Raw genomic sequence first — 72,089 nt, forward strand, 5'->3', positions numbered from 1 at the left:
CACGACAGAGGACAAGATTGTTGGATGGTATAATCAACTCAACATGAGTTTGAGGTGTGCTGTGGTCCATGGGGTTGCAAAGAGTCAGACACAATGCAGCAACTGAACAACAACAATTATCTCCTGACTAGGTGGTGAAATGAGTAAACGTCAAAGATTGCAGAACATTTCAAAAAAGATTTTAAAATGTTTAGTTCTATGTAAGTGAGCAAGTTTTTGGTTTTGGACATTTGTTATTGCTTCCTAAAGTTAAGAAGTTTTTAATGAAACTACTAAATGATTTCTTGAAATGGTATGTTTCTGCTGTTGTAAACAAGAGAGATGATTAATTTCTTCTTAAATCTCTTTATGTGTTTCATGCTTGTCTTCAGTTAGTACACACATGCAGAGGGACACAAAATTCAGGCAGGACTGTAGGGAAATAAGGATTTTAAAATGAGATTGTTAAAGAAAAAGAAACGTCACTTAAAGAATTTGTTTTAGTACTATTTTTTTTGTTGTTGTTAAGGAAAAAAGATTAAAAAAAGTTTACTACAGTTCTAAAATGTAGTGTTTCCTATTTAAAATATTATTAATTGTTGTCACGCTTAATGAATATTAAAATTTTATATAAGTGACTTTTGGGCTTCACTTGTGGCTTAGTGGTAAAGAATCCACCTGACAATGCAGGAGACATATGAGACATGTGTTTGATCCCTGGGGTCAGGAAGAATCCCTGAAGAGGGCAATGGCAAACACACTCCAGTAATGTTGCCTGGGAAATTTCATGAACAGAGGAGCCTGGTCTGCTACAGTTCATGGGGTCACAAAAAGGTCAGACACAACTTAGCAGTTAAACATCAACCACATAGGTGATTTTAACATAATCTGGGGGCATAATTAAATGTATGTACATACGGGCTAAGTCACTTCAGTCATGTCTGACTCTTTGTGACCCTCTGGACCATAGCCCGCCAATCTCCTCTATCAGATTCTCCAGGCAAGAGTATTGGAGTGGGTTGCCATGCCCTCAAGAGGGATCTTCCCAACCCAGGGATTGAACCCGTGTCTCTTATGTCTCCTGCATTGGCAGGTGGTTTCTTCACTACCACTGCTACCTGTCTTTTAATTATTGTTATTAAAAGTTTCCTTATTTTAAAAAGACACTCTAAAATAGTAACGGAATTCTTTGCAAAATATTATCCCCCATGTCACCAGCTAGGAAAAAATTCTGCCTCATAACATCCAATGATTTTCCACAATATAATATGCTTTACATATCTATGCATGCATGTTCAGTCCCTCAGTCCTGTCCCACTCTGTGCGACCCCATGGACTATAGCCTAATAGGTCCTCTGTCCACGGAATTTTCCAGGCAAGAATACTGGAATGGGTGGCCATTATCTGCTCCATAGTTACATAGCTATATAGGGCCTTAGAAGGAGAACATGCCACAAATCCTGTTTTGTGACATTTCAAAATCTACACACCTCTGAAACTAGCTTTGAAACATGGGAAAAAAAGATTTTGTTGCATGTTCATGAGCTTGGCAAGCTACAGTCCATGGGGTGGAAACGAGTTGGACATGACTGAATGACAGCACACATACTCACATACACTCCTTTTAGGGGAGGCCCTGTAGAGCTATGTAAGGCACATTATGTTGTGAAAAATCATTGGATGCTATCATGAAGAATTTTTTTTCTAGCTGGTGATATGAGGGATAAGATTTTTCAAAGAATTCTTTGACTATTTTAGAGTGTCTTTTTAAAATAAGGGAACTTTTAATAACAATAATTAAGAGATACATGTAATATAAAAATTAGCATCCAAAACCTTTCAAGAATATACCAAGTAATAGAAAAATAGTTTGTGAAACCTGATGTATAATGTATTGCCTAAATTTGTTCCTATTAAGTTATAGCTGCTTCTAAGACATCATGAAACATATGAATGACTTCATTCCAAGTGAAAAATCACTCATAGTCAAACTATAATGCTTTCCAAAGGAATTCTCTTTTAATAGCTTGCAGATGTTGTGTTCAGTGCCAGTGAAAAAATGAATTCAGTTTTGAGATATAAAATTTTATAGGAAATTAATCCCCTGAGTGGATTAAGTGTTTCAACTGTCATGGAGGAAAAAAAAATTATGAAAAGAGTAAAGACAGATTTTAAAAAAAAATTATTACTAAAAATGTTTACTACATATTTTATTAATATTCTTAAAGCAATCTCTTTAAAGCAATCTAAAACAATCTCTTAAATTTTAAAGGAAAGAATATTTATTTTTTAGAAATCATAATTGTTTTTTCCAATAGCCTATTTGAAAATTTTAAATGCTGATGAAAAAAAGCAAATACAGGATTTTGAAATTTTATTTCTCTATTCAAAAAACATTTTTTTCTCCAAAAGAAAGTGACTTGGGGGGCCTTTCAACTTAAGGGACTCCCTATGTTTGCCTTAATTATTTTTCCATCAGCATTTAAAATTTTCAAATAGGCTATATAGAAAAAACAATTCAGTCAGTTCAGTCACTCAGTCGTGTCCAACTCTTTGCGACCCTGCAGTACGCCAGGCCTCCCTGTCCATCACTAACTCCCGGAGTTTACCCAAACTCATGTCCATTGAGTTGGTGATGCCATCCAACAATCTCATCCTCTGTCATCCCCTTCTTCTCCTACCCTCAATCTTTCTCAGCATCAGGGACTTTTCAAATGAGTGAGCTCTTCACATCAGGTGGCCAAAGTATTGGAGTTTCAGCTTCAACAACAGTCCTTCCAATGAATACCCAAGACTGATCTCCTTTAGGATGGACTGGTTGGATCTCTTTGCAGTCCAAGGGACTCTCAAGAGTCTTCTCCAACATCACAGTTCAAAAGCATCAATTTTTCGATGCTCAGCCTTCTTCACAGTCCAACTCTCACATCCATACATGACCACAGGAAAAACCATACCCTTTACTAGATAGACCTTTGTTGACAAAGTAATGTCTCTGCTTTTTAATATGCTATCTAGGTTGGTCATAACTTTCTTTCCAAGGAATAAGCATCTTTTAATTTCATGGCTGCAGTCACCATCTGCAGTGATTTTGGAGCCCCCAAAAATAAAATCTGCCACTGTTTCCACTGTTTCCCCATTTATTTCCCATGAAGTGATGGGACCAGATGCCATGATCTTCGTTTTCTGAATGTTGAGCTTTAAGCCAACTTTTTCACTCTCCTCTTTCACTTTCATCAAGAGGCTTTTTAGTTCCTCTTCACGTTCTGCCATAAGGGTGGTGTCATCTGCATATTTGAGGTTATTGATATTTCTCCCTGCAATCTTGATTCCAGCTTGTGCTTCATCCAGCCCAGCGTTTCTCATGATGTACTCTGCATATAAGTTAAATAAGCAGGGTGACAATATACAGCCTTGACGTACTCCTTTTCCTATTTGGAACCAGTTTGTTGGTCCATGTCCAGTTCTAACTGTTGTTTCCTGACCTGCATATAGGTTTCTCAAGAGGCAGGTCAGGTGGTCTGTATTCCCATTTCTTGAAGAATTTTCCACAATTTGTTGTGATCCACACAGTCAAAGGCTTTGGCATAGTCAAAAAAGCAGAAATAGATGTTTTTTGGAACTCTCTTGCTTTTTTGATGATCCAACGGATGTTGGCAATTTAATCTCTGGTTCCTCTGCCTTTTCTAAAACCAGCTCCAACATCTTTACTAACGTGTGATATGAGTGCAATTGTGCAGTAGTTTGAGCATTCTTTGGCATTGCCTTTCTTTGGGATTGGAATGAAAACTGACTTTTTCCAGTCCTGTGGCCACTGCTGAGTTTTCCAAATATGCTGACATATTGAGTGCAACACTTTCACAGCATCATCTTTCAGGATTTGAAATAGCTCGACTGGAATTCCGTCACCTCCTCTAGCTTTGTTCATAGAGATGCTTCCTAAGGCCCACTTGACTTCACATTCCAGGATGTCTGGCTCTAGGTAAGTGATCACATCATTGTGCTTATCTGGGTCATGAAGATCTTTTCTGTACCGATCTTCTGTGTATTCTTGCCATCTCTTAATATCTTCTGCTTCTGTTAGATCCATACCATTTCTGTCCTTTATCAAGCCCATCTTTGCATGAAATGTTCCCTTGGTATCTCTAATTTTCTTGAAGACATCTCTAGTCTTTCCCATTCTATTGTTTTCCTCTGTGTCTTTGCACTGATCCCTGAGGAAGGCTTTCTTATCTCTCCTTGCTATTCTTTGGAACTCTGCATTCAAATGGGTATATCTTTCCTTTTCTCCTTTGCTTTTCACTTCTCTTATGGAAAAAACAATTGAGATTTTAAAAAATAAACGTGCTTTAAAAGGCATAAATATCACTAACCTATTTCAAATGTGAGTCAGTGCTTCACACCTTGGTCCTCTAGTAACAGAATCACAATGGACTGGGGATGCTTGTTAAATAAGGTAGGTGGAACCTGGTGATTTATGATCCAAAGTGTCTTGTCATAAGAACTTTAGGGACCACAGTGATTGAAATACCACCCAGAATATCATTCCCACCAGCTCATTGAGTCTGCTCATGAAGACCAGGAGAGCTGTGTATAGACAGTGAAAGGCAGCCAACTGTAAAATGTCAGTGAGTAATAGGTTTAAACCTTTATTTTATTTTTTTTATTTTATTATTTTTTTATTTTTCTTTTCTTTTATATATATATATTTTTAAATTTTATTTTATTTTTAAACTTTACATAATTGTATTAGTTTTGCCAAATATCAAAATGAATCCGCCACAGGTATACATGTGTTCCCCATCCTGAACCCTCCTCCAGGGACTTTTGAAAGGTTGTTGTTGAATCACATGAAGACACGGGATTCTTGGCCCCAGGAGGAGAAGAATTCAATCCGGGGCCAGAGACGAGGCTTGATCGCTCAGAGCTTATGTGTAATAAAGTTTTATTAAAGTATAAAGGAGATAGAGAAAGCTTCTGACATAGGCATCAGAAGGGGGCAGAAACAGTACCCTCTTGCTGGTGTTAGCGATGAAGTTATATACTCTGCAATGAATCCAAAGAATGTCTGAAGGTTGTAAAGACCTCACCAGACCTACTCCCATAATTTACAATTTAGGATAACAATTAGCCAGAAGTTTTAATCCAGAGACTGTCCTTAATCCAGAGACTGTCCTCAGGCAGGATGCATTATTGTTATATAATCCTAAGGAAAGTAGAGAAGGAAAAAAAGTTTGTCCTTTCTTCCTCCTTGAGAATTCCAGACCCCTCTCTCCTTGGGGACCCCTAGACTCCTTATCAACCTGCCTAGGAAATGACTCTCTCACTTCCTTGGCAGTCCAGTGGATAAGACTCTGCACTTCCAAAGTACAGAGTACAGGTTCCATCCCTGGTTGGGGAACTAAGATCTCACATGCAGCATAGCCAAAGATAAACAAATGTGTGTGTGTGTGTGTGTGTGTGTTTTAAGGAATTTTTTGTTATGAAAGGAGTTTGTTAAGAACAGACTCTCAATTCCTTAAAATGTTAGAATAGACTTTAGAGAATGCAGATATCTAGACCCCATCACAGATTCTAAAGCAGAATCTGACTTGGTCCCACCTGATCCTGGAGCCTTTCCTGCAATATTCTCCCAACCTGTTTGGTGCTCCGAGTTTTAGGAAGGCTGAGTTTTCAGTTCTTCCAGGGTACCATTCACTCTCTTGGTTATAGAGCTCCACATAAAATGTCTTTTCTGCCTGAAATGCTCTTCGCTGCCTCTTTTCCCACACTGGTGCCTCCTTCACCCCCTTGGCTTTTTCTGCAGACAAAGTGCCTAGCTGTGTGCGCCTGCAGAACTGTGTCTTTACCATACCCAAATGGTTGAAACCACCTCTTTATTTGTTTACCTTCCCTGCTGGAAGGTCAGGAAGCTTGACTCTAGTCCACTGCTCTTTCCATGTCCAGAACAATGTGACAGCCTCAAGAAATATTTACTGAATGGAAGGTCCATTGTTTCCTTTTATTTCCTAAGGGTACTAGAACTCTGGTAAATCACTCAGAAGTAATAGCATCCCAATATTAGCATTTCTTTAGTCACCTGTCAAGTCTTCCACCCTCCACTAAAATTAGGCAGTGTGGAAGAATTTTTTTTTTCCTTTTATTTATTTATTTGTTTTTTTAATTTTATTTTATTTTTAAATTTTACATAATTGTATTATGTTTTGCCAAATATCAAAATGAATCCACCACAGGTATACATGTGTTCCCCATCCTGAACCCTCCTCCCTCCTCCCTCCCCATTCCATCCCTCTGGGTTGTCCCAGTGCACCAGCCCCAAGCATCCAGTATCGTGCATCGAACCTGGACTGGCAACTCGTTTCATACATGATATTTTACATGTTTCAATGCCATTCTCCCAAATCTTCCCACCCTCTCCCTCTCTCACAGAGTCCATAAGACTGTTCTATACATCAGTGTCTCTTTTGCTGTCTCGTACACAGGGTTATTGTTACCATCTTTCTAAATTCCATATATATGCGTTAGTATACTGTATTGGTGTTTTTCTTTCTGGCTTACTTCACTCTGTATAATAGGCTCCAGTTTCATCCACCTCATTAGAACTGATTCAGATGTATTCTTTTTAATGGCTGAGTAATACTCATCAAAGGAAACTATTAGCAAGGTGAAAAGACAGCCTTCAGAATGGGAGAAGATAATAGCAAATGAAGCAACTGACAAACAACTAATCTCGAGAATATACAAGCAACTCCTACAGCTCAACTCCAGAAAAATAAATGACCCAGTCAAAAAATGGGCCAAAGAACTAAATAGACATTTCTCCAAAGAAGACATACAGATGGCTAACAAACACATGAAAAGATGCTCAACATCACTCATTATCAGAGAAATGCAAATCAAAACCACTATGAGGTACCATTTCACACCAGTCAGAATGGCTGCGATCCAAAAGTCTACAAGTAATAAATGCTGGAGAGGGTGTGGAGAAAAGGGAACCCTCTTCCACTGTTGGTGGGAATGCAAACTAGTACAGCCACTATGGAGAACAGTGTGGAGATTCCTTAAAAAACTGGAAATAGACCTGCCTTATGATCCAGCAATCCCACTGCTGGGCATACACACTGAGGAAACCAGAAGGGAAAGAGACACGTGTACCCCAATGTTCATCGCAGCACTGTTTATAATAGCCAGGACATGAATGTTGAATTTTAAGCCTGCTTTTTCACTCTCCTCTTTCACTTTCATCAAGAGGTTCTTTAGTTCTTCCCTTTCTGCCATAAGTGTGGTGTCATCTGCATATCTGAGGTTATTTATATTTCTCCCGGCAATCTTGATTCCAGCTTGTGCTTCATCCAGCCTGGCATTTTGCATGATGTACTCTGCAGATAAATTAAATAAACAGGGTGACAATATACAGCCTTGACATACTCCTTTCCCGATTTGGAACCAGCTTGTTGTTCCATGTTCAGTTCTAACTGTTGCTTTTTGACCTGCATAGATTTCTCAGGAGGTAGATCAGGTGGTCTGGTATTCCCATCTCTTGAAGAATTTTCCACAATTTGTTGTGATACCCACAGTCAAAGGCTTTGGCATAGTCAATAAAGCAGAAGATGTTTTTCTAGAACAGCGGATGTTGGTAATTTGATCAATGGTTCTCTGCCTTTTCTAAATTCAGCTTAAACATCTGGAAGTTCATGGTTCATATACTGTTGAAGCCTGGGTTGAAGAAACTGCTAGAAACTGGACCAGAAATCAAAGAAGAAGGAAATAAAGGAGTTGAGGGTGAAGATAACAGTAGTTTTTTGCCCTGAACTCCCCTTTCTGTCTCAGGTACCCTTCTCCTCATTCCCACGCTTACTATGCGATGAGTTCTCTCTAGAATATGAGACTAAAATTCTAATTCTCATGTAAGGGGGTTTAAACCCTTGTGTGACTGAGTTATCAGGGAAGCTCATCATTTTCCTCTGATTTCCTTCTTAATTTTGGTTTAATTTTTAGAAAATTCAGTGCCTTCCTTATTATGAGATCAGTCCTGTACTTACACTGCACTTGTAGAAACTGGGTGCAGGGTGGCATCTCTATAGTTCCTCCCTACCCAACTGGGACACTCTGGTCTGAATGCTAACTGGCCATTCCTATTCATGTTCAAACAAGCACAAAGATACCCAGCTCTTGAGAAATGTGAGGACATGTTTCTCAAAACGCTGAAAATAAACATATTCCATAGCTCTTTCTCCCTTGTCACTTTCTCCAGATGCCAATTGTGGAATACCTCAATTCTTTTATTATTAACAGCAATTCCAGATGACTCATTACCCTTTATCCAGAACAAAGTACTCTCATCCATCCTGCTTATAACTCATGCTTCATTTGCACGTGGTCCAAGATGAAAGCTAGAAGCAGTAGGATCATACATATTGGCATTTCAATCATAGGACTCCTATTTTTCCCTCTGAAGTTTGTAATTGATTCAATTTACAATGATTGCTGCATATGTAATTATTTTTATGTAATACAATATTTTAAGAGTACATTGATCGCTGAGGAAGGCTTTCTTATCTCTTCTTGCTAGTCTTTGTAACTCTCATTCAGATGCTTATATCTTTCCTTTGCTCCTTTGCTTTTTGCTTTTCTTCTTTTCACAGCTATTTGTAAGGCCTCCTCAGACAGCCATTTTGCTTTTTTGCATTTCTCTTCCATGGGGATGGTCTTGATCCCTGTCTCCTGTACAATGTCACGAACCTCCGTCCATAGTTCATCAGGCACTCTATCTATCAGATCTAGTCCCTTAAATCTATTTCTCACTTCCATTGTATAATCATAAGGGATTTGATTTAGGTCATACTTGAATGGTCTAGTGGTTTTCCCTACTTTCTTCAATTTCAGTCTGAATTTGGCAATAAGGAGTTCATGATCTGAGCCACAGTCAGCTCCAGGTCTTGTTTTTGCTGACTGTATAGAGCTTCTCCATCTTTGGCTGCAAAGAATATAATCAATCTGATTTCGGTGTTAACCATCTCATGATGTTCATGTGTAAAGTCTTCTCTTGTGTTGTTGGAAGAGGGTGTTTGCTATGAGTGATGCTGAAACTCCAATAACTTGGCCACCTCATGCGAAGAGTTGACTCATTGGAAAAGATCCTGGTACTAGGAGGGATTGGGGGCAGGAGGAGGAGGGGACGACAGAGGATGGGATGGCTGGATGGGATCACCGACTTGATGCAGATGAGTTTGGGTAAACTCCAGGAGTTGGTGATGGACAGGGAGGCCTGGTGTGCTGCAATTCATGGGATTGCAAAGAGTCAGACATGGCTGAGTGACTGCACTGAACTGAACTGAGCTGAACTGAAGAGTACATTAATTAGTGCTTTATGAGATATGATATGTCATAGCTATACAAATATTAGCATCTTGAATGTTCAAGAGTTTGAAAAGAATGGTATTATCTTTCCATTATGACTGTGAGATCCATGTTCCAAGTATTGTCAGGCTCCTGCCAGTAGCTGTCTATATTTCATGTCACATTCACTCTTTGTAGACAAGCTAATGAAAAAGATAAAACATATGTTAACTTTGGAGTTCAGATTCCTTTCAGACACAAAATGTAATGTTGTAAAGTGTATAGTAAAATTGTTTATGGTAATAGAAAGATCATACTAGTCTATAAGAAAGCAATTCTTTAAATAGTTCATAAACAAGTCTTTTTTAAAAATCCACAAGGGCCTTTGTGACCTTCATAAATTACCTTTGTTGATCAAATCAGAAATAAATCAGATGTAGGAACCAACTTTTCTCTTACAAAAACAAAACAAAAACTCATCACTGGTGAGACCATACTAAAATAAATTCAATAGGTTATATGAGTAAAGATACTTCTGGGCCAGTAGTTTTCATCTCTGATCACCTTGCTAAAGCTGAGTTTTGTTGGCAGTAGCTTTCTTCCTCAACATGATACATATTTCACTTTTAATTTTGCAAATGTGTATTGATTGGCTACTATTCCCTTGGCATTGCACTAAACAATCAGAGGTTGATCCTGGCTGTGAAGGAGTCACAGGTGTTTTATATGCAGCCAATTGATGCTCTCCTTTAACTCTGATCCCTGTCTGAAAAATCTGGGTTAGAAGCAGTAGAAAAGAAAAAAAAAAGTGAGAAACAGATTTTTCATGAAGAACCATTCTGCGAATAAAGCCTTATTGTCTCCTATTCTCTTTTTCTCCTAAATCTTTCTCTAAATCTGATTTATCTGAAGTTGGCATTTATTCTTTGCCAAATGTTTATTTTTTGCCATTGGCTTATTCTTTATTAGGGCTTACCTCGTGGCTCAGATGGTAAAGAATCTGCCTACAATGTAAGAGACTCAGGTTAGATCCGTAAGTAGGGAAGATCCCCTGGAAAAGGGAATGGCTATCCACTCCAGTATTCTTGCCTAGAGAATTCTATGGACAAAGGATCCTGGGGGCTGCAGTCCCTGGGGTTGCAAAGAGTAGGACAGGACTGAGTGACTGATGTTAGTTTTTAAAATTTTTTTTTATACAAGTATTACTATTTTGTTGACATTTCCTATCATTTGTTTACCCAATATATTATTTTAACCTGTGTACACACTGCAGCAAGATGGATTTGAGGTTGAGTCTCTCAGGACATGGCTCCTAAGAAAAATTTCCTTCATTTCTGTCCTCTGATTACTACACTTAGGATTGATCAGTATCTTGAAGGAGAAACCAATCTCTGCAGCCCTGTTATATTTTTAGGGTTGATACCTATAACTTTTTATTGATATATTTTATTGAAATAATGTTGTTTTATAATGTTTTAATTTCTGCTGTACAGCAAAGATATATATATACATATATAAATATCTCTGAATCACACACACACATATATGTAGATGTACATTCCTTTATTCTTTTCTGTTATGGTTTAATATAGGATATTGAATATAGTTCTGTATGCTATATAGTCAGAACTTGCTCTTTGTTCATTCTATATATAATAGTTGACATCTGCTAACCCCAACCTCCCCCTCCATTCTTGGCAAACACAAGTCTGGTACATATAACAGTTTATACATAAGATGTAGCTAATATCTTACAAATTTTTCATAATCTCAATATACTAATAGTGATTTTCGTAGTTGATGGAAGGAACTAGAAGGTCAAGGTCTTGAGACAAACATTTATCACTTTATAGCCAGATTAGAAAAAATATTTTCTTATAAAAGGTTATAATGGATTTCTTTTTTTATGTCTATTACCAATACAAATATTTTATATTTGAAAATAAATTTGTTATTTTAACATTTTAATTATGAAAACAACTTTTTTCACTTCATGTAGAGAATTCATGCTCCTCTCTATAGATGTTTTGTAAGATTATTTTCTTTAAAAATAAATATATATGCTTAAACAGAAGAATAGCTTTGTAAATAGAAATATGCAAGGTTAATTAATGAATCTATTAATTTCTTAATTGTTATTTCCTCCTATGGACTTTGGGCAATGATTTTTTATTTTAGGTAACAGTTAATTCAGTTAAACGAATTGGCTATTTTCAGCCAGTAGATCTTTCTTGGTCTCCCACTGTGTCTGAGGCACTGAGTGAGGGGCTGGGATTAATCACCTGGTCATGTAAAACTCCAAACAATCTTTAGTGTTTGGAATCACAGGAAACATGATAGTATAAGATTGAGAGGGAAGAATTGCCTTGGTGAATTATAAACTGCAGAAATGGGAAAATAACATTGATTACAAAAATTTATCCATTTAGTGAAAGTGAAGTTGCTCAGTCGTGTCCGACTCTTTGTGACCCCCATGGACTGTAGCCTACCAGGCTCCTCCCTCCATGGGATAACCTAAAATATTTCATAGAGAATCAGCACATACTATTATTCTATATGCCATTTATACAGCTCTTTTTTGAAACAGGAAGATTTATTGATGGAATGTTAAACTTCTGCTTTTAGAAATTATCTGAATTGTGTTGTGGACACATTTCTATTTGACTATAAAGCCATCATTACCAATAAATCATTGATTGGAGTAAAGATTTCAACCATCAACTTTCTCCCTGATGATTTTACATTTTTCATTATGCTTTGAGATTATGTTGTACCCTAGGCCAGAAACCTATTGCTGTAAGTTAGAAAGATGAGAATTTAATGAGGTATAAAACATACACAAATTGCAGCGTCAATGATGATGTCTTAATAGCTGAAGAGGTCTGCATAACTGTATTATAAACTGGAACATAAAAAGATATAGCATATAGACATCAAGATTGTAAGTCAGCAACCCAAGGGCCTAAGAGCTTCACAACCTGAGAGAGAAAGTGGAAGTCGCTCAGTTGTGTCAGACTTTTTGTGACCTCATGGACTATACAATCTATAGAATTCTCCAGGCCAGAATACTAGATTTCCCTCCTCCAGGGGATATTTCCAACCCAGGGATCAAACCCAGATCTTCCACATTGCAGGTAGATTCTTTACCATCTGAGCCACAAGGGAAGCCCTGAGCAGAATTTGTTTCAATTTTCTTAAAAAACAAATTCAGGATGTACAACATTTATTAAGAAGTTTTTTTTTTTCCCCCTAAAAGTATATCTTCTTCTAAAAGTCAGGCTGAGCTTACTTCTTTGTTGAAATAGAACAACATTGGTATAACGATGTTGTTAGTTTGTAAAATAATTGTTCTCTTTAAAAGATAGATGACATGTATACCTGTGGTGGATTCATTTTGATATTTGGCAAAACTAATGCACTTATGTAGAGTTTAAAAATAAAATAAAATTAAAAAAAAAAAAAGATAGATGACAGAACAAGAATGCACTTCTTTGATTAGAAGCTGAAGCAAAGGGATGGGGAGAGGAAGTGGGTGTGGCATGGGAAGCTGATCCTGTTCAGGTATGGAGGTGACCATCAATCTAGTGCCTGCTTCCTTGATTTACTTACAAGATCTCTGAAACATAATCCAACCAAATCCATTTATTTCACAACATGAAGACTTTCTGAGAATATCTTTTAAACCTCCTTCTGAAAGTCAGTTCTATTTATTGCCTTACCATTCTTTCTTTACCTTCCTAGGTTTAAATCCAGCAGCTATAGCAGCAGCAGCCTGCTGAGTATCCTAGACAATTTCTGACGCATGAGGGCTCCACAGTCTGTCGAACTGAAAGCTGTCAGGTTTTTTTTTTTTTTTTTTAGATTTTTATCTTGAAATTGGGGGGAGAAAGATCTATTGGATTTCAAGGATACTAATTTAATAATGACTGCATTTTATTAACATATATAGGAGAAATATAAAAAATGAAGTAGCAGTGTATTATAGAGATACAAGATTTTGGGTGGGCTTTTTTTTTTTAAAGCCATACTTCATTGGTTCAATTCTCAGATCTGCTAGTTAATAACTTGATAAATGTGTAATCTTGGATAAATTATTTTCATTATATTTCCATCTCTTTGTATGTAAAAGGGGAATTATAATAATGTAATAGTAATATCTACCTCAAGGTTTCTTTCCACTTAGCATAAAACCTGGTGCACAAATGTTGGACAGTTCACCTCTTTCCTTAAAAAGTTTCCCTGATTAATTGGGGGCACCTGTGTACTTTGGTTGCTGTGTATTTCACATGGATTCAAATCACATTTGCAATTATTTTTGAAGCTTGACACTTTCATACAGATTAAGGAAAATCTAGAGAAGAACTTGCTTTGAAGACAAAATGTTAATATCTAAGTTAATAGCATTCCTCTTAGAATGTGTTTTCTGTTGAAAATGTCTCTCTGTTAAAAGGAAACCACATTCACATTCTAGGGAGTTCCAGATAAGTTAATAATTGAAAAATATTTGATTGTTGAAAGTTTTACCACATGTCAAAACTAGAAAGTTTATAATAATTTGATGGGAAAATTTTCCAGTTTATTTTTTATCATCAAAACTTATAGTTAGAAATTTTGTATTTTAATTAATTTCAGGAATTATTTTTATCTCTTATAGAAAAGATAGAAAAGACAGACTAAATTTGGGGAAAAAACAGATCTTTTCTATATGTGCAAATAGAACTAAATAAAGTTTGAAAATCCAGATATGCATTCCAATATTTCCAAACTCATCTGATTTTAAGCATCAGCCAGAGTTATTTTTGATAATTCAGTTTCCTAGGGTTCATTCCAGGGCTATGAAATTAGAAGCTTTAAGACAGTTTATAATAACAGTCTAGGTGATCCTTATGATCAGATAAGTATGTAATAAACTTAAGTATGTAATAAACTAACTTAAGTGTTTCTCTGAATTAAACATGTCTTTTGAGACATTTAATCAGTTAAAGACAACATGGGCTTTCTAAGAGAGACGCTTGTGTTAAGAAGAATGTACCAGTTTGAACAGTAATAAAATTTTCATTTTATAAACAAAACTAAGTTAATTATCTTAATTTCATTTAATCACCACACACTATTCAAATTAGTTATATTTAAATTTGTAATTTCCTCAGATTTATAAATGTTTTAACTCTAACAGTCATATATAAGAAGTCCAGACCATAGCTAAGATTTTTAAGTAAAAACCAACTGTTGCTGGTTTAATTTGTGAAAGGATTTTAAATATTGATTTCTTTCTTTAACAAATAATTTAAACTATCTGCACATTGCTGCCTGCCAAGCTATTGTGTGAATTTTTACCAGCTGGGAATTATCCTCTCATTCTCTGGTGTGATTAACACTTCCAGCTGTAGAATAATTAAAACGTCAATCAGTTCTGAAACAGAGTACAACAGTTTCCCATTTGCTCATCAGTTAGAAGGCTAACTGAGGTGTCTAGCTCTCATCACAACGACATGAACTCACATCCTGTCCCTCTTTTCTCCCACCTCCCACTCTTTTTCCATCACACATGCACACACACACACACTACACCACACCACACCACACCTCACTATGAAGGTTGAATTTGGGTTCTACTCTAATTTGATTCGGAGAAGGCAATGGCACCCCACTCCAGTACTCTTGCTTGGAAAATCCCATGGACAGAGGAGCCTGGTAGGCTGCAGTCCATGGGGTCGCTAAGAGTCGGACATGACTGAACAACTTCGCTTTCACCTTTCACTTTCATGCATTGGAGAAGGAAATGGCAACCCACTCCAGTGTTCTTGCCTGGAGAATCCCAGGGACAGGGGAGCCTGGCAAGCTGCCGTCTATGGGGTCGCACAGAGTTGGACATGACTGAAGCAACTTGGCAGCAGCAGCAGCAAATTTGATTCTTTTCTATGCCATCAATTTTTCAAAATGTGTTCTGCTCATTATCTTTAAGGAAAGCTGGGGGAAAATGAGATCAGAAAGTTAAGGAATTGTTGATGATAAGTGTTTCCTGAATAGTACATATTTTTTTGGACCATGATAACATACATTTAATTAATTTTCCCTCTTTTATGGAGATATAATTGGCACATAATATTGTGTGTACAATGTCATGATTTGATACACTCATATATTGCAAAATGATTACCACTATGGTGTAAGCTAACACTTCCATCACTTCACAGTTATCATTTCTGTGTGTGTGGTGAGAACATTTAAGATCTACTCTTAACAACTTTCAAGTACATAATACAGTATTCATAACGATAACTACCATGCTGTATGCCAGATCTCAGAACTTTTTCATTTTATAACTGGAAGTTTATTAAGTTTTAGAACTTCTTCCTTCCTGACCTGTTGGCACTAACCTAAAATACCTCCTCCCATATGAAACCTCCCATCAGCACATTCTATGATGATTAAGCTTCTGGGCCAAGAAGAAAAAAATGATGGGAAATAAAATCCACAGAGATTGTTGAAGGATTAATACTTCAGGATGTTATAGAGTCTTCAGTCTTGTACCAACATAATGACTAAAAATGCAATGTGGAAGCAGAAAATTAAATTCATATATCCCTGAAAGTTCCAGCCTCACCTCTGCTTCTTAAATGTTTTTTATAAGTCTAAATCATATCCCTTACAGTTATACAGTGAAAGTGACAAATAGATTCAAGGGATTAGATCTGATAGACAGAATGCCTGAAGAATTATGGATGGAAGTTCCTGACATTGTACAGGAGGCAGTGATCAAGACCATCCCCAAGAAAAAGAAATGCAAAAAAGGCAAAATGGTCATCTGAGGAAAGCTTGCAGATAGCTGAGGAAAAAAGAGAAGTGAAAGGGAAAGGAGAAAAGGAATGATATTCCCATTTGAATGCAGAGTTCCACAGAATAGCAAAAAGAGATAAGAAAGCCTTCCTCAATGATCAATGCAAAGATATAGAAGAAAACAATAGAATGGGGAATACTAGAGGTCTCTTCAAGAAAATTAGAGATGCTAAGGGAACATTTCATGCAAAGATGGGCACAATAAAGGACATAAATGAAATGGACCTAACAGAAGCAGAAGATATTAAGAAGAGGTGGCAAGAATACACAGAAGAACTATGCAAAAAAGATCTTCATTACCCAGATAACCATGATGGTGTGATCACTCATCTAGAGCCAGATATCCTGGAATGCGAAGTCAAGTGAGCCTGAGGAAACATCACTACAAACAAAGCCAGTAGAGGTGATGGAATTCCAGTTGAGCTATTTCAAATCCTAAAAGATGATGCTATGAAAATGCTGCACTCAATATGTCAGCAAATATGGAAAACTCAGCCGTGGCCACAGGACTGGAAAAGGTCCTGTTTTCATTCCAATCCCAAAGAAAGGCAATGCCAAAGAATGCTCAAACTACTGCACAATTGCACTCATCTCATACGCTAGTAATGTTCAAAATTCTCCAAGCCAGACTTCAACAGTACATGAACTGTGAACTTTCAGATGTTCAAACTGGATTTAGAAAAAGCAGAGGAACCAGTGATCAAATTGCCAGAATCTGTAAAAGCAAGAGAGTTCAAGAAAAACATCTACTTCTGCTTTATTGACTATACCAAAGCCTTTGACTGTGTGGATCACAACAAATTATGGAAAATTCTTAAAGAGATGGGAAAACCAGACTACCTGACCTGCCTCCTGAGAAATCTGTATGCAGGTCAAGAAGCAACAGTTAGACCTGGATATGGAACAGCAGACTTGTCAAGGCTGTATATTGTCATCCTGTTTATTTAACTTATATGTAGAGTACATCATGCAAAATGCTGGGCTGGATGAAGCACAAGCTGGAATCAAGATTGCCGGGAGAAATATCAATAACCTCAGATACACAGATGACACCACCCTTATGGCAGAAAGCAAAGAAGAACTAAAGAGCCTTTTGATGAAAGTGAAAGAGGTGAGTGAAAAAGTTGGCTTAAAACTCAACATTCAAAAAATTAAGATCATGGCATCTGGTCCTATCACTTCATGCAAATAGTTGGGGAAACAATGGAAACGGTGGCAGACTTTATTTTCTTGCACTCCAAAATCACTGCAGATGGTGATTGCAGCCATGAAATTAAAAAACGCTTGCTCTTTGGAAGAAAAGCTATGACCAAGCTAGACAGCATGTTCAAAAGCAGAGACATTACTTTGCCAACAAAGGTCCGTCTAGTCAAGGCTATAGTTTTTCCTGTGGTCATGTATGGATGTGAGAGTTGGACTGTGAAGAAGGCTGAGCACCGAAGAATTGATGCTTTTGAACTGTAGTGTTGGAGAAGACTCTTGTGAGTCCCTTGGACTGCAGGGAGATCCAGCCAGTCAATCCTAAAGGAAATCAATCCTGATATTCATTGAAGGACTGATACTGAAGCTGAAACTCCAATACTTTGGCCACCTGATGTGAAGAACTGACTCATTTGAAAAGACCCTGATGCTGGGAAAGATTGAAGGTAGGAGGAGAAGGGGGCAACAGAGACTGAGAAGGTTGGATGGCATCACTGAGTCAATGGACATGAATTTGAGCAAGCTCTGGGAGTTGGTGATGGACAGGGAAGCCTGGTGTGCTGCAGTCTGTGGGGTCATAAAGAGTCAGACATGACCGAGCGACTGAACTGAACTGAACTGATAGGTCTCAGTGCCTGGAGTCAGCAGCCACTGTGTGGTTTTTATGTTTTCCTGTTAGAGTTCTTTTTAACTTAATTAAGCCTTTAATAGGAGTTTTATTTCCCTCAGAGGGTGATTGTGAAGTTTAAAGTGGCCTTCAACGTAAGTATCCAAAGTACCTATTCCATCAAACATCTTTTTGAACTTATTTTACTCAGAGGAACATTGCTAATCAGATATATAAACTCTTTGGGATGAATGTGATATTCACTCTAGGTAACAATTTCTAAGACTTAGGTGGTGGTAATTTAAGTAATTTCTTTTAAGACTTTTAGGAAGAGGTGGTAGCAAAATGTTAGTGAAAGCAGGGTTGACTTGCTGGAAGCTGAAAACATTGAGTTTCCAAGAAAGGTCCTCTCATTTTGAATCAGTCTGGGATTTCTTTGGAAGGAATGATGTTAAAGCTGAAACTCCAGTACTTTGTCCACCTCATGCGAAGAGCTGACTCACTGGAAAAGACTCTGATGCTGGGAGGGATTGGAGGCAGGAGGAGAAGGGGATGACAGAGGATGAAATGGCTGGATGGCATCAATGACTCGATGGACATGAGTCTGAGTGAACTCCGGGGGTTGGTGATGGACAGGGAGGCCTGGCGTGCTGCGATTCATGTGGTCGCGAAGAGTCGGACATGACCGAGCGACTGAACTGAACTGAACGTCTCTCTAGCTACTGTCTGTTTTACTGACAGGCTGAGCCCATGTGACATGGTGATGTCCCTGTAATTCATAAATTCTGGCTCATACCACCCAAGAGTACATTTATAGACTGAACTCTTCAGGGTCCTTTTCTCATTATTTTCCTCCTTTTAAAATAGTTGCACACATATTTTGTATTATTAAATGCTGGGACTCCTAAAATATTTACTCCTTTATTATTTTTAAATCTCTCTTTAACATTCAACCTCCTTGTTCCAAAAGGGGAGATAAGACAGCTATAATTTTGATTTAGTTTTATAGGCAACAGAATTATTTTAGTGATTCCTGGAGTCATTATTCCCACACATCAAAGGCACTCTTGTCCTCTGATGACTAAACATGCAGGGAGAACCTGACATTACATCAGCCAGTGCTGGTCCACTGATCCCTTAAGATTCATACTTGAAAGGGAAATTTGGGGTCCAAGAAGGGAGGTGAGATTATGGTTCAACCAAAGAAACTGCCTTTGAAAAATGACAGTGAAAATCCTTCAAATACAAAGTGGGTTCCTTGAGCTATTAAAAACTATTTATTGTTGGAATTTTATTCTGGGTAGTGGATATTTTAATGCTTATGAATCCCAAATGCAATACTCTGGGTTATTTTTGAAGACTATGGTACATAGAAAGCAAACAATATAGTTATCCCCAAAATGTCAACACCGCCTCTCAATGGGTTCAAAGCAAAATCAGTCCATGCCCCAATGCATGTGCGTTCTCTGTGAACACAATGACTACAAATGATGCCAGAGGAAAAGGGGAAAGGGCTTCTGTTGACTTCAGATAAAGGCGGTATCTGACAAAAGAGAAGCAAATGGTACCTGGATAGGCCATTAACAAAAGCCTTGTATATCTACAGCTGCACTCAATGAGCACTTTGGAAATTAAAGAATTGCCAGCTTTTCCACTTTGGGACAAAAAACATTTGTGCTAAACAGCCGGTAAGTAAATGCAGTAAACATATTTTTACAGTGAATAGAATTGTTTTATATTTTGGGGACTGATTGTGAATGTCTAGTGCTTCTTGATTAGCAAACATTTGGCAGTTCTCGAGTCTTCAGACATTAAAATGCCAAAACAGATTTTTATTCTCAGTCTGAACTCGTCTATTTTTTTTTCTCCTTCCCTCTAACAATTATCCTCAAAACATTTGAAAGCACTAAAATAAAACGTGTTCTGAAAACACATTCAGAAATGTTTTACCTGTGTGACTTTAATAAGCATGTAAATAAAGAAGTACTGGGTGGCTGTAAAACTCCATTAGGGTAGGGATGAGAACACAGTACATGTGTAATGACTGTTTGAATTGTTGTTGGGCATGTCCTTAGGCCTGGCCTTAGGACAACTGAAAGTTTCATTGCTATTTAACAAGGCTAGTAAAAACAGATGTTTGTGGAAAGCCTCTTGAGTTTCTGTCTTAGTAGGGATACTCCTGCTCATTTTTTGAAATCAATAAATTTCTGAGACTTCTGAGTCCTCAGCAATGACTTTTCTCCATTTTCACCTCTAAAAATCATCTCCTTATGATTTTTTAAAAATATTATTATATCAAAATGATTCCCTTGGAAGGTTTTTCTTTGAAATGATAATGTTGTGTATTTATACTTTGACTTTAATCATTCTTTTATGACTAGAAGATTGATTACATTTGTTTTGTACCCATCCTTTCAGTATTATTTTCATTATAGTTAGATTACATAATATAAGTCAATTTTTTAATCTATCAGCTTTATATAAGATATGAAAATTCAGAGCAAATCAGTAAGTAAAATAGTGTAATTTTGTACCTGCTTACATCTTGGATGTCATGCAGGTTTTGCAAATCTTCTTCTGTGATTATATATGTGCATTGGGCATATATTTGTGTGTATAAAATATAATGCATTTTATCATTATAATTACAGTTTTTAATTAAAACATGGTGGCAGTATATTCATTTCCTTTTGTTTTTGAAACAAATGACCACAAAGTGGCTAGAAATAATATACATTTGTTACTTTGATTTTGGGAGAGGAGCAGTCAAAAACAGCTTTCACTAAAATGGGTGTGAGCAGGATTATCTTTATTCAAGAGGCCCTACAGAAGAACTTTTTCTTTCTTCTTGCCTTTTCCATTTACTGGAGGCACTTCCCTCATAGCTCAGTTGGTAAAGAATCTGCCTGCAATGCAGGAAACCCTGATTCGACCTGGGTCGGGAAGATCTGCTGGAGAAGGGATAGGCCACCTACTCCAGTATTCTTGGGCTCCCCTTGTGGCTCAGCTGATAAAGAATCTGCCTGCAGTGTGGGAGACCTGGGTTCAATCCCTGGGTTGGGAAGATCCCCTGAAGAAGGGAAAGGCTATCCACTCCAGTACTCTGGCCTGGAGAATTCCATGGACTGTATATAGTCCATGGGGTCACAAAGAGTCAGACACGACTGAGCGACTTTCACTTTCACTTTCAGAGGTCACTTGTATTCCTTGGCACATGGCTCCCTCCTCCATCTTCAAAGCTGGAAACTGTATCACTCTGGCCTGTCTCCATCAGCAAATCTCCTCTCCTCTCCTCTGACTCTGACTCCTCCTGCCTCCCTTTTATATGTGTTGAGTTGTTCAGACATGTTAACTCTTTGTGACCCCTTGGGCTATAGCCCACTAGGCTTCTCTGTCCATGGGATTCTCCAGGCAAGAATACTGGAGTGTGTTGTCATTTCCTCCTCCAGGGGATCTTCTGACCCAGGGATGGAACACGGCAGGCATATTCTTTACCACCGAGCCAGCAGGGACGCCCCCGTATAGCACTTGATCTAAGCCAAAAGGCCGACCTTGTGATTTCATTCATCTGACATGGGTGATCCAGGGTCTCTTCTTATCTCTACCTCAAAATTCTCTTTAAAAAAAAAATTTTTTTTGTTTTGTTTATTTATTTGGCTTTGTCAGGTCTTAGTTGTGGTACAGGAGATCTTCCATCTTCACTGCAACATGCAAGATATTTAGTTGTGGCATGAGATCTAGTTCTCTGACCAGGGGTTGAACCCAGGCCCTGAATTGGTAGCACAGAGTCTTAGCCACTAGCCCATCAGGGAAGTTCCCCAAATTCTTAATTTAAACACATCAACAAAGTCATTTTTGCCATGTAAAGTAATATATTCATAGGTTCTGGTATTAGGACCTGGACACCTTTGGTGGAGGTGTTGTGGCGGGGTCGGGCGGGCAAGTTATCATTTTGCTTTCTCTAGGCCTCTTAGTGGCACAAAATTTTCTAATAATAAATTTCTCACTGCTTACCTCTCCCTTTAGCAATACTTCCTGTGATTTCTTACCTGCACTTCAGTGTTCAGGAACTACAGTTCACCTATTACCTTAGGGAGCCATCCTGTGTGTACATGAAATTAACACTGATACAGCTTGCCCAAGTCTTCCCAGACAGATGTACTTTGGGACTTTACTTACTCTTTCCCCTGCGTGAGGTGCAAACTACTTGTAGCACAAACTTCTTCAACCTGAGTATTTTTTCGTTTTTTTCCTAGTGCTGCTTCAGTTCCCTAAAACTCAAGTGCAACTTTCTCCTTGTGCCTTTTCTATGAGAGGACCTTACAGTAGAGGTAAGGGGCTTCCCTGGTGGCTTAGTGGTAAACATTCTGCCTGAAATGCAGGAGCCACAGAAGACAGATATTCCATCCCTGGGTCAGGAAGATCCCCTGGAGGAGGAAATGGCAACCCATTCCAGTATTCTTGACTGGAGAATCCATGGACAGAGGAGCCTGGTGAGCTATATAGTCCATAGGGTTGCAAAGAGTTGGACACAACCAAAGCGACTTGGCACGCACAGTAGAAGTAAATTCTTTTGTTCCCTCTCCTACTCAAGGTGTAAGAGGGGCAGCCTCCTCCTTATTCCTTGATGCCTCTTCCAGACCATTATTCCACCATTGCCATTTAAAATCTCTCTTCCCTAATGGATACACATGAATGTATGGCTGAGTCCCTTGGTTGTTCACCTGAAACTAGCACAACATTGTTAATGGAGTTGATGCTGCTTAGTCGCTTCAGTTGTGTCTGACTCTGTGCAACCCTATGGGCTGCAGCCTGCCGGGCTCCTCTGTCCCTGGGGATTCTCTAGGGAAGAGTACTAGAGTGGATTGCCATGCCCTCCTCCAGGAGATCTTACCGACCCGGGAATTGAACCTGGGTCTCTTGCATTGCAGGCGCATTCTTTACTGTTGAGCCACTAGGGAAGCCCCTAATTGGTTATACCCCAATACAAAATAAAAAGCTTAAGTTTGAAAATAAAATAATTTATAAATAAAAGGGAGTTAAAAAAAAAAAACTCTCTTCCCTTGAAGTTGATGACAACTGATGGTTACTTTCCCCTCCCCATTCTTGACATGATCTGTTTGCTTCTAAGACCACATCTTCGTGTTTTTCATTTTCTTTATCATTTTATTTTTAGAACTTGCAGATATTGTTTCTCTCAGAGACATTTTTGTCCGTGTAGCTGTCATTAATAGTTTCACCTTCAGCACCAGTGACCTCCATTGTCATGACCCCAGAGCCTTCCTTAAGTATGACAACATCTGTAACCTGGAAATTTCCTGGAACTGATTAGATTAGATCCTTCTTCCCTTTCAATATCTCTCCTCCTCTTATTCATTAATGTTCTTCACTTTCATCTGACTCTCTCTTACCTTTTCAACTATCTCCATATCTTAGCCTCTTCTGTAAGTTTTTATTAATAATACAGAGCAGCGCTTCTCAAACTACCTGTGAGGTGAAGGACCATTTGTTTATTTCCAAACCTGCTGTCAACTAATAGTAAAATACAACAAATATGCATGGTTTTGGAATTAAAAATAAAAAACCAAAACAATACTAAATACAAAGCAAATGTTTATTGTAAGATTCAACAGAAAAAAATATATTTCAGTAAATACATGCAAAGCAAATAAAATAGGATGAAATAAAGGAATTTTAAAAATCCAACAGAGTGCATTGAAATGTGCTCATTAAATGATTATCATGGAGTATAGCTATATTAGCTGTGTGGCATTCTACAAGAACTCAACACAGAAGAAAACATTTTAAGTGAAAAAGCAACTCTCCATATTAACCCCCTGGAAGTTCACTCTGAAGAAGCACGATAAATATAAAACTTTTGTCTTTAATGTGAAAAATAAGCCTGCTTCTTTCCTGTTAATCTAGAGCATATTGATAACTATGTATTTGTAGACAATAGTTCATAACTAAATTGTTGCTGTGTTATCATTTCATAACACTTATAAAGAACTAGTCTCACAAAGGTATCCTGGCAGGAAGAGATTTAAAGTAATTTCAGGAAGTTTGTGATTTTGTTTTTAACTTTAAAATGAAGTAAATTATGCTGTATTTTAAAAAGTTTTGTTAAATTCTTCATCAATAACTGATTTTAATCATTTATCCTATAAAGTTATAGTTAAATTCAAATTATGCTTAAATTAAAGAAATAAATTCCAGGGCCATGAATTTACCATGTATAGAAATTTCTATGCATTCTTTTATGGAAGATGAAATTCACAATATTCAAGCACATGAGGTGTTTAATTATAACTTTGTAAAGATGAGAAATATCAAGACTAGCACTATTTTCAGTGATATTTATTGCTAAACAATGGAACATATTACAGCCTGTATAAATTCTGTTCTTTCAACTCTCTAAATTTAGATTTTTTTCCTTTGATTCATCCATCATCAAAAAATACATTCCATTCCTTCATTCCATGGGAGTATTAGGATAATCAAAAATGCCAAAGATAAAATATCAAAAATATCAGATAAATGAGCAAGCTTGGCTGTAAAATCATATCTTTAGAAGTTTGGGGCCCAGCTGAATATACACTAAGAGTTTATACTCTAGCTTACACATTTTCAACAAAACTTTTCCTCTTAATAAATATTGTGCCTCACCACACAATAGCTATTTTAAAAAATAATTAGCTTTACATTATATTTATAAAATAAAACTTTAACCCCAAACCACATATTTTTTTTTCCAAACCACATGTGTGGACTGTTTTTATACATTTCAGAGCTAATTGTATTTGTTGGCAATGAAGTTGAAAAAAAAGCAGCAACCTCCTTCATATTAGCATCATATTTGAGTTGCAGTTTTACTAAAAAAAATGCCATTTTAGCAATATCTGTGCGTTCAACAAATTGAAGTTAAGAATGTGTCTCTATCTTTATTTGGTCAATTACCTGCTCTTACCATTGGCCAGTTCCCAGTTTTGAGCTATGTTATCATTGGAAAGCAGTACTTGAGTACTTCTTTGTCACAGATACACTTCACATTTTCAAATAAACATCTTTGATGTAGTCTTTTACATATATTTTGGGAATTAGTACAGATTTTTTTTTTTACAGATTTTTATTCATAGTAAATCAAACTACTTCTCTATAAAAAGTTACTAAATTATAAAGTTTAAGTGAGAATTATTAAACATCTATCTCTGTCAACTTTTGAATTCAACACTCAAATAATTCTTTTAATTTAAATTTACTTATGTTCTTTATTTTTTAATGATTTTAATCCTTGATTAGCCAGTACATCTCTGAAATAATATACTTTAACACTTTGCCATCAATACTCAGTAAAAATGAAAATCAGTATACAAGGAATTGTATAAAGTTTCTGGTAAACCATTATGAACTCTATTGATCTTCATTTTGGGGAGTTACTTCCACTGACATCAGTTGGTTTGTTATTAAGACTACATATATAAAAGCGGTGTCTTTCCTTGACAAAAAAGTCTGGTGAAGCTTTTTTAATCTGTAAATTATGGTAAAAATAAATACAAATTTCATTTTCCTAATTCATTTACTACTGTTGAACTACAAATTTTAAAGCCGATTTGATTAAAAATTAAAATTTTTATAAAAATAACTAGATATAGAAATTTAAACTATTATTTTTTTCATAGTTTGGTGTGCTTTCACGTCATAGTTGATGAATTTGCTTTAACATGTCATGTATTGTATCACTGCCAGCTGTGGCTCAACATGTAAGTACTACAACACCCAGTGTGGTCCACGTGATGCTCAATGGGATGAGGTCACTTGTCATGCGTTTGGGTGTCATAACAATGCTGAATTGCTATAAATGTTTCTAAACATTTGTTTTCATTTTCTTTACTAATCTCTTTCCCGACCAGTGACAGAGGGATCTGTACTAGCTCACAGACCACTCTTTGGTCTCAAAATTACAGGTCATAAAAATCTTCTGTGAAGTTTGTTGAAATGCAGATTTAGAGTCCGTAGATTTGAAGTAGAGTCCAAGAGTCTGAATTTCTCAAAACCCCTTTGATGCCTTTTATAGGGAGCATTTAGACTACAACTTTGTGATGTGCTCTCTAAGAAGCCTCTATCCCTTCCGGTAATGCTGATCTTATTTTACTAATCCCTAGAGCAATATTTCTGAAAATGTTGACTAGGAATCATCTGGAGTGCTTATCAGCACTCACTGCAGAATCTCTAAAATGGGGTCTGGGATTCTGTATCTTTAAAAGTTCTACCAGGCATCCATGTGCACAGTTCAGATCAGTCGCTCTGTCATATCCGACTCTTTGCGACCCCATGAATCGCAGCACGCCAGGCCTCCCTGTCCATCACCAACCCCCGGAGTTCACTCAGACTCACATCCATCGAGTCAGTGATACCATCCAGCCATCTCATCCTCTGTCGTCCCCTTCTCCTCCTGTCCCCAATCCCTCCCAGCATCAGAGTCTTTTCCAATGAGTCAACTCTTCGCGTGAGGTGGTCAATCCATGTGCACAAGCAAGTCTAAAACCTACTGTGTACTATTTGCTTGCATGCTGTGTACTATTTTCCTTCTTCCATTTCCTCCTATATTTCTCATTTTTATTCAGATTTCTTCTTTATTGACTTCTACTTACCTGAGTATTTCTTTTCTTTATCTTGTTCTTTAATGAAGCAACTTAATCTCATGACTTTAAAATGTAAACATCTGTTGATAAATCAACATTGCTAATTTGGACTTTTATCTTTTGTTTCATCTTATATTTTCAGTTATCCTGGGCAACTCTTCTTATATTTTTGACATCTTAATAAAAGAATGAACAAAACTGAACTTAGCTGCTCTCCCAAACTCTTTTATTTATTTATTTATTTGGCTACACCAGTGTCTTCGCTGTGGCATGTAGGATCTAGTTCCCTGACCAGGGATCGAACTCAGGTCCCCTATGTTGGGAGCCCAGAGTCTTAGCCACTGGAACATAAAGAAAGTCTACTCTTTTACACATTCATTTTTATGGTTTTATTGTACTAGTATGACAATTTCTCCAGTCCCCAGGATTATGTTTTTAGACCTGTGCTTCTTTCTTTTTGTGATAGGCAGGATTCTAAAATGGCTCCGGTGATTCCTACTCCCTGAAATACATACCTTTGGTAATTCCATCCCATCCTTTTGAGAACAAGCAGAACCTGTGATTCACTTATTTTTCCTCTAGTGTCTACCTATTTATTTATTTTTGGCTGCATTGGATCAATTGTGGCACATGGGATCTCAGCTGTGGCATGTGGGACCAGTAGCTGTGGCATGTGGGATCCTAGTTCCCTGAGCAGGGATTGAGCCCACATTGCCTACACTGCCCTCACTCAACACTGGACTATCAGGCAAGTCCCCATGTGATTCACTTCTAGCCACTAAAATATGGCAAAGGTGAAAGGGTTGCTTAAATGTATCTAAGGTCCCTATCAACTGACTTTGAGTTAATCCAAAGGAAAATTATCCTCGGCAGGCCTGACTTAATCATGTGAGCCTTCCAAAAGAGAGCCTTGTCCTTCTCTGAAATAAGATACGGGAAATGGCAAACACTCCTTCCCTTGCTGGTTTTGAAGAAAGAAGCTGCCATGAATTATACAGCTGCAAGGAAGTGAATCCTGCAAAAAGCCTGAAGAAACTTGGAAGTGGATCCTTCCCTAGTCAAAACTCCAGATGAGAACTCAGCCCAGCTACTACTTCAGTTTTCAGCCTTGTGAAATCTTGAGCAGAACAGTCAGCAAAGCCATGCCAAAACTTCAGACGTACAGAAACTAGAGATAATAAGCGTGTGTTGCTTAAGTCACTAGTTTTGGGACAATTTGTTATACAGAAATAAGAGACTAATATACTTCCTTGCTTTCAATTTCTACATTTGTTCTTTAACCAAATTCTGTCTCGTCTGCCTTTATAATGTTTCTTATTCTCATCTTTCATCTTATCATCGCTACCACTTTGGTTCAGTATCACATTTATTCACTTTCCTGTCACTGAAATGACCTTTAAGTGGTCTCTCTAGCTCACCCTAAGAACCACTGGAATCGCTGAACATGACCCTGAAGCTGGAGGAGAAGAAAGTCACTGCAGTTATATAGTGGAGTGTTTAATCTGGTAGCTTTGGCTATAGAGTTGGTTAGATGACAATAGTGTCCAGGGCAGGGCCACTAGAATGTGTGGCTGGGATGGAGTGATAAAGGACCCAAAGGATCTTAGATGTAAGTTAACTGAGAAATCACTATGTTGCACAAGCTATCCAAGTGGACAAAAAAGTATAAAACATGCTGATTATTTAATATTATAATGAACTAAATATAAATGAAATGACCCATTTTATGTTGCTTATGCCTTTGTTCATAGAAATATAAAATAGTGCCTCTTTACTTTTGAGAAGAAATAAAACAAAATATGAATTTTGTATAATCCCTTACAACTAAGAAATCATGTATTTCAAAGTCCAGACCAAAAATAGTTTGACACCATATAGCTAAAACCCCACGATTGTCAAACCTGCTAACAAAAAGGTGACTCACTTAAGCTTTTTCATAGAGTGGCTGCTTTCCACTAGGAAAAAACAAATGCCAGTGTTAATCAAACCAGCATGGAAGTTAATTAGAGCCCCCAGAGCAAGCGGATGGGCTTAGCACCATAGACACATGAATATCCTGTTTCTAAAGATGACCTCAAAAGGTTGTGTAACCATCAAGCCCAGCACAAGTCAAAAGCAATTAATTAACTTTTCATTTTTCCTTTAGTACTTTAGTCTCACTCTTTAACAATATAATGGAGAAATCTTCCATTACAACTGATATAAATATGCCCATATTCAAAAGTCCTTCCCTGTAGCCTAAATGGTAAAGAATCTGTCTGTAACACTGGAGACCCAGGTTCAATCCCTGGGTCAGGAAGATCCTCTGGAGGAGGAAATGGAACCCACTCCAGCATTCTTGCCTGGAAAATCCCATGGACAGAAGAGCCTTGCAGGCTATAGTCCATGGGGTCACAAAAGAGGGGACACGACTGAGCGACTGAGCACTCATTGAGCGACATGAGCACTCATCTCTTTCAGGGGAGAGGTCTGCCCACTCATTGGTCACCCACCCCAGCACTGATAAAAAGAATAATCAGGTGTCACCTCAAGTATTGCTAGGGCAGCTTTGGTTATGCTATATGTTATGCTTGTTTTCTATTATCAGTCAATCAATTGAGGTCCCAATATTCTATGAATTGATTTGAACAAATTCTCTCGCTTTTGTACAGAATCCTGACGACTGGCCTAGATTTGCTCCTACTGGTGTTCCCCTTGCTCCTAAGTTGTTTGGGACCTTTGGATTCCCTTCTTGGTTTTGTGGCTCATCCTCCCTTTGTAACTCTAGAGCAAAACTCATGCCAAGACTGACATTCCAGATGTAAACTGTTCCACAGATCAACATCTCATTTGTGAATTGTGATTTCAACTATTTATCACTTATTTTAACCCATTGCTTTTCTCCATTTGCTCATAAACAACAAAACAATAATAATGCACAAGTGTATATTGAGCACTAACATTGTACAAACTATTGAAGATCCAGACATAGATAGGCTTCTGTAGTTGAGTGACAGGTAAAGGATGCAAATGCGGGGGAAAAAGAATTACAGTTCCTCCCCCAGTTGAAAGAAATAGTATGCTACAGATATGACTGTGGTAGGCTTTATGAAGCAGGAAGACATAGCAGAGGGTTATCAAGGGGTTATCTTATATGTAGGTAGACCGTTGTCTGGAGGTGTGGCACCTCCTTCAGCCTAAACTCAAAAGGTAGTGAGTCCTGGCCCTGGGCTGCCCTGGCTGAATTGGCACTCTCCTCCCCTTTGTAGACTCCCCTGTGTAGATACCTATCATGAGAAATGAGAGAGGCCCTGGGGAACTGTATTCTCTTTCCCATTCACATGAATTATTTGTATTGCTTGCATCTCAGTTTCAGCAAAACAAACCACACACAAATAAAGCCAAGTCCAAGTCGTCTTGTTTGTCAATGTTGGAATCCTGATCAGACTTTGTGGTCTGTTTACCTGACTTTCTCCTCTAGTTCAATCCGGAAATGATGCAGAAGCTAAAAGACAAAAACAGTGGGTTTGAAGAACTGAAGTCAGGACATAGGAAAAGCTGGGCAGAGAGAACTGGCTCTGTGCTGTTGTAGAGGGCAGTAACTGGCAGGCTGGAGAAGCTTGCATGCACAAGCATGGCACATGGTTGAGGGGAAGAGCTTTTGAGTTGAGCTCCTTTCTTGCAGTGCCATGCTGCCTGCCTGGATGCCCACCCACCCCCTCATAACTGATAGAAGAGCAGCTGCACTTGCCCAGGACTACTGGAGTCAGCACGGTGACATCAGAGAGGTTCAAGATGACTCAAGCTGAGTGCTGACTTCTATATAGCCCTGTCTTCTTCTCTTCCAACTCCTCCCCTGAGCTCTAGATAACCAACCCCATGAAGAAGAGCTCTAGGGAGAGCACAGTGTTGGAGCAGAGGTTTCAGGAGGGGCAGTGCCACCTGTTGTGCATGCATATGTGGTAAGTTGCTTCAGTCATGTCCTACTCTTTGCGACCCCATGAACTGTATAGCCCACCAGGCTCCTCTGTCCATGGGATCCTCCAGGTAAGAATACTGGAGTAGGTTGTCATGCCTTCCTCCAGATGATCTTCCCAAGCCAAGGATCAAACCTGTGTCTCCTATGTCTGTCTCTTGCATTGGCAGGTAGGTTCTTTACCACTAGAGCCACCTGGGAAGCCCATGGGGAGACAGCAAATATTACAGAGAAGAGAGAATTAAGCCTAGACTGTGGCTTCTCAGCCACTAGCCACTACCCTGAGCTACAGTCTTCCCACTTTACCAGAGCCAGGAGCAACATACACTGCTCTACCCTCCCCACATACACCAGTCTAGGTACGCCCAATGAGAAGTCCTCATTGCCAAAAGGAGCGAGACACTGGCTCTGGGGTGAAAACTAGATGAAACAGACTAAATGAAATAGGCATATAGAATTTTAAAAAAATAATATTTTCTAATATATGGGAGAAAATGAAAAAAAAAATAAACCATTATAAAAAACACAAAGTGGAAAAACTGAGTGTAAAAAGACAATAATTAGAATTAGATAATAGATTAGATAAAAAGCAGAATTATTACAAGTGAGAATGAATAAACTAGATTAGGTCAAGAAACTTTCATGAAAAGGCAGGGAAGATAGAAAAATGATAAAAGTTAGGATGTGTGAAATTTAGTAGATGTCAAAATCTAAGTATAAAGAGGCAAAAGGGAGGAAAAATTGGATGGAGAGAAAATTGAGGAAATAATTATGCATAATGTCCAAGAACTAAAGCAAGGTTAAATAAATCATATGGAAAGTATTCATAGGATGGAAAGGAGGATAAATAAAGAAAAACTCAGATGTAAACACTTTATAGTAAACTTTAAGAACATCAACAATATTGAAGAAATTCCAAAAGCTTATGGATAGATGAGATCTTCACAAAACAAAATGACTTATATTAATCTCAGAATTTTCTGTAGTGACACTGGAAGCAAGAAAGAGGTCACAACGGTTAAGGGAAAAAAACTTAAACATGGAATTTTATTCTACTTGTTGTTATTATTAAATAGTATAACCATTGTAAGCAAACACCATATATTTATTATGCAGATTATAAAATAATAAATCATTACATTTCTCATGGAAGTACTTTGCTTGACCACACCAAATCCAAATCTTCCCCAGTAGATTAAATTTGGTGAGCATCCTTCCTTGAATGTTTTCCTATTTTTAGTATTTGAGGATGCATTTCTAGACAATCTGTCATATTTTAGTGCATTTTTTAAAAAATAAAAAAGACAAGTATTTTATTATAAGTATTAAATCATCACTTATTTTGGTGCAGGGATGTTTTTTCATTTGTACAAAATAGCAGTAGACAAAGAGGTATATGGAAAAACTAAGATAATATTTATTATCCTTTGATATTATTGTACATGCATGCTAGTCGTGTCCAAGTCTTTGTGACCCTATGTGACCCTATGGAATGTAGCCCACAAGTCACCTCTGCCCATGAGATTTTTCCAGGCAAAAATACTGGAGTAGGTTGTCATTTCCTTCTCCAGGGGATCATCCCAACCCAGGGATCAAACCTGCATCTCAAGTCTCTTGCACTGACGATCAGTTTTATACCACTATCGCCACCTGGGAAATTAGCATGCAGCTAAGTGAAATTTATTTCTACTATAGTTATTTCCAAGGGATATTTTCCTTATTATACTGACAGAAACTCAGTGAGAGATTATGTAGAGTAGTTATAATATCTCTTAAGCCTTCATAGAGAATGTGTCAGTTGCTCAGTCTTATCCGACTCTTTATAACCTCATGGACTGTAGCTCCTCTGGGCACCAAGCTCCTTTGTCCATGGAATTCTCCAGGCAAGGATATTTATGTGGTAGCTATGCCCTTCTCCAAGGTATCTTCCTGACCCATGGATTGAATCCAGGTCACCTGCATTGCAGGTGGATTCTTTACCATCTGAGCCACCAGGGAAGGCCTTTATAGAGAATAGTGTCAGCTGTTGGCCTTAAAATATATATCCGTAGAATTATTTTTTACTGCAGATCGTGTTAGGAACTCTGAACATTTTAGCTTGACTTTAGTTTGAAGATCACCAGGGTACAAAAGATAGAAGCTGTATTTATCTACAATCATTGATGAGTTAATGGGACTTTTCTTCCAATATCATAGTTATAGAAGCAGTGTCTATTCCATGGAAATAACTAAAACTTTCTATTTTAAATCTTCTCAAATCATCATTATCAAGGCAAAGAATAAGAAAGGATTCCAATTTGTCCACCTACTTGTAATATTACTAAAAGTCTTGAACAATGTTATAAGAGAAAAAAAGGCACAAAAATTTTAAGGGTTAATTATAAGAAATAAAAGTTTTGTTGGAGGAAGGGGAATGCCTTCCAGGGCCTGAGAATAACTTCTTGTCTAACTCTATGAAATGAATTGTCCAATGAGACACCCATGCTGACAAAGCAAAAAACTTTATTGGAAAGGTGTGCCCAGGCTAAGAATAGCAGGGTATGGGTAAATAGAAGATTGGTTCTGCCATTTGACTCACAGTCTCACGTTTTATGGTAATGGGGTTAGCCTTTCAGGTTGCTTCTGGCGAGTCATCTTATTTGTGCCTGCCCATATTTGGTCTGACCTGATGCAAAGAACTGACTCATTAGAAAAGACCCTGATGCTAGGAAAGATTGAAAGCAGAAGGAGAAGGGGATGAGAGAGATGAGAAGGTTGGATGGCATCACTGACTTGATGGATATGAGTTTGAGCAGGCTCTGGGTGTTGCTGATGGACAGGGAAGCCTGATATGCTGTAGTCCATGGGGTCTCAAAGAGTCGGACACAAACTGTTCAGTTCAGCAATTGAACTGAACTGAACTTGGTGTGACTCGGGTCCTTCCTTGGTGGTGAAAGTTCATCTCTCAGCCAAGATGGTTTCCAGTGCAAGGCTTTCTGGGAGGTGGGAGGACATATTATGGACTGGTATCTCCTCCCTCCTTTAGGCCCCTCCTGAATTCTTGTGGTTTTTGGTGGCAGGAACATGTTCCTTATTGAGACCTCCTGTTTTGAGACAGCTCATGTGAGCTGTTATTATCGTGCCTGACCTAGGTGAATGGTTTCAGTCAGTGGTTCCCTGGAGCCTAACTGACTAGGGGCAAGGGAACTACCAAGTCTAGCCCACTGTAATCATGCTCTTCCAGCTAGGATTCAAAAATGGCCACCTGAAGGACAGTCTGCAGTAATCTTTGCAAGAGAGGGAACTGTCAGAATGGCAGAGTCTAGATTTTGGTGGGATGAATTGAGTGGTGGAAGATAGGGCAATGATAGTAGCAAAGTTTAGACCATAGCCAAGGTATTTAAGGAGAGAAAGCAAGATAATAGTAATAGGAAGCTATGAGATCATGAAAATAATTTTCTCTCTTCCTCTTCATCACTTTCCCACTCTTACCCCAATTTGGGTACCATCTTGAGTGCTATAAAACTGACCTCTAGCTAACATTTCCAACTTTATGCAAGAAAACTTTTAAAACAATTCTTTTTAGATGAGGAAGATGAGTATTGTATTAATAGGTTTTGAGGATAAATTATGCAAAAAGGGAGAAGCTGAAGATGAGAGAGAGAGAGAGAGAGAGAGAGAAAATTGGTTTAGTGAGGCTTTGATCTAAGACTGAGGGGATAGGAGTAGAATTAAGATCAGATATTAGACCTGACCAAGAGGCAAGATTATCTTCAAGTGTAATAAAAAGGATAAATTGTGAGAGGGAGGGGAATAAACATTTGTATGTAGCAGGGAGAGAAGTTGAGGGAATTTATATGGTGGAATTGCCTTTATTTCTCTGTGACTTAGGAGGCAAAGTCATCTGCTGAATGTAAGGATGTAAGGTGTCAGTTTAGGAGCTTGAGAATAGAAATAAAAGTTTGAAATTGACCAAAAAAAAAATGGCCTTCTCCTTATTGGAATGGGCCCAGCTTCAAGAGGCTTATTTAATGGCCATGTCTCAACCACCTGAACTGCCTTCCTTGCTGTAAATCTTTCCTCACAAATAGAAAGCCATGGCAAGCAACCTGTCACAGAATTCCAACTGAGTGCTAAATGCATGTTTTTCTTTAAAACTTCCTCAACGATTACTAAACAGATGGCCTTCCACAGTTAACTTCACCAGAACATCTTGTCAGGCCAAGCCTGTTTAGCTTCAAAGGTGGCATAAGTCATAGCAGTTTTCACTGGCCTGACTGTATTTCACTGTAAGGCTGTTCACCTACTCATTATTTACACAAGCCTAATAGCTTTTATAAAAGCTAAATTCAGGAAAAGAAAAATGTGATGTCTAATTACTTCATCCTCTTGCTTAAAATGTGTCATAGATACCATATCCTAACTGGGATCAGGTGATTATTTTTTTTATCATGTTGCTTAACGGGACTGCATGACCTGGACCTGTCAACCTTATCACTTGTCCCTTCCAAGCCCCATCCTTTTTTTTTTTTTTTTTAAAGAATTATTCATTTATTTTTGGTTGCACTGGGTCTGTGTTGCTGTCTGTGGGCTTTCTCTAGTTGAGGGGGGCTACTCTCTAGCTGCTGTGTGCAGGCTTCTCGTTGCCATGGCTTCTTTTATCATGGAGCACAAGCTCTAGGTATGAGGGCTTCAGTAGTTGTGGGTGAGTGGGCTTAGTTGCTCCATGGCCTGTGGAATCTTCCTAGACCAGGCATTGAACCCAAGTCTCCTGCATTGACAGGCAGATTCTTACCCACTGGACCACCAGAGAAGGCCCACCATCCTGCCCTTATGGCGGATAGTCTTATTCTCAAAATCATCATACCCAGTTTTGTCTCTGAGCTATCTCACAAGCTAGTTTTCTTTGTTCCTACATCACTTACCTCTTTGTACTTCATCAAACTAATTTAAACTCATGCTCCTTGTCTCAGCTAAGATATCACTCCTGAGAATTGTTCTCAACCTTCTAGGGGTTAAATGCTTCTGCCAAATCTCCCACAAATCCATGTTTCTGCTTTACAGTTGCCTCTTCATCATCCATCCCCCCTCTGTATTTGTAGCCTCATGAGGTCAGAGACCCTGTCTGAAGCGTCATGATTCTTTCTGTAGTATATTGAACATGGCTCCTGTCTCATAATAGAAACTCAGAAAATACTTGTTGAATTAAACCATGGTTCTACTATCTTCTGATTTGAGAAAAGAGTGTATAAAAATAGCAAAACTGGAGTTTGGACAGACGATCCAGTCCTGGTGCCAGGATCTACTAGCTATATGACCTTGTAGAGAAATATCCTTATTTTTCTTACTTATAAAATAGAGTTAAGTCTACTTACCTTCTTCATTGTTTAAGAAGTAAATAAAACAATATGTCTAGCACAGATGGCACAAAAATAGGGTAATATAAATGATAGATTCTGTCTTGTGTTATTTTCCCACTTAAAACACCAGTACCAACATTTTCTAGTTGTTTTCCTTGTTTTTTCCTCCTTCTGTTGGTTGTATCAAGATGGCAGCATGGAGTAAGTTTGAAAAGAGCTGTTTATACAATTGGTTACAATATCAATAGTAACTAAAAATAGCTAACATTTATTAAGCAATGGCTTGTTTCTGGCAATATGCTAAGCAGTTAATATGTACTGCATTCCTAGCACTTTTTTTTTTTTGTCATTTGTGATATTCAGTGTTATAGAGGACAAAATCACTTGCTCTTCTTGCAATCAGTGGTGACCTTGGAAGACAAGACTGAGAATCTACTGTTCTCTTCACATTTGAGGTGGGCGCAGTGTATGCCTGCTATTTATTTTATATTCCCTCACCTTTTCATGCTGCTAGTGCACAGTAACACAGAAAGGAGATGCATGAGGAGATGGTCTGAGCCACTCCTCTCCCACAATTTTTACTCACAAAGCATGCCAGCCTATGGCTATACAGAAATGCCTGCATCTTCCCAAAGATGTGACTGATTTTTGGCCTATCCTCTTCTTAGAACTCCTGTAAACATCCCGTACATTTTAATGTTGCTGTCACATAGTATGCTTGTTTCCTTAAATACATATATACTTGTTTGCTTATCACCATATTGTTCTATTTCCCCAGTAGGTTGTTCAGTAAGGCAGAAACTGTGTCTTAATACCTCAGAACCTCATATTGCAGCAGTCACATGATAGCTTTCTAACACTATTCTTGAGTGAATATATTTTGAATAAATTACCCCCTACTTATGTACACACACACACATGTCCATGCACACACACACACACACATGTACTTTCTAGGAAATATGGCTCTCACAATTCTGTTTACCTTGCAGAGCTTTATTTGGTTGAGGTTAAATACACTGCCAGAGAAGGCAATGGCACCCCACTCCAGTACTCTAGCCTGGAAAATCCCATGGACGGAGGGGCCTGGAGGGCTGCAGTCCATGGGGTCGCTAGGAGTTGGACACGACTGAGTGACTTCACTTTATTTTTTCACTTTCATGCATTGGAGAAGGAAATGGCAACCCACTCCAATGTTCTTGCCTGGAGAATCCCAGGGACGGGGGAGCCTGGTGGGCTGCCGTCTCTGGGGTCGCACAGAGTCGTACACGACTGAAGCGACTTAGCAGCAGCAGTAGCAGCAAAGACACTGCACAGCGCTGGCTGGCTCCTGTGGAAAGTCTGGGCTGTAAGAAGAACATCTGGGAGAAAAGGGGTTCACAGAATGAATAGGTTGTACATTTTTGTTGAAGATTGGAGAGATGAGGGAAAAATGTGAAACTAAGTGTGCTAACATGACCTTGGACATTATTCTGGGCTCTGAGCTAGCCTTCTTTTGCCACCTCAGTCAAAATAATTTTCTCAATTAAGGTCTGGGTTCTCATCTGTCAAATAAATGTGTTAAAAATGACCTTCACAGGATAGTCCTCAGGAAAAGCTAATAAATGATTGCAAGAATCTGAGACAAGGAAAATCTTGAATAATAAATCAGGACCTTTCTGTACTAAATCAGACTGAGAGGCATTTAATTTGGAATCTTCCAGCGTTTGGCTATCTGCTAAAGGAAAAAGGATCACAATAAATGTATTATAAAAGAAAAGCTGACAGTTGAGAAACTAAAATGAAAAGTAACAACATAAACGATGTTAGGAGATGCCTTCAAGGAGACGAATCTTCAGAAAGTTGAGATCTCAATTTAGAACATTTCTTTCTCTATAATTGTTGTTCTGCATGCCGCTGCACTATGATGAAATGGCCATAAACTTAGTGTGATAGGCCTGCAGAATAATTTAATTATAATTTAACATTTACTTTTATGCTATGCAATTACTTACATTGCTTTTTTTTGCTGAAGACAATACATTTAAGCAGCTGCACACAATGAAAAAATAGCTGACAGGGTCAATTCTAAAGTTACGCTAAGGTTTAGTTACATTCCTTTTTCACCCAGTGGACTTAACAAATTGGGCAGTATGAGACTGGCTAAAGGAAAATCAGATAAATAATCAGGTACCCTTGACTCTCCTCTAAATCTTTTCTCAATCTAGCATTCTGAATTTTGTAGATTCCTTAATCTTTAGTGGATCAATCACTATTATGTGTAGACATTGTCACTTGATGGTCAATTATTTTTTATTTACTATCATTCTCTAAGAAAGATACTAATAATGTTAAAGAATAAAAGAAAGTCTGTTGTTTATGAGATTAAATCCATCCTTGAAGCCAATTTTTGACATATATTGGGTGTCTCCTTTCCAGTATTGTGCTAGACTAGATCATGATGTTTGGCTTTTATTCTGTATTCTAGATTCCTTTATATTTTTCCTCTTCCTGAAATTTTGTATTGTATGTAGCTTGCACATGAGCAGTTTAACTCAAAAAATATTTGTTGTTCAGTTACAATGCTGAAATTACATGAAAGTGTCAATTAAAATATTTTTGCATTAAATATATCATTTCCATGTTCTCTCTTTGTACAGGAGGATTAAACAGTCTACGTTAACTTAAAAATTAACCCATATCTTTTATTATCAACATATCAATTTTGACTTGTATAATTTAGAATTTTGGGTGATCCTGATGACAACAAACTGGCTCTGTTAGAATTAAAGTTTCCAAGTAAAGGCCATAACTTTGAGCCTACACTTCTAAAACTTAAGGGGACACAGAAATTATTTCATTTATTTGTATATTTTACAGTAGAATATCAGACATATTTTTAAACAATTTCATTGAGATGCATTTAACATAAAAATTCACCTATTAAAATGTACAATTCAATGTTTTAAAATATATTTTTATGATTGTGCAGGCATCACCACAATTTTGTTTTCACTCCTCCTTAAAAGAAACCACATACCATCAGCCTTAAGCAATCAACCCCATATCCTTCTTCCCCACCTCCCACTAGTCCTAAGTCCTAAGCAACCAGTAATTTACTTTCCTTCTCTATAGATTTACTTATTCTGGATATTTCAAAGAAATTAAACCACATGATATGTGTTTTTTGGGTTTTGATTCTTTCAGTTCAGTTCAGTCCCTCAGTCGTGTCCAACTCTTTGCAACCCCATGAATCACAGCACGACAGGCTTTCCTGTCCATCACCAACTCCCAGGGTTTACCCAAACTCATGTCCATCAAGTCGGTGATGCCATCCAGCCATCTCATCCTCTGTCATCCCCTTCTCCTCCTTCCCTCAATATTTCCCAGCATCAAGGTCTTTTCCAGTGAGTCAGCTCTTCTCATCAGGTGGGCAAAGTATAGGAGTTTCAGCTGCAACATCAGTCCTTCCAATGAACACCCAGGACTGATCTCCTTTAGGACGGACTGGTTGGATCTCTTTGCAGTCCAAGGGACTCTCAAGAGTCTTCTCCAACACCACAGGTCAAAAGCATCAATTCTTTCGTGCTCAGCTTTCTTTATACTCCAACTCTCACATCCATACATGACCACTGGAAAAACCATAGCCTTGACTAGATGGCCCGTTGTTGACAAAGTAATGTCTCTGCTTTTTAATATACTGTCTAGGTTGGTCATAACTTTCCTTCCAAGGAGTAAGCATCTTTTAATTTCATGTCTGCAATCACCATCTGCAGTGATTTTGGAGCCCAGAAAAATAAAGTCAGGCACTGTTTCCACTGTTTCCTCATCTATTTGCTATGAAGTGATGGGACCGGATGCCATGATCTTAGTTTACTGAATGTTGAGCATTAAGCCAGCTTTTTCACTCTCCTCTTTCACTTTCATCAAGAGGCTCTTTAGTTCTTCTTCACTTTCTGCCATAAGGGTGGTATCATCTGCATATCTGAGGTTATGGATGTTTCTACCAGAAATCTTGATTCCAGCTTGTGCTTCTTCCAGCCCAGTGTTTCTCATGATGTACTCTGCATATAAGTTAAATAAGCAGGGTGACAATATACAGCCTTGACGTACTCCTTTTCCTATTTGGAACCAGTCTGTTCTTCCATGTGCAGTTCTAACTGTTGCTTCCTGACCTGCATACAGGTTTCTCAAGAGGTCAGGTGCGGTGGCCAAGAGGAGCTACCCTACGTCTGAGGTAAGGAGCAGCAGCTGTGCTTTGCTGGAGCAGCTGTGAAGAGATACCCTACATCGAAGGTAAGAGAAACCCAAGTAAGATGGTTGGCACTGAGAGAGAGCATCAGAGGGCAGACAGACTGAAACCACAATCACAGACAACTAGCCAATCTGATCACATGGACCACAGCTTTGTCTAACTCAATGAAACTAAGCCATGCTGTGTGGGGTCACCGAAGACCTAACAGAAGGAGAAGATACTAAGAAGAGGTGGCAAGAATACACAGGATAACTGTACAAAAAAGATCTTCATGACCAAGATAATCATGATGGTGTGATCACTCACCTAGAGCCAGACATCCTGGAATGTGAAGTCAAGTGGGCCTTAGGAAGCATCACTACAAACAAAGTTAGTGGAGGTGATGGAATTCCAGTTGAGCTATTTCAAATCCTGGAAGATGATGCTGTGAAAGTGCTGTACTCAATATGCCAGCAGATTTGAAAAACTCAGCAGCGGCCACAGTGGAAAAGGTCAGTTCTCATTCTAATCCCAAAGAAAGGCAATGCCAGAGAATGCTCAAACTACCGCACAATTGCACTCATCTCACACGCTAGTAAAGTAATGCTCAAAATTCTTCAAGCTAGGCTTCAGCAATATGTGAACTGTGAACTTCCAGATGTTCAAGCTGTTTTTGGAAAGGCAGAGGAACAAGAGATAAAATTGCCAACATCTGATGGATCATCAAAAAAGCAAGAGAGTTCTAGAAGAACATCTATTTCTGCTTTACTGACTATGCCAAAGCCTTTGACTGTGTGGATCACAATAAACTGTGGAAAATTCTGAAAGAGATGGGAATACCAGACCACCTGACCTGCCTCCTGAGAAACCTGTATGCAGGTCAAGAAGCAACAGTTAGAAATGGACATGGAACAACAGACTGGTTCCAAATAGGAAAAGGAGTACGTCAAGGCTGTATATTGTCACCCTGCTTATTTAACTTCTATGCAGAGTACATCATGATAAACGCTGGGCTGGAAGAAGCACAAGCTGGAATCAAGATTGCCGGGAGAAATATCCATAACCTCAGATATGCAGATGACACCACCCTTATGGCAGAAAGTGAAGAAGAACTAAAGAGCCTCTTGATGAAAGTGAAAGAGGAGAGTGAAAAAGCTGGCTTAATGCTCAACATTCAGGAAAGTAACATCATGGCATCTGGTCCCATCATCATGGCAAATAGATGAGGAAATAGTGGAAACAGTGGCTGACTTTATTTTCTGGGCTCCAAAATCACTGCAGATGGTGATTGCAGCCATGAAATTAAAAGATGCTTTCTCCTGGAAGGAAAGTTATGACCAACCTAGATAGCATATTAAAAAGCAGAGACATTACTTTGTCAACAAAGGTCCATCTAGTCAAGGCTATGGTTTTTCCAGTGGTTATGTATGGATGTGAGAGTTGGACTGTGAAGAAAGCTGAGTGCCGAAGAATTGAGGCTTTTGACCTGTGGTGTTGGAGAAGACTCTTGAGAGTCCCTTGGACTGCGAGGAGATCCAACCAGTCCATCCAAAAGGAGATCAGTCCTGGATGTTCATTGGAAGGATTGATGTTGCAGCTGAAACTCCAATTCTTTGACCACCTGATGCAAAGAGCTGACTCATTTGAAAAGACCCTGATGCTGGGAAAGATTGAGGGTGGGAGGAGAAGGGGATGACAGAGGATGAGATGGTTGTATGGAATCACCAACTCAGTGGACATGGGTTTGTGTGGACTCCGGGAGTTGGTGATGGACAGGGAAGCCTGGCGTGCTCCAGTTTACAGTGTCGCTAAGAGTTGGACATGACTGAGAGACTGAACTGAACTGAATATGAGAATCTGAGTCTGTTTAGTTACTGTGGAGATTTCTGTGTGTATGTCTCTGTGTGCGTGTTTTATCATTTAATAGATCTAGACAGACTGAGGCTGAAATTTCCAAGCTACCTTCTGTGAGCTATGGTTCTGATTTTGGTTCGTTTTTCAAAGAGTTTACAGTACTAATTGCAACTCTCTCCCATGTATATGCCATTCAGTCTGAGACCTTCAAGATGGTTAAACAAGAGCTCAATTTTCAAAGCCTTTGCTACACTGTTTAGGGTCATATTCATGTATATGTAGTTGAGATTATACACACTTCTGTAGGATCACTTCTTTTTTTTTTTTTAAGATCACTTTCTTGAATCCCCTTCTCATTGAGTCTCATTGACACTTTCTGGCTCTCAGAGAGTCCCACCCTTCTCTTCTGTCCAGAAAACTAGGGCTTTAGTTTTCCCACTAGACTGTATACTCCCAACAGTACTGTTAGAAAGAATGATTCCTTTCCCTCAGAGTTCTGGGCCAACCCAACTGCCGCTGTCCAACTCTGCCACACTGCCACGGGGTTATGTGGGACTATAATGAAAAAAACAGAAACAGTGAATTTTCCCATTGTCTCTGACCCCAGGGGCTCCTTTCTCCAGTGTTCATATCAGAAATAAAGGTCTTGGAGCATTTTCTGTGTATACCCAGATTGCAATTCTGGCTTTTGTTCTGCTTTTTCGTCCAGGCTGGGAGATATTGGAGGGAAAAAGCAAAAGCAACTCACTCTTATATTGGTCTTACTTTGAGTTCTGGTTTTCTTTCTTATTCTATGTGCTACTTTTTAACTTTTCAGAGTCTTCAAATAGCTGTTCAGTGCATCTGTCTAGGTTTTAGTTGTATTCAGTTGGAGAGAGGATGAAGTACCTTTACTTTTATCTCAACTGGTACCAGAACCTTAAATGCATATTGAAAAGATTGTATTAAAATGGATTATTTATTATTTATGTCTATTTCATGTATTTCTTTTCCCTCCACATATTTTTAGATTTCTATTTTCTAAACAACTCTAGACAAATGGCACAATTCTTTTTGAAAACAAAAAAAATCCCTCATAGAACAACATTCCTGATCTTATATTATTATTTAGCATCATGCTTTCTTTATCTTATCACCAAGAATCACTTCTTTATCTTATTTTACCAAATTTTAAGGTTATTTTCTCTAGTCCTACTTGTGGCATATCATATCATTTTCTATATAAGAAGTTGTTAGATCAGTATTTAGAGAAATTTAGAATTTTAGTTGAATGAATCTATTTAAATAAAAATTCTTATAGGTAGATACACATGTTTTAAGAAGAACTAGGGGCTTCCCTGGTGGCTCAGTGATAAAGAATCTGTCTGCCAAGCAGTAGACACAGGTCGGAGCCTTGGGTGGAAAGATCCACTGGAGAAGGAAATGGTAATCCACATGAGTTTTCTTGCCTGGGAAACCCATGGATAAAAGAATCTGACAGGCTACAGTCCATGGGGTTGCAAGGAGTCAACTTAGTGACTAAATAACAGCAACAAAGAACAATGGCACAATGAAAGGAAAAAATGTTTTAATGTCTCTCTCCTATAAAGGAGCAGTCTACATCTCCACCTGTTGGATGTACATATACAGTTCACAGAGTTTGCTGAATCTATGCTTCAAAATAACATACAAGTGCAGAATGCTGACTTTTAGGTAAGCTCTTCTCATTGACTTGATACAGATACTAGATTTTTTTTCTCTAATTTATGATTATCATAACTCATTATATGTATTTTTCACTGACTGATCACAGGTATACCATATATTTTGTGGTGTTTAATAATAATAAGTCTATTTAATAATAATAGGTTTAATCTGCTGAGTGAGCCTAAGAACACTGGAATGAGGGTAGAACTACAGAATATAACCTCAGCATTGAAAGGAACTATGTATGCCTGACCTTGTGTGAATTTAAGACACCAAATTGATTTCTAAATAAACTAGTAAATGTAGAGGTAAAGATTTTTCAGAATCTGAAATGAAAAAAAGCAAAAAAGTGTTATGTTTCCCTAAGGTAGATCTCTTTTTATGGTAGACCATATAACAAAGCAATAAAGGAATAGGCAATATTTGCATACCCAGTGGACTGTTTAAATATTACTGTGACTGAGAACAAAAGACTTCAAAATTTCCCTAGCTCTGTTGTTTAAATCTATATGGGAATACAGATTTAGAGCTAAATGGAGCACAATCACACAGGGAGCCTCTGGAGGCTACAAGGACTATGAATATTGATGGGAATTCACTTCTGTGTTGTGCCCTGAACCAATGACAACGGAGTAGTAAACAACTATTTCCTTGGAGATGCAAATAGATTCCATAGGCTGTGAACTGAGACTCTTTCTCACTCAGATCTTATTCAAAGCAGACAGTGTATTTAGAAGGGTACACATATCCTAACAATTAGACTGGATATGGCAAACCAGAAACAAAGAAACAGAATTAGTTCCAACTCATTATAACTGTAAACAAGACTTTTTTTCTCTCTCTCTCACCAAGTAGCCTAGAGATGGCATTATTTTTGCTTCACATTTTAGAAATAAACAAATTCATTCTAGAAAAGTTGCTATTGAGTATTTAGCAAGATTTTGCTGATCTGAATTCTACCAATGCTATCCTTTAGAGAAATACAGTATTTTCTAGAAGATTGTTGCTAATGTCACTTTTATTTATGGTGAAAAGATCTATTTTCCAATTAGGAAAATTTCTCTCTGGAGTCTCCAGAAGTTTATAAGTGACCTTTCCTATGACAAAATGCCATGAGGAGAAAAGGGGAAAGTAAAAAAAAAAAAAAAAAAATAGAATGGTTGATGAAAACTCTAAAAATGATATCCTGAAGAGAAAAATAGAATCCTTTCTTTTAGAGGAGAAAAGCACCAAAGGATATTGGATGGAAATTTGGAGAAAGGAAAACATACTCAATCTAAAGAAAAAATATACTCAATGTAAACAAGGTATTAGTTACTCAGTTGGGTCCAACACTTTGCAATCCCATGAAGTGTAGCCTGCAAGGCTCCTCTGTCCATGAAACTCTCCAGGCAATAATACTGGTGTGGGTGGCTGTTTCATCCTTCATGAGATCTTCCTGATTAAACCTAGGATTAAACTTTCATCTTTGCCTTGCAGGCAGATTCTTTACCATCTGAGCCACCTGAGAAGTCCTCATTGTGAACAAACCATCAGAAATGATGGGGTTGAATAGTAAAATTTAGCATGATGTCCCAAAATAATTACTTAAATGCTTTAGCTTAAATAACAGTACTTTTTTTTTTTTTTTTTTAAAAAGCAGGTTACTTTAGATTATTTACAAAACAGACAAGTATACCTGTGGCGGATTTATTTTGATATTTGGCAAAACTAATACAATTATGTAAAGTTTAAAAATAAAATAAAATTAAAAAAAAAAGAAATAAAGTTCTGTACTGCTTTATTATTACAGGGAAAAACAGTCTCAAGGTCTATTTGGAGAAAACTGTGGATTTTCTGAGAATGGGGCACATATTATTCTTTGTGTTTATAGGAGTTAAGTTGAGCTGTAAATACAGAGACAAACCAACAGTATGTCTACATAACAAGTGCTAAATTACCGCTCTGTATGGGTGCTTAGATATCACTGGGAATGCCAGTAGGATGGGGAAAAGAATGTATTTTGCTTCCTTTTAGGAAGACCATTGTATTCTATGAGAAGGGTTTCAGTGATATGTCCTCCAGGTGGGTAGCTACATCGCAATGAATATGCTCAAACAATAATAGATGACTAGCAAATTACCAGCTTCCCTAGTGGCTCAGAGGTTAAAAAGTCTCCTGCCAATGCAGGAGAGAAAAGAAACGTGCGTTCAGTCCTGGGGTTGGGAAGATCCCCTGGAGGAGGACATGGCAGCCCACTCCAGTATTCTTGCCTGGAGAATGCCACGGACAGAAGAGCCTGGTGTCTTATAGTAGATAGGGTTGCAAAGCAACCTATGAAGCAACTGAGCATGCGTGCACACACAGCAAATTGCTATCTGAGGAATATTTTTAAATTGTAGGGCTCTCGTGTTCAACAGTGGAAGGTTTGCCAAAGAGGAGGGTGACAGAAGAGCAAGAGTGAGATGAGCTCCAACAGCAGCCCTCCTTGGTTCCATCTGACTTGACACGCTCAGTCGCCTCTCCAAGTAAATATTTCCAATATTTACACAACATCTGTTAAAAGAGGAACCAAATTGTTAGCCTACATGATTTAGTCTAGATCTGCTTATATATAGTGCTCATGATTGCCATAGACGTGTGGAATGCTGCTTTTTTTCTTGTTTGAGGATATTTCTGCTAACAGGAAGTAAGAAAATTCAAACTTTTCTTTACCCACGCGTTTGAGAATTAGAAACTAGATTCTACAGATTCCGTTGGGGTCTATCAATTTTGTCAACTTTTCTTGAGACATTTCTCTATACCTTTGAGCCACAATCTGGGTTGTTTCAGCTGCCCTGACTTTCCTCACTCCTAAGCTTCTAGTAGACCTACCGTGCAGAGCTCTTCTCAGACATGCACAGACCCTCACATCTCACATTCTCAGTACCCTTCCAAGATGCAGCTGAGTCCTGAGGAGTGGAGGGTGTAGGTCAGTTCTTTTATCTTGACACACTTGCAGCAAGTTGACCCAATTATGGTCCTATTTCCTCCCGCCATCATTAAAGATGTAAGACCTTTAGATCATCCATTTTCTCTTTAGCTTTCTCAACCCACTACTGTTCTCCCTGGTCAACTCCCCAAATTTCAAATGTGCTCTCTGAGAAACTTCTGTCCTTTGATTATTAGGTTCCCATTTATCCTCAATTACCTCACTGATCCTTCCCAACAATGTCTCTTAAGTGAGAACTGGCTCTTCCTAGAGGGAATCATCTTCCTCGCAGCTTTCACCAGCAGAAGGAAGCTTGTCATTCTTCCAAGCCCTACTTAAATTCTAGTCTGGGTTTTGGGTCCATGGTCAGAGGCTGCTGGCTGTCCGTAGTTATTCATTCTCCTTTCTTCTGCAATAACAGAATGCCCATTTTTTAGTTGAGCCATAGTCACCCAGAGTTAAGGATATTTCCCCAAATCTTTTACAATTGACTGGCATGGGACTGAGTTCTGACAAGTGAGATATCAGCTGAAATAGCATATGCAACTTCCTCAAATACCTTTCAAGGGAAGAGACACCTCCTTCTCCTTCCTGCTCCCTATAAACTGGATTGTGGAGCTAAAACAGCTATGATTTGAGGAATGAAGATCACAAATTAGTATATCACACTAATAGCTATTGCCATGCACAGAGCATAAACAATATGATCAATTGAAATATAAGTTTTTATATTAAAATACACAATTTTTATTATTGAAGAAAAAGAGTTCAGCTCCAGCCAACTGTATAATCCAGGAAACTGCTCTTTTATACTGCCCATATGTTCATTTATCTTCAGGTTTAGAAATGGGTTTCAATAAATACAAAAGAAATTAACACTAAGAGGCCAACCACAACGTGTCTGCATGTTCTAAATGATCTAACCATCCCCAGAATGTGACCACTATATTACACTGACATGGTTGAAGACCTCTGGATCACTTTTGTGTCAGTAGCTTAGTTATGCCCTATAGTTGAAAAAAAATGATAAGAAATTAAGTTTTGAGAAAAGGAAAGCCAGGAACTGGGGAGATTCAATGTTTCATAGGTGCCTCTTGGCCAGAGACAGTGCAATTGTGTGTTTGACGTGGAAAATTCCATCACAATAGGATTGGGCTTGATAGGAATAGTGACGGATGTCTGTCATGTCCGTGTGTGATTTCTATCTTTGTATGGCTTTAATCATCAATAAAGCATTTATAAAGGCAGAGCATAGGTAGTATGCTAGCATGTGAGAGCTCACTCCTGGTTAAGAAAATATAATGAAGCCAGTCTGTTTATTGTTATCGAAACACCCACTTATCCCTGTCACTTCTATTGTCCTGCCTAGGTTTTCTTGTGTTTATAAAGATATCTTGAGACATTATCACGTTTTTTAACTAAAATTCAATTATATTTCTTTTGGCTATCTCCAGTGTTTGGCTTCCTTGAGAATACACAATTTCCTGAAATGCTCACAGCCTTGTATTCAACACTTTACTCTAAATTATACTGGAAATCAACGTCTAAATTGTGGTTTAGTAGTTTCTGGAATCTATCTTTCATCTCATGTCTAAAAATTGGAGTTTTCCTTCATTCTATTGTTCTGGAACTTGTCATATTTGTCACAACTCAATAATTACTAACAGGTGGTTCCATGATCATATATGTATATTTTGTGTCCTAGAGTGTAACTGATTAGATTCCAGGATCTTAAAGTCATTTAAAACAGTTTGGTGCTTTTGTATTATTTTGATTTTTTGTTTGCTTGTTTGTTCATCAAATATTTATGCAAGCCTGAAGTGTTTTGGTTCAGAGTTGGGATCAGGACTATAACTAGATACAGATTTTGCTTGCTAAGAATTCGTGTCATAATAATAATAGTTAAAGGAATTGAGCATTGCAAGGACTACTTATCAGATGTTTGACTCCTGAATATTCCTTTTTTCCTCATAGTGTCATGGGGTTGATTCCATTGATTTTATAGAAGAGTCCACTAAACAGAGAGCTCCAAGGAGTATTGAAGACCTCACAACTCATAAGCAGAAGTGTTAGTATTTAAATCTAAAGTTTGTATTCACATCAGAGTATAACTCTGGCTCATTAGCCTTTACTTAATTTGAAATTTTGTCTCTTATTAACCCAACTGACAGTGCCAGTTTGGATTTTAAAGTCTTTCTTAACAGAAAAGCTAGAAACAAAGTTGTATTCAGAAGTCATGCTTACTTTCTGTCATACATGGGTGTATCCTAATTCCATCAGTGGACATATATGACTAAGCTATACTAATAGAAATATAATATTACATTGCCTTCTTCAATCCTGGGGAATGTTCTTTCCTCCTCCTTTTCCTAGCATTAAGCATACTTGTAAATAACCTTTACTTTTTTCTTTTTTTTAATCCAAAGACTATTCACAGTGATCTTTTCTTTCTATATATTTCAACATCTCTATCGTGAATTTATGGGTTTCCCCCCTTTTCAACGTGTTCCTTCTTCTACTTATCCACATTTCCTTTACCTGAAATCATCAAAAATATCTCTGGGTACCTGTATTTTAAAAGACATTATGCTAAGTGAAATAAACTAGGCACAGAAAGGAAAAAATACATAATCTCACTAATATATGGAATGTAAAAAGTCAAATACATAGAGATAAAAAGTAGAATGATAGTTAAGAAGGTAGGGGAAATGGAGCGATATTGGTCAAAGGGTACAAAGTTGCAGTCATGTAGGATGAATAAATCTAAAGATTTCATGTATAGCAGGATGACTATAGTTAATAGCACTGTATTGAATACTAGAAATTTGCTGAGAGTAGATTTCAAGTGCTTTCCTCACATATGTTAATTAGCTAGATTGTAAGATCATTTCACTATGTGTATCAAATCATTTGTATGCCTTAAATATATATAATTTTTATTTTAAAATTAATTTAAAATAATGCCTTCTTATCCTGTGGTTTATCCTTATTAGGATCATAGACCGTTATTACCTTTCCTCTTTAACTGAAATATCTTGTCTCTGAGTATATTTGATAACAACAATAAGACTTCTCATCCCCTATGTTTCTGGATATCAATTTTTCTAAAGTCTAAGATGCATGGGTGCATAGGGAAATAGATGGAGAAACAGTGGAAACAGTGTCAGACTTTATTTTGGGGGGCTCCAAAATCACTGCAGATGGTGATTGCGGCCATGAAATTAAAAGACGCTTACTCCTTGAAAGGAAAGTTATGACCAACCTGGATAGCATATTCAAAAGCAGAGATATTACTTTGCCAACAAAGATCCGTCTAGTCAAGACTATGGTTTTTCCAGTGGTCATATATGGATGTGAGAGTTGGACTGTGAAGAAAGCTGAGCACCGAAGAATTGACGCTTTTGAACTGTGGTGTTGGAGAAGACTCTTGAGAGTCCCTTGGACTGCAAGGAAATCCAACCAGTCCATCCTAAAGGAGACCAGTCCTGGATGTTCATTGGAAGGACTGATGTTGAAGCTGAAAATCCAATACTTTGGCCACCTCTTGCAAAGAGTTGACTCATTGGAAAAGACCCTGATGCTGGGAGGGATTGGGGGCAGGAGGAGATGGGGATGACAGAGGATGAGATGGCTGGATGGCATTACCGACTCGATGCACATGAGTTTGGGTGAACTCTGGGAGTTGGTGATGGACAGGGAGGCCTGGAGTGCTGCGATTCATGGGGTCGCAAAGAGTCGGACACGACTGAGTGACTGAACTGAACTGAACTGAAGACATATCGGAGACCAGATCTAGGGTTCTCGTCTTGGCTAAAGTGACAAGATGGTTTGTAAGCTTCCTGCCACTTAAATTCATCAATAAATTGTTTTTGATAATAACTAAATCTAGAGCAGATATAACCTTTGTTACTTCCACTGCCTCATTAGACATGAGAAGTCAGCAAGATAATAATATTTGCTTTGCCTGATTAATATAAGATTTCTAGTCAAATCTAAAGAGATGCGATTGCCTAACTCTTGGTAGGCATCTTTGCTAATAAAAAAAGCAATGTGTATTAGAAAACATATTTCATCTGTTCAATCTGCTCTATGGTCAGTAGCAGCCAAAACTCTTCTTGATGAAATAGGCATTGTTCTTCATTTAGAGTCAGGCCACCAGTGTTCAAGTCTTATTATTGGTTCCTCTTAGTAGCATCATCACCTTTCAGAAGTAACCAAGCTTCTCTTCATTTTGTACCTTCTGTAAAATGGGATGAAGGGGGATAATGTGAAAGAGGTACTTTTAAAATACTATAGACATTAATGTAATAAAAATAATAACAGAATCTCTTGTGTTTTCACAACCTTTACTTCCTTTACCTAAATGAATATTTACAAAGTTAAAATGAATGAACCTTTAAGTGGTTATTTGTTGCTTGTTTGGCTCCATGCTGAAAGTTAACTTTAATGAATAATCCAAAACTTTATTTTGTTTTTACCAAAAGTCATAGTCAAGATATGTTGGTGTGTGTTATTTTTTACAATTTGATACAGTATTTTACTAATTGAATGATTACTTAAATGCTTTCCTGGTATTATTAGAGTAATTGTCATGAAAAATCTATTCCCTTAGGACTCAATCACATATAGACCATGTTTTTCATTAAAATTCTTTCAAATATTTATATAAAAGAGGATAATTTATAATCTGTGTATCTTGTCATCACAATAATCTCTGTTTGAATTTTGGCTTTGAAAAATACTTGTTGTGTGATCTTAGGCAAGAAGTAATTTTAATTCTCTGTATGTGTACATGCTCAGTTGCTGAATTATGTCTGACTCTTTGTGACTCTATGTTCTGTGGCCCACCAGGCTCCTCTGTCCATGGGATTCCCAGGCAAGAATCTGGAGTGGGTTGCCATTTCTTACTCCAGCGGATTCTGACCCAGCGATCAAATCCACATCACTTGCATCTCCTCCCTTGGCAGGTGAATTCTTTACCACTGAGCCACATAGGAAGCCCAATTTTAATTCTCTGAAGCTCAGTTAATTAATCTAAAAAATAGTGATAAAAGTATTTACTTGATGTGAATTATAAATGAGAGATATTGTACATGAAAATTATTTTATCTGATGTTAATTTAATGCACTTATTGTACATCTGATGCAAAGAACCAACTCATTGGAAAAGACCCTGATTCTGGGAAAAATTGAAGGCAGGAGGAGAAGAGGACAACAGAGGATGAGATGGTTGCATCACTGACTTGATGAACATGAGTTTGAGCAAGCTTTGGGAGTTAGTGATGGTCAGGGAAGCCTGGTGTGCTGCAGTCCATGGGATTGCAAAGAGATGGACATGACTGAGTGACTGAACTGAACTGATTATTAAAAATCATGTCACTGTACATCATTATAGAATTGGGAGTCCATCTTAAGGTATACGACTGTGCACAACTCCAGGGAGAGTCATATTCATAGCCTTCTATGTACATGGCATACCCTGTAGTTAGTTGTTCAAAGACTTGTCTTTGAACCCAAGTCAATTACTTTCTGGTCTCCAGATTCCACTAATAACAAACAAAGAAGCTGGCACTGTTCTAAATGATGGGAAAACAAAACCAAATGTGATACCATCTCTTTTCTAATACTGTGTATAATTTAATAAAAATTTTAGATAGGAAATTATGCTAGAGAAAAACAGAAGCAAGGCCCTTTGCTTTCACAGACAGTTCCTTGGTGAACATTGGGAAAAGATTCCTTCTCAGGGTAGAGATGTTAGAGAAAGCTGTGCCTTATAGGATGGGATGCCAGGCAGTTCAAGCTTGATGCCACACCCATGACTTGGAGAGCTAAACTCAGGCCAAAATCACATTTCCTTACCAAGGTACCTCTGTGTACAGTACAACCTGCACCACTGTCCTTAGAGACCCTGAATTGAAGGTTATAATGTTACCTTTGGATCTGCTATCATGGAAGATCGTGTGGTATGAACTAGTGAAACCTCAAAATTTTGTGTTATGTGTATAAAGCCAAGTGACCATGTCTTGGATCATTGTTGCATTCAGTGAAAATGAATCTAGCATTTATAACAATTGAACAGAAATTAAAATTTTTACTGTACTATTTAGAGAAAGTGCCAAAAGAAATTGCATTGATTCAAAAGAATCCATATAACAGAACTCCTTAATTATATTTGTGTGTGTGTGTGTGTCTTTCAACATTTCATACCTACGGATGGGTGGAGGTGGAAGAAATGTTTCTTCCTGTCCCAGTGATTTAAGTCATCAGATTTTTCTGATGACTTAGGAATTGGCTTTATTTATATGTAAAATGAAGATGAGGAATGTTCTAATACACTGTGATTTTTAAGAATAGAAATTCTCATTTGCAGATATCACTGAAGTCTATAGAGTTGATGAGTTAAGCTGGTATTTTTCTTCTTTCCCAGTACTTGATAAAGTTAGTAGTCTTGTATTATAAATGATTTTTCTCCCCAAAGTCTTGTAAAGTATACTACAAACTAAAGTTAAGGTTGACAAACTGCTATACTTCCTTTTCTCTCCTAACCCTAAAAGCTCATGAAAAATATATACACTTTAGGATAGGGAACAGGTAATTAATGGTTGCCTATAATTCTGAAGCTGAGCATGTTCAATCTGGGTAATTACACCAAATCAGGCAGAAACACTACTATCAGCTGTTAAATGCTATTGTACCACTAGGCTTTTTACCTTTGTTTTTCCACTTGAGATGAGACATGACACCTTAACTGAATATATCCTCAAGCTGATGAGAAATTTTTAAACATATGTTAAGTACTTTCTCCCTACTGAGTACTCAAGAACAGTTCTAAAAGTCTACAGATAATGATGTATCTTACCTGATCTTTCTAAAGTCACTTCTGGAGAGGCACTAAATATCTATTTATAATTCATGTTTTAAGCATTTAAAATAGTCTTTTCACATCAACGTTTTACTTCCTTTATTTGTATTCACTCACTGCTTTCAGTAAGATCAGTCTGAAAACCAGATTGAAAAGCACATCATCCTAGAATTCATAAATTCATGAGGAATCATTTTACCCACCATCCTAGTTTACACACGAGGACAGTGAAACTAATACAGTTTAGTACTCTTTGGAAAAACGAATCATCAAACTCAGTTGTGATCTATCAAGAACTAATACCTAATTCCCAGTGTGTTTTTCAACTTTAAAATTCTCTCAGGAGTTTCAGGGTGCAGAGCTCAAGCTGATATCAGCCCTTTCATAGAGTTGAGGTAGTGAGCACAATTCAAACTAGATTTTATAAACTAAGTTTAAGTCTATCACTTAAGCTTCACTGTTATTCAACAATCACAGTCATTTGAAAGTATGTGAAGCAGTAGTTGGGTTCGTCTAGCCAGACTGAGAAAGAGAGAGAAAGAGCAACATAAAGATTTGTATGTATATGTTCATAGAATATAAATATTTTATAGATAAATATACATATATTGGGGGGCGGGGCTTCCAAGATGGTGCTAGTGGTAAAGAACCCACCTACCAGTGCAGGAGATATAAGAGAGACACAGGTTTGATCCCTGGGTTGAGAAGATCCCCTGGAGGAGGGCATGGCAAGCCATTCCAGTATTCTCACCTGGAGAATCCCATGGACAGAGGAGTCTGATAGGCTGCAGTCCATACAATCGCAAACAGTTGGACAAGCAGGCACATATGCATATATATATATATTTATTTGTATATATACCAAAAATGCTCTTTAACTAAGACAGGCACTCTTCCTCCTTATGTTTGAATGTCAATGTAGATGCACAAGAGACAGAACGCAGGAGAGGCAGTGCAAGCTACTCTTCCAATTATTCTTTCCTTATTTAAGAACCTTTATTTTCAAAAAAGTTTTAGCCAATGTTTGATAAGTTCTTTCTTCAAGGCTCCTCATGCAAAAGATTTGTAAATAATTCTGTAGATCAATAGAATACAGCATAAAAATAATGTCTTTGTTATTTCATTCATCAGTTTTTATTCTTCAAAAAAATTAAGGGACTGGCTTGTGGAAAGCAGAGGAAGAAGTTAAAGATGAATTGCAGAACCATCTACGGTATTGCAGACACAACACTGGTTTGGAAAAAAATTGTTGTTTCAGAGTTTGTACCTATTTAACTTGAGTGATGTTGAAACACCCAGTTGAAATAGACAAATAGGCAGGGAGAGATCTGGCTCAAAATCTCATGAATTCTAGTCAGTCATTTAGATTGTGCAAGTTTCCCAAGGGAACAGTTAAGCAAAAGAAGGACAAAGGGTCATGAACTAAACCTTAGAGGGTTCTCATCTTTAAAAATGAGATTAAAAAATGGAGAAATCAGAGAAGAGAAATCAAAACAAGCAGCAGAGGAGTTGATAAGAAAGATGAAAATAAAGGGAATTCCATATTTCAAAAGCCAGTGAGAAAAAGTAGTTTCAGAGAGGCTATCTTTCAGTGAGCATGAACTACTAACAAGAAGGTGAGTTGCAGTGGAGCCAATTCACCCAGGGTGTCTGAAAGTCACTTGGACCTCCATGATGTGTCTCTCCTGCCTGTTTGTGACACTCGATATTGTGACCTGCTCTCTGGTCTGAGACCCAAACTTCTAGAGTCAGTCAGAGTTGAAATAAAAGATCACGAATCTGTTCTTAAAAGCAGTTACCCTGCATGGCTAGAGATAATTATTTCAGAATAAATATTGGACTTTAATTGTAGAATATATAGATGTTTTATTTATGATACTTAATCTTCCTCTTGACTCATCATTTTCTTAATTGATATACTGACTTGCCAGTCTGATTTCTTCTTTCATGGTCTGCTACTGCAGTGCTATGAAGATTGTGTGTGGATTTTCCTGTTAGATTTTCAGGGGTAGCTGGGGCATCATTCCCTTTAAACTTATTTTATGGGAAAGAAGCAGATACAAAACAGGTGTAGTGCTTTGCTAAAAACCACAGCTAACTTTCTTCAAAGACTGGTATAATGTTTCAGGTTGGATTATGAGTTAACTGTGATTTCTCTTATTTTAAATGCATATATATACTATATAAAGGATAGAGACATTTTACTATAGTTAGTAATAGCTAGATCTCAACTTTACTATTACTGTTTTACCTTAGATATGTCACTGCACCTTATTTGCACCTCATTTTTCTCATGTATAAAATAAGTATCAGTTCAGTTCAATTCAATTCAGTCACTCAGTCATGTCCGACTCTTTGCGACCCCATGAATTGCAGCATGCCAGGCCTTCCTGTCCATCACCAACTCCTGGAGTTCACTCAGAGTCATGTGCATTGAGTCTGTGATGCTATCCAGCCATCTCATCCTCTGTCGTCCCCTTCTCCTCCTGTCCCCAATCCCTCCCAGCATCAGAGTCTTTTCCAGTGAGTCAACTCTTTGCATGAGGTGGCCAAAGTATTGGAGTTTCAGCTTTAGCATCAGTCCTTCCAATAAACACCCAGGGCTGATCTTCAGAATGGACTGGTTGGATCTCCTTGCAGTCCAAGAGAATCTCAAGAGTCTTCTCCAACACCAAAGTTCAAAAGGATCAATCCTTCAGCGCTCAGCTTTCTTCACAGTCCAACTCTCACATCCATACATGACCACCGGAAAAACCATAGCTTTGACTAGATAGACCTTTGTTGGCAAAGTAATGTCTTTGCTTTTTAATATGCTATCTAGGTTGGTCATAACTTTCCTTCCAAGGAGAAAGCATCTTTTAATTTCATGGCTGCAATCACCATCTGCAGTGATTTTGGAGCCCCCAAAAATAAAGTCTGACACTGTTTCCATTCTTTCCTCATCTATTTCCCATGAAGTGATGGGACCAGATGCCATGATCTTAGTTTTCTGAATGTTGAGCTTTAAGCCAACTTTTTCACTCTCTTCTTTCACTTTCATCAAGAGGCTCTTTAGTTCCTCTTCACTTTCTGCCATAAGAGTGGTGTCATCTGTAGATCTGAGGTTACTGATATTTCTCCCGGCAATCCTGATTCCAGCTTGTGCTTCTTCCAGCCCAGCGTTTCTCATGATGTACTGTGCATAGAAGTTAAATAAGCAGGGTGACAATATATAGCCTTGATGGACTCCTTTTCTTATTTGGAACCAGTCTGTTGTTCCATGTCCAGTTCTAACTGTTACTTCCTGACCTGCATATAGGTTTCTCAAGAGGCAGGTCAGGTGGTCTGGTATTCCCATCTCTTTCAGAATTTTCCACAGTTTATTGTGATGCACACAGTCAAAGGCTTTGGCATAGTCAATAAAGCAGAAATAGATGTTTTTCTGGAACTCTCTTGCTTTTTCCATGATCCAGCGGATGTTAGCAATTTGATCACTGGTTTCTCTGCTTTTTCTATATCCAGCTTGAACATCTGGAAGTTCATTGTTCACGTATTGCTGAAGCCTGGCTTGGAGAAGTGTAAGCATTACTTTACTAGCGTGAGAGATGAGTGCAATTGTGTGGTAGTTTGAACATTCTTTGGTATTGCCTTTCTTTGGGATTGGAATGAGAACTGACCTTTTCCAGTCCTGTGGCCACTGCTGAGTTTTCCAAATTTGCTGGCATATTGAGTGCAGCACTTTTACAGCATCATCTTCCAGGATTTTATTATTTATTTATTTATTTTTTCCTGTACATTTCTTTTTTTCTTTTTTTTTTAAATTTTATTTTATTTTTAAACTTTACATAATTGTATTAGTTTTGCCAAATTTTTGATCTTCCAGGATTTTAAATAGCTCAACTGGAATGCCATCACCTCCACTAGCTTTGCTCGTAGTGATGCTTTCTAAGGCCCACTTGACTTCACATTCCAGGATGTCTGGCTCTAGGTGAGTGATCACACCATCTTGATTATCTGGGTGATGAAGATATTTTTGAACAGTTCTTCTGTGTATTCTTGTCACCTCTTCTTAATATCTTATGCTTCTGTTAGGTCCATAGCATTTCTGTCCTTTATCGAGCCCACTTTTGCATGAAGTGTTCCCTTGGTATCTCTAATTTTCTTGAAGAGATCTCTAGTCTTTCCTATTCTGTTGTTTTCCTCTATTTCTTTATAATGATACCTTTGTCATAGGGTTCTTGTCAAGATTAAACAAATAAATACACATTAACTCATAGAACAATATCAACAACCTCAGATATGCAGATGATACCATTTTAATCACAGAAAGTTGAAGAGGAACTAAAGAGCCTTTTGATGAGGATGAAAGAAAAGAGTGAAAAAAACTGGCTTAAAACTCAGCATTCAAAAAACCAAGATCACGGCATCCAGGCTTCCCTGGTGGCTCAGCTGGTAAAGAATCTGCCTGCAATGCAGGAAACCTGGGTTCAGTGCCTGGGTTGGAAAGAACCCCCAGAGTGGGAATGGCTACCCACTCCAGAATTCTAGCCTGGAGAATTCCATGGACTGTATAGTCCATGGTGTCACAAAGAATTGGACATGACTGAGAGACTTTCACTTTCACTTTCATGGCATCTAGTCCCATCACTTCATTGCAAATAGAAGGGGAAAAAGTGGAAACAGTGACAGATTTTATTTTCTTGAGCTCCCAAATCACTGCGGATGGTGAATGCAGCCATGAAATTTAAAGAGGCTTGCTCCTTGGAAGAAAAGCTATGACAAACCTAGACAGCATATTAAAAAGCAAAGGCATTACTTTCCCAACAAAGGAATGTATAGTCAGTGTTATGGCTTTTCCAGTAGTTGTGTATGGATGTGAAAGTTGGGCCATAAAGAAAGTTGAGCACTGAAGAACTGATGCTTTCCAAATGTGGTGCTGAAGAAGACTCTTGAGAGTCCCTTGGACAGCAAGATCAAATCAGTCAGTCCTAAAGGAAATCAACACTAAATATTCATTGGAAGGACTGATGCTGAAGCTGACACTCCACTACTTTGGCACCTTGTACAAAGAGCCAACTCATTGGAAAAGACCCTCATGCTGGGAAAGATTGAAGGCAAAAGCAGAAGAGGGTGGCAAAGGATGAGCTGGTTAGATAGCATCACCAACTCAATGGACATGAATTTGAGCAAACTCCAGGAGAAGAGGCAATGGCACCCCACTCCAGTACTCTTGCCTTGAAAATCCCATTGATGGAGGAGCCTGGTGGGCTGCAGTCCATGGGGTTGCTAAGAGTCAGACATGACTGACTTCACTTTCACGTTTCACTTTCATGCATTGGAGAAGGAAATGGCAACCCACTCCAGTGTTCTTGTCTGGGGAATCCCAGGGACGGGGGAGCCTGGTGGGCTGCCATCTATGGGGTCGCACAAAGTCGGACACGACTGAAGTGACTTAGCATCAGCAGCAGCAGCAGGAAGCCTGGCTTGCTGCAGTCCATGAGGTTGCAAAGACTGGGACACAACTTAGTGACTAAACAACAGCATAGAACAGTTTCTGCAAGAAGCAAGCAGTCAATATATGTTAGCTGTTTTATTGTTGTTGTCTTTATTACGTTATTATTCCTTGGTATCTACAAAACAAACATTGGGCATCTTCTCAAGGAATTTGTACCATTGTGTACAGTTAATTTAATAAAATTAAAAATAAACTTGTTCCTGAGAAGATGGTGGCCTTGGAAGATTTTTTTACTTTGATTTTAACACATCTGTTTATTCTCTGGGTACACTTGGGCAAGTTATTTAAACTTTCTGAGCTTCAGCTTCTTTTGTAAAAGAGGGCAGGACTGATTTCTCTCTCATGGAGTTACCATGAAGATCAAATAATTGAGGCATATGAAAGGACTGTCAAAATTATGAAGTGCTGTATACATGCAAGACACTATTTGTGTATTTGTTTTTTGACCCCTCATGGAGCACTAAATTCAATGGAACCCTGTCCCACAAAATTATTGCTGCATAGATTATGGAAGCAGGTTGTATAACATCATTTATTTTCTCTTATTCACATATAATGACTTCCTTCTTTTTTCTTCCTCCTTCCCTTTCCCTTCCCCTCTCCACTCTCCTCTTTCCTTCTTTCTTTTCTTCACCAATTATTATTGAATACTACTATATGCCTGGCCCTATATACTCTATATTACAAATAATAAAATCAGCTTTTCCCTTAAGGCATCTCATTGTATAATATAAGAAACAAACATACAAAAATTATTAAATTATGACAATAAATATATGAACTAGATAGGGAGGTTTAGTCAGGAGTCCCCAACTTCTGGGATCTGATGATCTGAGGTGGAGCTGAGGTGATAATAATAGAAATAAAGTGCATAATAAATGTTATGTGCTTGAATCACCCTGAAACCAGTCCCCTTCACCCCCCACCTTGGTCCATGAAAAATTTGTCTTACACAAAACCAGTCCCTGGTGCCAAACAAGTTGGGGACCACTGAGTTTAGTTATGCAACTATTGTATTAGGAATTTGGAAATGTGGCTTCATCTAATTTTTAAACAAAAGTTGAATATCAAACATGGAGTCTTGAGTACCTTGGCAGAACATTTGTCATATACATTGAGTGTGTAAGATTTGTATATTAGCTAGGTAATTTGCAAAATATATACATTAAAAATATTTATGTGAGAGAAGTTTGATGAGGAGTCTAATAATAAGTTCATAAAAGGACTGAAATTTTAATACCAACAGGTGTTCTACATATACTATCACTGCTACTAATAATGATATTAATTATTTAATATTAATATTAAATATTATTATTAAAATATGACTATTCATTATGAACAAAGAAAGGCAGTCTCTAAAATATGCATTTATTTTTAGCAATATCAGAGTATAAAATAACTTCTCTTCATCTTTGAATCCAACTTAAATAACCCACAATGATGAAAAAGTTCTGATCAATATTTGAAATATTGTCTCTTACTGACAAGTAACAGAATTGTAAAGCTCATGTAAATGTGGAAAAATATTGAAATATGTACCATAGCTTTCTTATCCATTCATCTGCTGATGGACATCTAGGTTGCTTCCATGTCCTGGCTATTATAAACAGTGCTGCGATGAACATTGGGGTACACGTGTCTCTTTCCCTTCTGGTTTCCTCAGTGTGTATGCCCAGCAGTGGGATTGCTGGATCATAAGGCAGTTCTATTTCCAGTTTTTTAAGGAATCTCCACACTGTTCTCCATAGTGGCTGTACTAGTTTGCATTCCCACCAACAGTGGAAGAGGGTTCCCTTTTCTCCACACCCTCTCCAGCATTTATTACTTGTAGACTTTTGGATCGCAGCCATTCTGACTGGTGTGAAATGGTACCTCATAGTGGTTTTGATTTGCATTTCTCTGATAATGAGTGATGTTGAGCATCTTTTCATGTGTTTGTTAGCCATCTGTATGTCTTCTTTGGAGAAATGTCTATTTAGTTCTTTGGCCCATTTTTGGATTGGGTCATTTATTTTTCTGGAGTTGAGCTGTAGGAGTTGCTTGTATATTCTCGAGATTAGTTGTTTGTCAGTTGCTTCATTTGCTATTATCTTCTCCCATTCTGAAGGCTGTCTTTTCACCTTGCTAATAGTTTCCTTTGATATGCAGAAGTTTTTAAGGTTAATTAGGTCCCATTTGTTTATTTTTTTTTATTTTTTTTTTTTAGTGTTCTGAATGTTGAGTTTTTTTTTTAATTTTATTTTATTTTTAAACTTTACATAATTGTATTAGTTTTGCCAAATATCAAAATGAATCCGCCACAGGTATACATGTGTTCCCCATCCTGAACCCTCCTCCCTTCTCCCTCCCCATTCCATCCCTCTGGGTCGTCCCAGTGCACCAGCCCCAAGCATCCAGTATCGTGCATCGAACCTGGACTGGCAACTCGTTTCATACATGATATTTTACATGTTTCAATGCCATTCTTCCAAATCTTCCCACCCTCTCCCTCTCTCACAGAGTCCATAAGACTGTTCTATACATCAGTGTCTCTTTTGCTGTCTCGTACACAGGGTTATTGTTACCATCTTTCTAAATTCCATATATATGCGTTAGTATACTGTATTGGTGTTTTTCTTTCTGGCTTACTTCACTCTGTATAATAGGCTCCAGTTTCATCCACCTCATTAGAACTGATGCAAATGTATTCTTTTTAATGGCTGAGTAATAAACCATTGTGTATATGTACCACAGCTTTCTTATCCATTCATCTGCTGATGGACATCTAGGTTGCTTCCATGTCCTGGCTATTATAAACAGTGCTGCGATGAACATTGGGGTACACGTGTCTCTTTCCCTTCTGGTTTCCTCAGTGTGTATGCCCAGCAGTGGGATTGCTGGATCATAAGGCAGTTCTATTTCCAGTTTTTTAAGGAATCTCCACACTGTTCTCCATAGTGGCTGTACTTTGTTTATTTTTGCTTTTATTTCCAATATTCTGGGAGGTGGGTCATAGAGGATCCTGCTGTGATGTATGTCAGAGAGTGTTTTGCCTATGTTCTCCTCTAGGAGTTTTATAGTTTCTGGTCTTATGTTTAGATCTTTAATCCATTTTGAGTTTATTTTTGTGTATGGTGTTAGAAAGTGTTCTAGTTTCATTCTTTTACAAGTGGTCGACCAGATTTCCCAGCACCACTTGTTAAAGAGATTGTCTTTAATCCATTGTATATTCTTGCCTCCTTTGTCAAAGATAAGGTGTCCATATGTGCGTGGATTTATCTCTGGGCTTTCTATTTTGTTCCATCGATCTATATTTCTGTCTTTGTGCCAGTACCATACTGTCTTGATAACTGTGGCTTTGTAGTAGAGCCTGAAGTCAGATAGGTAAAATATCATGTATGAAACGAGTTGCCAGTCCAGGTTCGATGCACGATACTGGATGCTTGGGGCTGGTGCACTGGGACGACCCAGAGGGATGGAATGGGGAGGGAGGAGGGAGGAGGGTTCAGGATGGGGAACACATGTATACCTGTGGCGGATTCATTTTGATATTTGGCAAAACTAATACAATTATGTAAAGTTTAAAAATAAAATAAAATTAAAATATACTCAGAAAAAAAAAGAAAAATATTGAAATAAAAGATATAGTTTTAGCCTTTTATCAACTTGTAATTCAATTAAAAAGAAGCAAAAATTATATTCCTATATAACCTTATTTATTTGTACAAGATACGTGAACACAAGTAAGGAACTGTCAGATCAATTGAGGTAATTATAGTTGGTTGACTTAGTCTGAGGAGGGCTGCAAAAGGAATTCCAGAAAAAATCCCAGTGAATCTCTCATCCTTCCTTTTGCATTCTATTCTCCCACTTATTATTTCTTTGGTTATTTGTGGTAATTGGGTCATATCATAACCTTTTCCCCCTTCTTATCTGCGTCATCATTGAACATCTTCCTCTGTGCCCTCGGCCTTTTCATCCACCCATTTGTCTAACTGCTCCATGTGCCTCCTGCCGGGTCTCATTCCAGTAGGCTCTTGGCTCAGCTTTGCTGCCACCCACCTCTTCCTTTTATGCTCCAATGCACAATGAGCTCAAAATGGCATCAAACTGATCTCCCTTTCCTTGAAGGATAACAACACCACCGCTGCAAAATACAGGAAGTTTCGAAGTTGACTCAGCTTCCTTGTCTCTCTGTCTGCTAGTTAAATGCCATTTTAAAGAGGAATTCAAATTGCTTAATTCAGATTGTATCAAATGGAGTGATTCTTCCTTTTGTGGAACTTGAAAACTTATTTTCAATTCAGTTATATTCACAGTAACTTATTAATGGTGTTTATTTAAACCTTATTTTCATATGTGAACCTATGACAAATTTGAAAAATAAATATTGCTATATACAGTGAAACCATTATAGCAAATAGGTAGTCAAAATTACATCTAAAACTTTTAAAGATACATCTTTCTCTACAAAGTCCTAAACCCAACAGAATAGATATTAATTTATTGGTTATTATATTCAACCATATATAAAGTTTCCATGGCTAATTATTGGGCAAACTCCAGGCAATAGTGAAGAACAGGGAGACCTGGTAGTCTATGGGGTCACAAAGAGTCAGACACGACTTAGTGACTGAACAACATACAACATAGCTAACCAGACTGATTAAATTCTAGGGAGAGTGAGGAAAACAATAGCTAAGAATTAGATATCAAAAGAACTAGATATCAATTAAATTCAAAGCTATGACCATGGTATATGTTGTGTGTAGTAATGCTTAACAGCATGGAGCCCTATCTGGCATGCATTATTTTAAGTACTTTCCATGTGCCTATACTCTTGAGGTATCCATATCATTATCCACATCTCGCAAGTGAGAAACTTGAAGCCATAGATTATAAGGAACTTATCCAAAATGACCCAGTCAATAAGAGGCCGACCAAGGGCTTGTCTACTCAACTTTCCAAAGCCCACTCACTTAATCTACTGTCAACTCAGTAACAATATTAAGCCTTCCATCCACCCTAAATATATTTCACATAGAACCCAGTACATCGAGCTCAGCCTTGTGCAATCAGTGTATCTCATATCTAAAATATCTATTTTTTATATTAAAACTCATGAACACTGGAATCCAGCAGACTTGGCTGATGAGCTCGGATGACCTTAACCTTTCTCAGGAGACTCTATAAACTTTTTGAACCTCTTTATTCCCAGGTGTATAATAAGGGGCATTACAGGTTATTTTGTGGATTATATGAAGTTCTAACTCAGTGAGCACACAGTATATAGTAAACAGCTGTTAGTGTTATTATCTCATGGTGAATGGATCCATTTTAAATGTCAGTATTTTAAATTCATCTCTTCTAGCTTGAAATGTCAGTGTCATTCAATTGTTTCCAAAGAAAGTAAGAAGTGGGAGAAGTCCATGGGCTTTCAGGAGCAATTCCTCCTAAGAACAGCTGTTTCCAAATTTGCAAAAGTGGAAATATTGGTAGAGGTTCCCAGCTGTTTCAACCCCTTTGTCAAGAGTCATGAAGTTTCCTGTTCATTTTCTCCTACAACAATTTAATTACTTTTTCTTTATTATTATTTTTTTTTTAACTGACACTTGTATTTCTTCATGAACACTTTTCTTAAAGGACAAAATATCTTTCACTTCCCTGGTGGCTCAGATGATAAAGAATCTGCCTGCAATGTAAGAGACCCGGGTTCAATCCATGGATTGGGAAGACCCATGGAGAAGGAAATGTCAATCCACTCTAGTATTCTTACCTGGAGAATCAAGTAAATGAGTGGTGTTGTCAGAGGATGAGGAGAAAAACCACGAAGTTTCATAGAGATGAAGATACCAGGGACTAATTTCCTGACTTACATTTGACTCTAGCAAAACTAATAATTACAGAATGACACTGATTTTTCAGATTAGTGGGGAAAAGTAGAAATTAAGAGTTTTAAATTTTCAAATGTCACAAGCCTAGAGCATTCACCATAAATTTAGAGCTATAAGAATCCTAGGTAACCCTAGTGTACGACTGTAGTTTTGACACACCACAATTACTCAAGGTGAATTGCGTATTTTTTTCAAGTATAGTTGATGCATGTGTTCTGTTTCAAAAAATTTTTTTCAGTGTTATGTGTAGCAAACTTGAAAGGCATTTTGCCAAGATTTTTTCTTATTGAGAAAATCAGAAACAATTTTTAGAGGAAAGGAAATCCACATATTTATAATTAATTCATGCACAACTCCTGAGAAAGTTATTTTTAGCACTAACTACCTGATCTCCAAGAAACCTTTTGAATTCTTATTTAGAAGCATTCTTCTTAAACAGGAAGTCATATTTTTCTACGGATAAACAAATGTAATTCCCCAAAGATTTAAAGCCAGTTCAAAAAGGTCAGATGGGTTCTAATCTTGGTAAAATCACATTTTGCAGATGCAGTTTAATAACTTTAGGATTGCTCTTTTTTTTTCTGTAAATACAAATCCCTTATCCCAATAACATCCAGAATAAGTCATATTTTAGTAAATAATTTAAATACCTGGTTTTAACTGTATAACATTAACCCCTCTATAAAAATCCTAAGCATGGAGCAACCTCAGTAATCAGCTTGGATCTGCTTGGAAAGCTTAAGTTAAGAAAAAAAGGAAAAGTCCAGGTTTATCTTGGAATTCTCAAAATTACTTGTTTGAACTTTTCCTAAATTCTCTGGCTATATGTTATAACTTTGTTTCTACTTTGCCTTAATAGTAATGATGACTGGTTTTCAATGCCTTTACTCTGTCATGAAATGAACTAGAAATAATATACTATGTGAGAACTCGACTATGAGGTATAGTTTTATATTATTCCTCAAACTGAGCTGCTAATATTTAAATTTATGCCAAGATTTTTGTTTGCCTATATCTTTGTTTTTTCTTTTTGACTTTTTTTCTTTTAAAGATCCTGATTTAAAATGCTCCTAAATGTAATTAGAATTTATTTTATTTGAAAATACTCAGTTGTTTATTGGAAATGAGCACTGTAGTAGAGGAAGTAGGAAGCATGATCATTATGCTTAAGCTCATAGTCTAACAAAGAAAACAGGATGGATCTTCGTATTTATATTATAGAGTCATTAAAATTTAATCACTCTTGAGGTGTGTCTCCTATATGTCAAACACTGTGCTAGAAGCTACAAATTTTTAAAGAGTAAGATAGAGTGCCTGACCTTAAGAACTCTATTTTACAAATAAGAACTAATGCTACTGTGTCCACAACAAAGTAGAAACCAATTAACAGATTCATTAATCGTGCTTTGTGAACACTTCTATTGTAATACATTTATTTTAATTAAGGCCTTCTACCTAGATCAAAGGTATTAACATGGATTATTGGTGTGAAATGTAAGACTTGTGAAATACTAACTACTTGTCTTTACCTGAGTCTTGTAATTAGAAGAGGTCTTCTTACTTAAACAAATAATTAACTTTGATAATGGACATCTAAAAACAAAGGCTATGGACACTACTACTGATATAATCTTTAGTGAAATGCATAGTCACAACAAGTAAAACTTAAATCATTAGCTATATTTATAGAGGGATATACATACATATTATATATATATATAAATTTATTTTAATTAAGTATCTATTATATCTATATACATGCTAAGTAAAATGGCAGAGTAATGGGTGAGTACACAGGATAAGTAGAATAATTAATAACTAAAGTTAAAGAATTCTAGATTGATATGACTAATTGATGGAATGAGCAGAAGACATTAAGAAAAGAGAGACACACACATAGACACACACGTATACTTAGAGCTATGAAAGGATAGCAAGTACAACTTTGATTGGAGAAATAAATTGCATTGACATATATATTTGAGTCTTGCTATTATATAAAATATGCAGCTATGAATGAAGCATTTCTATTAAATATGTTGGTGTTCACTTGCTTTTAGGTTGGAAAACAAAGCAAAAGCCTTAGTTTTAGAGAAAATTGATAATATAGCTTGCCTAGTTCTCAAACCTGTTGAAATTTTGTGCCAAAATCTTTTTTGTTTATAATTGTAGATATATTAGGGGAAAATGAAAAGTGTGTCTTACAAACTTTATTATCTATCATTGCAAAAATATGTGTGTCTCTCTGTGTGTGTGACAAATGAAATGTGGAAGCTAAGAAAAGTAAAATGCTAAAATTTAAAGCAACGTGGTGTAATGTTCATGTAAGTTTGATAATCCTTGAAGAGCCATTTTTTGGAAGTTGTGAGTTTGTTTAAATGGATGAAAATTCCTTTTACAAATGAATTTATGAGGAAACTCATCTTATGTGGAAATATTACAAAAGCCAAATCCTACAATTTTTATTTCTAGTAGTAAAGACAATAAGAAGTATGGCAGTGGCTATTCCTATTTCTACTGTTGTAAATCCAGTATAATTTAGAATACCACTAGCTAGATGATGAAGTTAAAGTCATATTCAATATTTTCTGTGGATTCATGTTAATTTGTAGTTTTAATTTGTTACCATTCACAGCAGAACAATTTCCTCACTGGGTTTCCTCACTGAAAACAATCCTGAATTTACCAGAGCTCCTACCACATGATCTTTGGAAATAGACTGGATTGATTTTCAATAAAAGAAGCAGATTGCATCCTTATACAATGTCCATTATCTCTAAAAAATCTTTAGCTTATGATAATATGGCTTCTAATTACCTCATTTCTTTTAGTTGCAATTATTTACCATGAATTACTTAGATATTTTTCTTCTTTTCCAAGAGAAGAGAAAGCTCATCTGTGCTTTCCCAAGCACAGTTTAGTTCCTAGAAACTGACTGCATTAGAGAACCAAAACATTGAACAGAACAGATGAAAAACAAAATTAAATTTTTAAAAAGATGGAGCCAAACATAATTGCATTAGAATTCCCTTTCCTCATTCCTAGAATCTGTCCAAATGATAAAGGAAAACTTGGGGAAATAAAATATCATCAGCAATGAAATAGGGAATATTGGCAACTTTATCCTATTAAACTTTAAAATATTTTGTTTCTAGATTTTCATACCAAATTCTAAGATGATTTTGGGCACTGATACTTAACTTCTTTTCTCACGATATTAATACATTGTTGTGAGAAACAGTTGGAGAAAATTCTGTCAAATCCAACAAATATCTTGATCAGGGGATCTCATAGGAAAGACGGAAGCTCCTTCTTCCACTCCAGGTCACTAGTATTCCACACCCGGTGATAAAACTGGAAGCGAGAGGATCTGACCATATCTCATTGTTTCTTGGAAGTTATTATTTTTTTTTTTTTACACACCTCCCCTGGGGAAGGCAAATGGACAACTAAACAATATTTTTTTTGCCAGCCACTGTCTTTGTGCATATACTGCTGTATGTCAAGTTCTGTGGGTCTTGAACACAGAGACAAAAATAAAGAGTTGGACACTTTGCAAAGGGACCAAAGAAGGGACTTAGCACACACCACCCGTTAGGCTTCTAGCTATAATCCCCCTTTATAAGTATTTTGTTCTTGTAGTCAGTTGTATTTCATACAGCAGAAAAAAGAAAAGACTGATTTTGGGTAATTTTTTACAGAGGGGTTAAGTATGTAAACAAATTATACTTATTGGAGGGAATATCTGTGTCTACTTTTCATACACACACAAGTACACACACACACTGCATGTATGTTTATGTACAGACATGTGTGTGTGTGTGTATTTTTCTATAAACCATATACCTCCTTCTACCCCCAAAATTGAGGAGCAAACTAAATCTCTTTTGGATGATCTTCTAGCAATCTACATGTCTCTGTGAATAGTTTGAGGACTTAATTGCTATATGTACATTTTAAAATACATCTTCAGTAAGATATTCTTTGAAAATCAGTAGTTATTAGTCTTACTGTAGCCCCTTTGTTGACATTGTTTGTACTCTGACTCAGTTTTTCAAGACATGATTTGGATAAAAATTTTGTATTTTGTCTGTCTCATGCAAACCTTGTGAAAAAGAGTAGTCATTTGCTACATGTAATATGTGCAAATTGGATGTAGTTTTTCAGGAAGGAAATTGTCCAAGATCCTGCAAAATTTGCTTTGACTGCAGAAGAGAGGAAAGAAAAAATGTAGAAGAGATGAAAACAATCCATTTGAAGCCACTTTTTACAACAGTGAACCAATAGCATAAGAGTAGGGGATCACCAACAAAAAGTCTTAGACTACAAATCTTGTATTTTATCAGAAGTAGTGCCAAAATGGTAGTGCAGGAGAGCAAAATAAAATAGGAGTGTACTTTCTAATGGTCATGAAATCCTTTCTGTGTATTTAGTCTGAGTGGGTTATATACAGAGAAAAGGCAAAATACAGGCAAAAATTCCTCAACTCCCATATCCACAAATGACCTCCTACAAGTGCCTAATTATTAATAATACAAATATACATTATGCTCAAAATTAGTCTCTCTCCTTCCCCCCAAAGCATCTAATTTAATGATAAACAAAAATAAGCAAGCAAACAAAAAATCTGGAACATGATCTATTAGGTTAGGTACAAGATATAATTTTTATCACTACTATAATTTTTACATTATGAAGAGCTATCCAGTCATGCAAAGAAACAGATATGACTTGAAAGGATATTAAATTATTATTTGCATATGATATGATTATATGCCAAGGAAATCTAGCTACTGGAATTCAAATTTGAGTTCAGTAAATAAACTCACAAAAAGTAAATATACTAAATACTTCTAATAACTCCCTTGAAAGCTACCAATAATCAGTTTTTAAATTAAATAGAAATATAATTCAAAACACATATACTTAACAAGTAATGTCTAGAACATACATTAAAAGAAAATTCTACTGAGGAATATAAAACAAAACAGGTAAATATAAAAGTATTATTTGGTCTTAGAATATCTGTGAAGTTTCTTCAAATTAATCTGTTTATTTTATGCAATAACAAAGTTACAAATTTTTTAATTTGAAAAATTTGTAATCTAAATCTAGAAAAATAAGTGGATAAAAAATACAGTAAAATTATGGAAAAAACATATAGTGAAGGCACTAACCTTATCGGTATAAAAGAATAATTTAAGCTACACTGATTGTGTAGTGAGATTCCAAGAAGTGACTAATCAATGAAATAAAACAATCTCAACAACAGAATTAATATTAGTTCTTAAAATCAATGAACAAAGTTTTGATCATTAAAGAAAAAGGAGAGGCAATTAGTTATTTGAGAACCAAAATAATACAAATAAAAGTCATGCCTCATATCAACGTAAATGCCAAATGTATTAAAGATGTACTACTAGTACTAGAATAGATATTAGATCAATATTTTAATAACTGTGCTACTACAAAGTCCTATAACAACACATCAGCAGTAGTCTTCATAGAGTAAATACTTATGTATTTAGAAAAAATTTAAAGCACAATATATGAAAAATATATAATGAAAAGTTATAAAAACATCACTAGAAATATATATTTATAAAAATATCTCTATTAGTAATGTTCTTAGTTACAAACAACAACAAAAAAGACCATTTAACCTACGCAGAAAAGTAGTTTTGGGAATTGCTTATCAAATCAACAGGAGGGATTAAGAAGCAGGTTTGAATCAGCAGCAAGGAAAAACAGGTGCAATCAAAATTCTGTACAGGAATAGCATCTTCTCGCTAGGTGGTCATTGTGAAGCTTCTAGGCCCTTTACTTTTGCAGCTCCCTTGAATTCTCTCTTACTGACTCTCGGTCATGACGTCACAACCTCTAGATTCAGCATCCCCAGCAAAACATCTAATTAGCCATACTTAGATCATGTGACTCTGATCTGCATGCCAGAGGATGGAGAGAGAAAATATTATATCTCATTTGGTTTTCAGAGTGGAAAGAAAGGTGGAATCCTCCCAAATTAAAAATAGAATTTGTTTGCTGGGCAACCCAATTATTTTAAATTAAGTGTAAAACATTAAATCTCTTACATTTAACAACCTTTAAAAATCAAATAAGGAAATGACAAATACCTCAACAGAAAAAAAAAGAGAACAAATGATATGGAAAATGCAATGGTGAAGTAGAAATACAGTGCCCAATGTCTACTTCTCAGTAATCAAAAACTGAAAATTATTGAAACAATTAAACTATGCATAAATAAAATTGATCAGCCAAAATTATAAAAGTTTAGAAATATCTAGTCCTGGCGAGGATGTGAGGTAATGGACACTTTGATACAGTGTTAGTGGGAAAATAAGTTGATGTAACTTTCTTTTTTAATTTGACTGTAGTTGGCATATAGTATTATATTAGTTTCAAGTCTACAACATAGTAATGTACTCTTTTTATAGAACATACTCCATACTGTTACCCTAAAATATTGACTATGTTCTCTGTGTTATACTGCACATCACAACTTTATAACTTATTTTATGCCTAACAGTTTGTACTTCTTAAACTTTTTCACCTGTTTTGTTTCTGTTTTGTTATATTCAATCATTTGGTTCATTTTTTAATTTTATTTATTTATTTTTATATTTTTTATTTTTTTTACTTTACAATATTGTATTGGTTTTGCCATACATCAACATGAATCCGCCATGGGTGTACATGTGTTCCCAATCCTGAACCCGCCTCCCACTTCCCTCCTCATACCATCCCTCTGGGTCATCCCAGTGCACCAGTCCCAAGCTTCCTGTATCCTACATCAAACCTGGACTGGTGATTTGTTTCTTATATGATATTATACATGTTTCAATGCCATTCTCCCAAATCATCCCCCACTCCCTCTCCCACAGAGTACAAAAGACTGTTCTATACATCTGTGTCTCTTTTGCTGTCTCGCATACAGGGTTATCATTACCATCTTTCTAAATTCCACATATATGCGTTGGTATACTGTATTGGTGTTTTTCTTTCTGGCTTACTTCACTCTGTATAATAGGCTCCAGTTTCAGCCATCTCATTAGAGCTGATTCAAATGTATTCTTTGTAATGGCTGAGTAATACTCCATTGTGTACCACAGCTTTCTTATCCATTCATCTGCTGATGGACATCTAGGTTGCTTCCATGTCCTGGCTATTATAAACAGTGCTGTGATGAACACTGGGGTACATGTTCTTTCAATTCTGGTTTCCTTGGTGTATATGCC

This window comes from Bubalus bubalis, chromosome 1 (genome assembly GCF_019923935.1).
Source record: "Bubalus bubalis isolate 160015118507 breed Murrah chromosome 1, NDDB_SH_1, whole genome shotgun sequence".
NCBI lineage: Eukaryota > Metazoa > Chordata > Mammalia > Artiodactyla > Bovidae > Bubalus > Bubalus bubalis.